Below are 71,270 nucleotides of genomic sequence, written 5' to 3'. Positions count from 1 at the left end.
TTTCCATATTTTGCTAACATCTGCTGTGCTTAAAGAATACCTTATATCTATAATTTATTCAAAAAGGTGTCTAGTTGATTTATTTTCATGTTGGGTACTGATTTCAATATCCCATGATTGATGCTGTGTTATTATGTAATAGAAATTATTAAAGTTCATTCACCAAAAAAGAGATTTTATTAAAGTTCATGGAAATCATAATTTAATTAATCACTTGCTGATATGAGACAAGAATATATAAGGGCTGCGATCAGTATTCTTATGCTAATAATGGGAGGCTACATATAAAAAATGATTTTTCTTTTAGTAGCAAAGGGATGTAACCATAAAAAGGAAAAAAAACTTAATTAGAATGAGATATGAATAGAGGATAGGAATGCTTTGAACGGCAAGTCTTTCTGATGGAGGTTCTAGAGATTATTGTTTATGTTAATATTCATTATACATGCAGTGTCCATTTGTTTTTCTCTCAGATATCATGGTTCTTTAATAGGAGAAAACCAGCTGAAATGGAGAGTCATTTATGCTAGTCTCTCTTATCCTTACAGATCAGCCTTTTAGTTGAACTTGTAGTTCTAGGCTTCTAGCTTAATAGCTCCCTACTGGGGCATCTAATAGTGAACATAAAAAGCATAGGGTGTTGCGCTGTTTATAAACTTATCTGGGTTTCTCAGCTTTTGTACAGCCCCACTTTAGTTTTAAGCTAAAATAGTTTATAGTCGAGCACTTCCAATGGAGTTTTTCTATCCTTGTCTCTTGGCTGTTTATATTGTCTTTCTGTATTCATTTTCTTCAGCATGATGAAAGCTTTTGTAATGGTATTTTATTGTCTTAATCTATACCTATTGAAGATTGTCATTTGTGTGAATTAGAATGGATTATCTTGAGTTCTAATTTCTTTTAATATTATTATTTTTGGGTTTGAATACTGAATTGGCTGGCATCACTATTATTGCCTATCAGGTGATTTCATATACAAGGTTTCTTCCATGTCACCCGCTAAGCATTTCATAATACACTCAAGGAAGGCACTGCTTAATGGCATTAACCCTGCTGAAAATCGGAGTATTCCCCATTTGAAGTATGTGATAGTAAAATTTGATTTTTGTAGTCATGTTATATTATACTGCCTCCGGTCCTTAATATAAGAGCTGGTTTGACATTCAATTTGATCCTAAATATAAGACCCTAATCTACTTTGTCTTCATATTTATCCATTTTTTTCCCATAGTAGTTCTTATAATAGTTGTACATGTTAAAGGTTTCTTCAAATAGTAGTTTTAGCTAATACACATTATTAGTAAGGGTATTTTAGGGAATACAACACCTATTTATTATAAATAACTAACAGAACTAATTTTCTTAATTTACTCAAATTAGTCAACCAGCTCTTATATTAAGGATCAAAGGTAGTATTGTATATAAAATTGCAGATGATTTTTCATTTTTTATGCAGATATGAATATTTTTATGGTTTATTACGTGACTTTCCAGACTTAACATTTACCATAAATGGTGGCATTACTAGTGTTGATGAGGTGAGCTGTGGTCATTGTGACCAATTTTTATTTCACGACCTGCATTTTCATGAAGGAAACACCCCCCACCCAAAAAAAAAAAAAAAGACAAACAAACAGAAGAAAAAAAGGAGGCTCCTTTACTTTTAGGTTCATGTCTGAAATCTCAGACTGCTTATTCTGTATTTATGTGAATAACAATCAAAATCATTAAATCCTGTTTGTGTTATTTTAACAATGCAAATATTTCAGGTACTATTTGTATCGTTATATGTATGAATTTTGCTGTAGTTGAATACTGAGTTGTCTTCGGGCAAAAAAGGGAAAAAAAAAAAAAAAAAACAACAGAGTTAGCTATATAGATATAGCATGTGCGTGTATATGAAGCCTTCTGTGCCATTGGGTAGGAGTGGGGTTGGTTTTCTTTTCTCACTTTGGTTATCGTATTTCTCTTATTTTTGATTGGGTGTTTGGGTGTGACTGATTGAGAAGAATTCTTCCAAAATTCTACTCTGAGATGGCCGCTTTTCTAATATTGTCCTAATTGTTGTATCGATGTTTTTGCTTTCATTTCAAGTAACTATGATGATGGAAAATTTATCTAACCTCTGAAATTGACCGTTACTTTTGGTACTGATAATCTCTGATGAGTTTTGAAAAATCAATTTAGTTGATACTATTCTTGGTTCTGGTTTATACTTTAGATGCTCGTTTCCTGCCAAAGTAATTGGATTACTGTTTAATTATATGTGGTTAATGTATAATCAGTTTTATACTGTTGGCAGGAGTTGGCCGCGCGGCTTGCTCCATGTCTTGATTGTTAATTTTATGGGGATCCAAGCCCAAAGTCTGACAAAAGTATAGATGAAGTGTAAGCCGCTAGGTGTGATGATGGTGTGGGGTTTGTATAGTTAGCAAGATATCTTAGATTTAAATCCTTAATCTATCATGTATCTGCCAAAATTTATTTTATTATTTACCAAAAAAAAAAAAAACGGCATGAGGGAGACCTGAAGCCTGGTTCATGATAATAGGTCATTTGGGACTTACTAAAAGCTCCCTCTGAATTTAACTTAGAACTATCAACATATGAAAGCCAATTTCTCTTGTGTTTGTCATGATATAAACATTCTTCTCTCTGACATTGCTCTGTGGTTTTCATGCTTAAATTTTAAGTGAAGAAGTGCCATGAATATGTTGGTATTTCTGATGCTAATGTTGTTTAATCTAAAGTCTCTTTTACTCCTTTTTGGCTTTTGAGATAAGTTGGTGGTGATGTAGAAGTAATGAATGTAAATGCATTATCTTGCATTGAAACTGCTCTCCCATAGTTGACGCATTTATTTGGTTCTGTGATTATTTCTTGTTCTTGTAGGTCAATGAAGCTCGAAGAACTGGAGCTCATGGTGTTATGGTTGGACGTGCAGCATACAATAAGTACATAAAGTGTTTGATACAACATTTTTAACTTGTTTGAAGTTTAGCGTCTATATTTTTTTTTATTTAAAAAATATCAGGAATCTATCTTTTAAGCAACTAAAACTGAAATTTCTCTCACCATGTTTGCTCATGCATGCCGCATGTATATCGTCATTAAAAGAAATATAAGGTTAAAAGTGAGAAAATATTGCGTGTCTACCTTAATATCTCAAATAATGTAAGGAAAATAATGTCCCATTGTTTAACCTTTCAAGCAGTAGATATGTGTTTTCTTGATATTTTTTTTTTTCTCTGGGGGTAATACATATACTAATTATTCTTGGTGATAATCATTCCTGATTGTTCATATTTTCACCGTTTTATTATATTCTTAATGTTGGTTGCATATATATTGATACAATTATTGGTCATCTCAACAGCCCTTGGCAAATTTTGGGACACGTTGATACTGCAATTTATGGTGAACCAAGCAGTGGTCTTACACGTCGTCAGGTTCAGTTATAAAATTTTGGTTTTGGATGGATTCATCTGCTCAATTCTTGAACTGATCTCTGAGCTAATTAGAGTTCACCTTTTTCCATCATAAAGGTTCTTGAGAAATACCAAGTGTATGGGGACACAGTGTTGGGAATGTATGGACGTAAGCCAAATGTGCGAGATATAATGAAGGTAAGGAAATAATGTACCTTTGCTATTCATGTCATTTCCCGGGTAGCATGATATTAACAACCATACCTAACATCTACTATACTTTTAAACCAAAAAGGGAATATACTATTAGTTACACTTTTGACTTTAAATAGTTATGTATAGGTTCCTTTTGTTCTTCTCTTCTTGCGGTTCAATACTGGGACTCCTTAAACTGTTCTCATTCTCTATTAGGGGTTAAAGATTAAACATCATTATGGTTTTTTTTCCCCCAATTCCTTTCATCTGCTTATTACATGTTATGTGTTACAGAGATCATTAATGATATTTACTGTTTACCTCCAATATACTAGTTTCTTCTATCAGATGATATCGTCTTACTTCGATGCAGCCCTTGCTTAATTTTTTCTACTCAGAGCCTGGGAATGGACTTTGGAAGCGCAAAGCAGATGCTGCATTCCAAAATTGCACAGTATGGTTGCTATGACAAAGTCTAGTTGGCAAAATTGTGTTTTTAGCGTCTTAATTTTATTTTATTCGAATATGTTTTTTTGACTTTAAAAATTAAAGTGCTTACATAGCACCAACGTGGCTTCATACTTAACATTGATTACTCCGTCCTGCTTTCATTCTGTTAATCTGAACATTCCTCTTTCTCTAGAAAAGACAGGGACAGGGAGAGATTATCCCTTGAACTAATTGATTTGTGCACAGAATGGGGCATTGCAATAGAAATATCCGTACTATGATGTGTGTATTCTCTTGAAAATTAGGGATGTCCAGGTATTGAAATATTTATCTGAACTAATCAAGTGCTTGGGTCTTTAATAACATGGGAATTGGGTTCAAACACTCTTTTTGGGCTCTTAGAACGTGTTCTTATTTTTCTTAGCATCCAAGTGCACATATACCAATGGCTCAAAGCCATGATGGCTTTGTTGGTAGTCTATGATGTGTCACGTCAAGCTCGACATGTGCAATTGCCCATGTCATCATCCCTGTAAGCATTCTTGATCTAGAAATTTTTTGAACACTTTGGAGGGCTTGTTGGGCTCTAGGACCTTTCTATTGAATGTCTCCTAGTATGCTATCACTTATGATTAGGTCACGATTTTGTTTTTGAGATCCTGTAATTATACAGTTTGTAGCCCTATTTTGGCGAAAAAAAAATCTTACATCGCAATATACAGTTCAATGTGAATGTGCTTTGAGCTCCAGTTATTCCATCAGATGTGTAAAATAATGAACTTTTCTTGGACCCATGCAGACAATCAAATCATTTTTAGAAGAAACCCTTGTGGCAATCCCTGACTCAGTCTTGGATTCACCTATTGGGGAGCTACGACGTGGTCGCACAGATCTTTTTGCCAACATAGATAGTATGCTGCCGCCTCCATACACAAAAACAAGAGAACAAGATGCTATATATGCTTGAGTTTTACATGTATTCTTCAAATCGAGGTCTTAGGTACAGTTATATTGTTATTATTCCCTTATATTTTTAATTGGGCTCATGTATTCTTCAAGTCCATTTTTGGGAGAGAAAGTGGTGGGTCTAGTGTAATTCTATACGTTAAAATATTAATGCTTTGGTTAGCTGCTTGTTGTAAGCGATTGACTTTTGATATTAATGTGTTCATTGTAGAGACTTTAAGCAAAAGATGGAATTTGCTATTATGTGTGGTGGTTGATTTTGCTGCTATTTTGTGGATATTAACCAATAAAAATTCGCTGCAATATGATGCGCCCCCCATTACAGCTGTTAATAAGAGCTGGCTTGGTCTTAAAAGGCTAGCTCTTGAAGGATCGGGCTCTAAAAATGCTCGCCTCTTAAAGTATGTATACATCAAAATTATGATATTATTAAAGTTTGGTCTTTGGACATATGGGCTTAGAGTGTAAGAGGATTGTCCTTTTTTGTTATTTTTTAAAATTTAAATTCTTTTCCATTATTTTGAAATAAAAAAATAAAACAATAAAATTTCTAAAAAAATTTATTCAAATTATAAATATTAGTAAACATTATATAAAAAAGTATCAAATATTAATAAATTATTGTCCAAACTCTAAAAAACCAAAATCAAATAAAACAACAAAAGCAAAAAAGATAAAACCCAAGCAGTTGAAAATAGCAACATCAATATGATTATTATCTTCATCTTCATCATAATCATCAAGATCAATAATATTTGATTGTTCTTTATTACTGGTGGGCTCTTCTTAAGTGATGAAAATATTAAGATATTTGTTTTCATAACTCTTATCTAAAGTAAAACAATGCAATAGTTACGAGTACAAATAAGAGTCTGAATATTTGTTAGGACAAGAGAATTTTTGTACTTTGTTAAGATATATGAACCGACAACAAAAGAAGATTCACTAACTACTGTAGTGATTGAAATACTAAGAATATCAACTATTATCCTTGAAAGAGTTGAAAATTAATTTTAATTATTATTCTACTAATTTAAGACATTTAATTTTTTTTAATTATTTGGCTTAAGCATTAGTTCTTCTAAATAATTTTCTAGTTTAAACCTGTCCATAAACGACTAATCCACAATTATATAAATATCTTGATAATAATAAGCAAATAAGTGAGTTTAAAAAGATTAGCTCTCAGTCCTAACGGGCTGACTTTTTTATTTTTAAAAGGCTAATCTTTTTAAAGTTTAACTTCTTTTTGACTTCTTAAAAATACAAGGGCCAGTTCTTGGCTCCTATTGGCTTGACTTGTTTTGACAGCTATACCATCCATCCAAAAAACAAAAGAGAGAGAAAAAATATGCACTTTGGGGGGGGGGGACGAAAAATTTATTTTTAAGTTGTTACTTATTATATATGCTTTAGTCATGTACGTAATTTGTTTTAAGATCCATATTTTATGACTCAAAATATTCAATATGAATTTTTTTCCTTTTATTTAAGTTGATTTATGGGTTACGTATGTAAATAATTTTATTATTTTTTGTGTGAAAGAAGTAGGAAAATAATTATATATGCATGTATGTTAACATTTGCATTCTAAAATTTTTAAAATTTTCGTATCTTTTGGATCACATTCTGTCATATATGTGTACTCACCAAGGCGTACGGTTGTATAATTAATATAGTTATTTATTTATTCTTAACAATTATTTTATGGGAAAATGACACAAAAATGACACCTCAACTTGGAAATACCAAAGTGATCACTTGAATTTGTAAAATACCAATTTAGACACAAGTGATCATTTGGGATTTTTAAATTTATTGAAATGATCATATTGCCTTTCATTTTATTTATTATTTTTTAAAAAACCAAAAGCTCTACTGGCCACCGGTTGTAGGAGCTCCAGCAGCTGGCCGACAATCAGTCGTCGGAGCTCTGGCGGCCGGCAACAATTTTTTTGAAATTTTTACAATTGAAGTAAAAAATTAACAATTTTTGTAACGCTATTAACAAGTTCAATATAGCAGTTAACAACAGATTTTTCAGAAAACTCAAAAAGTAGCATTTTTTACAACTTAAGTAATACCGTTAACAAGTTTCGTAATTTTATTAACAACTTCGATATTATATTTAACAATAGTTTTCTTAAAAATTAAAAAAAAAGACTTTTTTTTACAACTTTAGCAACTTTTTTTAAAATTTCTTTTTGCAACTTCAATAAAATAGTTAACAAGTTTTGTAATACTATTAACAAGTTCAGTATAGTAGTTAACAACATGTTTTTTAGGAAATTCAAAAAGTAACATTTTTACAACTTCAGTAATGCCGTTAAGAAGTTTCGTAACTCTATTAACAAATTTGGTATAGTATTTAATAACAAGTTTTCCAAGAAATTCAAAACGTAACATTTTTACAGTTTCAATAACACGGTTAATAAGTTATGTAATGATATTAACAACCCTCATAAAGGTTGATATTTTAATATTAGCTCCCCTTTTTTCACTTATTAGGCAGTCATTATAGTCATGAGAGTTGTTAATATCATTACATAATTTGTTAACTGTATTACTAAAACTGTAAAAATGTCACTTTTTGAATTTTTTAAAAAACCTGTTGTTAATGCTATATCGAACCTGTTAATAGAGTTACGAAACTTGCTAATAGCATTACTAAAATTGTAAAAATACTACTTTTTGAATTCTCTGAAAAACCTGTTGTTGATTATACTGAATTTGTTAATAACATTACAAAACTTGTGAAGTTGTAAAATTTTTTTTTAAAAAGTAGTTGCTAAAATTGTAAAAATATTTTTTTTAATTTTTAAGAAAACATGTTGTTAAATGTAATACTGTAATTATATAAATTTTCAAAGAAATTACTACCAGCTGCCGTAGCTCCGGTGAAGGCGGCCGCCGCTGGCAATAGAGCTACAATGACCGGCAAACGAGTGAAGGCTTTTGATTTTTTAAAAAAGAATAAATAAAATAAAAGGTAATATGATCATTTCAGTAAATTTAAAAATCTCAAATTGGTCACCTGTGTCTAAATTGATATTTTGCAAATTTAAATGACTATTTTGATATTTCCATACCTGGAGTGTTTTTTTGCGTCATTTTCTTATTTTATGTCTAATAAAAAAAAAAAGGAAAAAGAACGCTGCCTGGTTTTTCAGGTTATCAAATCCTATGCATCTTCTTCTCAATATCTCCGTTATTTTCATTCCTAAACTCCGATGGTGATGGAGTCGGAGGCCAAGATCGGCATGACCGATTGGGGTTCGCAAACGAACTGGACTATTGCTTCTGGTTCTCTCAAAGATTGTATCACCTTCGAATCCTCACTGTCTCTGGCCAATGAAGTTGGCGATGAAGTAGGAGCGACCACTGTGGATTCGACACCTAAATCCTCTCTTATCCTCTATCCTGCTTCAGCTGATTCTGGCCCTTGCGAGATCAAGAGTAAGCCCCAAGTTTGATTCACCTTTTGTTTCCATTCAAGCTGTAAATTTTACAGTACTGACAAATTTATCCCATCTTCAATTTCTTGAGGTCGGATGAATATCTTGGCAAAATTCATGAATGTGTGGTGCTGAATTTCTTTTCTTTTTTAACATATATTAGCATGTTGGTGAAATTTGGGCATGCTTTGCGAATTCGAGTTTGTGAAGTTTCCATTTGAATTCTACGTGTGATGTTTTTGTACTAGGGGTCATTAATCTGGTTCATATCATCTTTGTTGAATTGAAAATTCTGTTGGATGGCGTTTTTCTTTATGGTTGTTCTTTGGAAGCTAGAACTAGATACCTTTTCTTTTAGTGACCTTGCAAGTTCCACAACTCCGCAATGCTTATTCTTATGGAGCAAGTGCCTTCTCAAGTTTCTATTTTTTAAATACGTGGAATTGATAATCAAATTAATTATTAGTTAGCACTTGATTATGGATTGGGTTTTTGACATGGAAAAATTCTTGTGTAGCTCTAGCCTCTTCTAAACTTGGGGTCTTGTGAGTTGAAGTTTTCTCTCATTTTCTCTCCTTCCTCATTCTTCCTCCTTGAATAGATCCTTCAATCATTTCACAAATGTTGTTTATCAGTGTTGTGATTAAGCATATCATGTGTGTTTTCCATTATCTAGTTGAATCCACTGAGCCGAGCCTTTTGCTTCCATGTCTAGTGTTGAATACTAATTGCTTGTTTCTTTAAGGGAAAAAAATGTTTCTTTGGCTACTTAAGGGAAGATTTCTTGTTCTGCAGTTAGCTTTGCACAAAAGCATGAGGTCTTACAAGTTTATGTTCGAAGTACAGCCAGAGTGTATGAAATTTACTGTGAACCTGATGTGCAGAGTAGTAATGAGTATCTCTGTACTGTTCGCTGTGGCATTGCTGCTAGAGATGGAGAGGTTCTTCATGCATTAAATGTTGAAGAAGTTGTTTCTTCACATATTAAGGGCTTTAACAAAGAGTTGGCTGAAGAAAATAATAGAAGTGAAGATGACTGGGTTGATGTAAAAATTCCTGATTCTCCTGTGTTGGATAGGGGAAACCATGGTTTGCAAACAAAATCCTGTAGTAACTCAGCAAAAAGCAGTCAGGTGTGCTGATCCAGTCTTTCCAATTGATTACTCATTCTGTTATGCCATTTGATTTCATTACTCTTTTTATTTCTTGGTATTCTTGCTCTCTTTCTTGGAGTGCAACCCACTGTTGTTAGTTATATTAACTGTCTTCTTCTACATTTGGGGGGCTAAAAGAACCAAGAGTGGAAGATAAATAATGCAATCAATTCAGCAACGGATTGTGTCGATGTTCTCTTTTGCTGTTTGTATAAATGTAAAACATGGAGAATGGAGAAGACTGAGGAGCAGATGGAAATCAAAGGAAGAAGTCTCGAAAGTTGTTTTTTGTTTGTTGTATTTTCTTCAACCATCTGACTTCTTGCTGACCTAGTGATTTTTTACTGATTCAAAAGGAATGGGATTTTCCATCATGTTCTCTCCTTTTCTGTTTTTTTTTTTTAATTGGCCTCTGATGAATTGCTGTCTTTTTCCTTAACTGTTGGTCACTCTAAAACGACAACACAAAATATGTACATGCATCACAAATCTCGCTGTGAAAGAAGAGCTTTCGAGGATGACAATATTTGCCTGAGGAGGATATTTTGAATGCCATGCGTGCTTTCTCTTCTAATAATTAATTCTTTTATTTATGGAATGATGACAAATTTGGCATTAAATAATAGTAGCCATACTCAAGACTTTTTGGCATATTGTTCTTTTTTAACTTTTGCTTTTTCACCATGTTCCTTTTCTTTTATTTCTTTCTACGACGAAGTAATTTTCCCTTAGTTGTGGTTTTCCTCTATTTTTCTCAAGTAATTTTTCGTCTTTTATAATAAAGAACATGCTGATTGATGGAAAATTTCAGGATCTCTATGAGGCTACCGCAGAGACCTCTGATGTAAATCCCTGCATCTCTGTCACACTTCGTCTGCTTTCACTCCAGAATAAAGGCTGTATTTGTATTGATGAGATTTATGTGTTTGCTGATCCTGTTGCTCTAGCTGATTCTGAAAGACAAGAGAGCAATGCAGAAAGCTCGTCTGGCAGTTCTCTTATGTCTATGTTTCTTCCGACTCTGATGCAATTATCAAAGACAACTGCTCTGAGCCACATAAATGAGAAGTATCCACCTGTTAGAAAGGAAAAGCTATATTTTCCAGAAGTTGATGTGGGAAGAAGTCATCCATGTGACTCTGTAATTCACACCCAGCCAGAAGGAAGAGCTAGCAAAACTGATCATCAAGAAGGGGAGCTTCGAAAGGTGAATGAAGAAAGTGTGGGTCCATCTCAATCAGACATGCTCTTGCAAGATGCTTCTGTTGATAGCAATCCTACAACAACCTCCCCCGCTGCTATAACAGAGATCAACCAGAGTGAAACACCCTCACAAGCTACTAAAATAGAGAGCAACGACAGTGATGTGCCCTCAAAAACTACGGCTGTGGAGAAAAATCGTAGTGACTGTCTGGGTGTTAATGTGGAAAGGGCCCTGGAGCAGCTTGTGTCTCGAATGGACAAAATGGAAGCAATCTGTTTGGGCTTTCAAGAGAAAATGCTAATGCCCATAAGCAGCATTGAGGCTAGGCTCCAGCAAGTAGAGCAGCAGCTTGAAACACTGACCATCAAATTACAGAATTCTGGATTCCCATCGTGCTCTAGAACTTATGCTCCAGATAGTTCCTGCACTCAGTCAGATGCTAACTCATGTGACAATTGTCATGGTAGTAGTGTCACTGGAGGATTGAAACCAGACAAGAACGGTTCTCATATTGAAGGACTATCTGTCTCCTCTAACGATAGTTCTGATTCAGCTAATGCTACTCAATTGCACCCTGGTCTCATAGTCACAGCTCCTGAGTTTCTTGATGCTGAGGATGAAGAAGAAAATAAAACACTGGGATTAGAAACAGCTTCAAATGATAAAGAGAGGCAGCATATGTCAATTGATGATGCTGTAGCTTCTGCATTAGCTGGATTTTTATCTTCTGTAACTTCAGAAACTCCGAGGTATACCAAAAGTCTTGTAGTCAGAGCCCCTGAGTTTATAAATGAATATGATCATGAAAACAATGATGCTTCACCTAGAACTTCATATGAGATAGAAAATAATGATGATTCAAACCATTTCAAAGACACGGAGAATATTAGCAGCTTGCAAGAGTCAACTTCAAACAGTGTTCATTCGGAAACAGAAAAGGTGAACAGAGGTCCTAATGATGAAGAGTCAGAAGGGGCTGTCAAGGAATCTGAAGAATATTGCCAACATAGCGCTGGAGAAGATGACCAGAAAGAGGCGCGTGTAGAACCTGGCGTCCTAGCTGAGCATGATCCAGGAACAAGTTTTGAGCATACTGTGGAGGATAGCGAAAGCAGAAATATCAGTGTTCAGATACATGATAGTTTATCATCCACGAGTGACATTCCTAAGCTGTGTCAGACAGATAGTGTCTCTAGTAGTTCCACTGAGGGAGAAGTTTGTGTGAACACTGACTGTACAGACACAGTAGCGACAGAAGTCCCAAAAAAAGCCTCTCACGAAGATATTATGGAGAATGTTCTTGGATTTTCATGCGGTTCCTCTGTGGTGGATTTCAAAACATCAATCTTAGATGTAAAATTCATCTCTCGGGAAAATCATGTTACCAAGCCTTTCCTTGCAGCTCTTGTTGACACTCCAGAGACGAGCTCTCAGGATGATCCTGTGGGTGGAAACAGTGATGATCTTCCTATTAACGAACAATTTAAGAATAATGGTAATCTTTCAGTTGCAGAGCAGAATGATTTGATCTCAATAGATGTTGCAGAACCGGTGGATCCAGCTATCAATGCCCGTTTTTCAGTGGATAAGGACTATTGTGCTTTGATAAATGTGCCCGTGGAGGTTCAGGGTGATGACCTGCAAGAGGACCGTAAACGCAAACGCAACGAGGATGAAATTGCTTCTTCAAGTCTCATATGAAGTGGCCTCATGATGCATACTTCTGTTCTTTGCTGTTTGATTTGAATCTAATTTAGTAGTTTACAATCTGGATGCTTCTCCTTCTGAATATATTCTCCTTTGTTGTTAGCTTGTCTTTTATTCTATCATTTATTTATTTGCTTAGTTTTTTCCGCAAGTCAATAATACGAGGGAATTTTCTTAGCTGCTGTTCTTAATCATCTTTGTAAATAGCCGATGACATCTTCAATCTGAAGTCATGGTTTTAGTTCAGTATTCATTTCTTTTATGCATTTATCTATATAAGCGATCGTATGTTTATTATAGTATTTTCCTTTTTATTATAGTTTTTTCCCAGTATGTTAAGTGTTTATGATTATTAGGGAGTGTTGGGTAACTCTCAAAAGTGCTTCTAAAAAGCATTTTTTAAAACGAAATAAACTCTTTCATGTATTTACTTCGTAAGTCGTAAAAGCGCTTTTGAAACCATAGTTTGATTTCTATCTAAGTACTTTTGAAATCGAAGATAAACCGAAGAGGATTGGTTTGCTAGTAAATGTGAGCATGTGACATAGTCATTGTGCTATTCAGGTTTCTAAATCCAAGACTCTTCATCTAGCTCTCCCTCTTCCTCCCTCCCAAGACTCTGTCTAGCTCTCCCTGTCCCTCCTTCCCTGACCTATGAACGTGATACAGGATAATCAAGAAGTACCGAGTGGTTATTTGTGATGTCAACTAACATCAAATTCCCCTGAGAATTTCTTGTAGAAATTTTAATAATTAAAACGTGTGAAAGTACCAATACACTTTTTTTTTTTAATAAGAATGAGACTTGAAGTTTATTGTCACACTAAACTAGTAGAATCTTACTCATAATGGTCAATGAAAAATGAGAAAATGGCAAATGCAAACCCCTAAGTATGTGAAATTGTGATTTGGGACTCTCAATTTGAAAAATGACAAATAAAGACATAGTCCCATATTTTAAATATGAAATCTTCATGACATGTCTGAAATATCTATCGACCAAATGACAAGTTGAATATGGGAAATGACAAGTTCACTTTAACGAATGACAACTTTAGTAGACCAGATCACAACTTGACTGAGAGTATGCCAAATAACAAGTTGACTATGGAAATAACAAATTCACTTTAGCGAATGATAACTTCAATAGACCAAATCACAACTTGGCTGAGGGGCATTTCAGACATTTAACCAAGATTTCATATTTGTAATATGAGACCAGATCTTTATTTGTCATTTTTCAAATTGAGGGTCTCAAATCACAATTTCATATATTGGGGGATCTTTATTTGTTATTTTTTCATGAAAAATCACAGCTGAATGGAAGAAAATATAGAGAAAGATAAAGACCAACTTGAAGAGAAGAAAAAAGAAGTCACAAAGGAAGAGGATAAAAGAAGTTAGAGGAAAAGATTTTTAGAGAGAAGCTAAAGGTAAATGATTCCATACAATTTTTTTCACTGCCTCCTCACCACTTTCTTCTACTTTCCATCTGTATTAAAAAAAAAAAAAACTTTATGAACTTTTCTTTTAGAGAGAATTATAATAAAGTCCTAAAGAAAAAAGATAATTACAAAATAAGTCCCTTGTTATTTTTTATTTTGAAACTTGTTGTACTTTTTAGCAATTATTTTCTTTTTTAGAACCTCACTGTAATCTTCCTTTTTTACTATTACTCTGATATTTGACATTTGATGCCATTGCTAATAAAAAATGATGTAGAACAGAAAAGCAAAAGATGGATGCTTTTGTTTGTTTTTAAGCATATCTTCGAAAATCTTGCATGGCGCATTTCTGTAGCCTCTTATATATAAATATATATAATATTCATTTTTTAAATATCATTTTGTCTTTTCCTCATAAAAATAATAATATTCATTGAGCATTATCTCTATATTATACTAGTACTTATTTTCTCCTCCAGATTCGTATATTTACAAAAAAGAAAAAAATTGAAACTTTGGATAGCCATCTATACATGAAGAGGATAATATCCGTATAAAATAAAATAATCTAAAATCTGCAACAGATTTTATATGATACTAATCCTCATAGCTTTCCAGTTTTTATACCTGCATAGAGGGAAATAACTAAGATCCAAAATCCAAGATTCAAAATCTAAGATCCAAAATAAATTCAAACAAATCAACGAAAAATTCAAATAATACAAAAATTCTTTCGAAAAAAATTATTCAACAAAACTGTTTTAAAAACGTAAAAAATACAAAGGTAAAGTCATGCAACCCCCAGAATACCCTTAAAAAAAGGGGAAAATTAGATAATAGATCCATATACCGATCTCAGCCCCATGTCCCCTTCTATTTTTTGTTTTATGGGCCCGATTTAGCCCAATGTCCGCTTCTGTTTCTGTTTTATGGGCCCGACTTAGCCCAATGTTAATTTCGCTTTTTATTTATAAATACTACTCTAGTACTAGTTATAAGACCTGATACGTAGGCTATAAGCTATATCGTCCGCCACATTCACATTCCACTATTCCAGGGTTTCTCATAGTAACAGGCGAAGACAGGGCAATCTCCGGCAGCCGCTATGGTTCTCAAGTAAGTACCAATTTTCCCTTGCTTTTCTTATCTCATCTCTCTGATATGTGCGCGCGCTATGCATAATCAGGAGCTTTTGCTGAACCATGATCTCTAGGAATACTGTTATCTGAAATTCTTCTCGCGTTTTTGGTCCATTATTTTGAAACTTTTTGGAGGAAAATATATTCCAGATGAACTCATCGAGCCAAGCAGTTAACGAGAAGTTTCTGAAACTTAGTGCAATGCAATGCCCTGTCGAAAAGGGACTTTCTTCTAAGTTAGAAAGAGGCCTAAGGCCATACTCTCGATCGAGCATTATGGAAAATGTATAGTCCTGTGAAAATGCTCGTATTTACTTGGGATATAAAACATCTTTCCTTAGAAACACTGGAAATGAAAAATTGAATTATCGACCACTTCGTTCCCTGTAACAAATTAGTCTGCTAAAGGATTAGTTCTCAACATTTAGAAAATTTTGATCTATCCAGCTAGATCCATTGCAAATTCCTGTCTTTTCTGTTTTCCCAAGCTCCAAGCTGGACCATACGCAATAGGCATTGAAGAGATGACAAGAATAACTTCACTTGCCAATCATGCCTCTCTGGTGTTGTGATGAAAAAGTTCGTGCTTTGAACTGATTGTTGTGGTTATTATCTGTTTATCTATGATGACTTGATTTTGATTGAGTGGTACTGCTATTATTGCACAACTCGGTATTACTCCCCGAATAAATTGTAAACCAAGCGCCATTTTATTCTTTTTCCCCATCATAATAAAAACATGCAATCATTTTTCTAATTATTTTAACTGGTATTTGATGTTGGCATATCAGGACGGAGCTCTGTCAATTTAGTGGGGGCAAGATCTACCCTGGGAAAGGCATCAGATTCGTTCGCTCTGATTCTCAGGTGACTTCAATAGGATCAGTCTTTCATTTTCAGGGCTCATATGATGACCTATTGTTCACTAAATGGGTTCTTTTTATATTTTTATCAGGTCTTTTTGTTTGCCAGCTCAAAATGCGAAAGGTACTTCCACAACAGTTTGAAGCCTTCAAAACTCACCTGGACTGCCATGTACAGGAAGCAACACAAGAAGGTGTTGCTATGATCAAAATTACCGATAGTTTTAGTCAACCTTTAACTTGTATCAATTCCACATATTAAATTTCCTTGATTGTAAAGAATTCAAAATATCTAAATAAAACATATAAATCTAAGATCATAAAAAATTATTGGTTTCTACATGGGTGACTTCTTGCTTGTCTTGAATGTTTACTGCATTGAGGTGTCAGAATTAAGCACATAAACGGAATGTGTGTATTTGCTTATTGTATTCTGAAACTGTTTGAAATGTCTGATCTCTCATTGATCAAATGCATGATTCTTGTTTGTGTATGTGGTGTGTGCAGGACCTTGCCCAAGAGGCTGTGAAGAGGCGTCGCACCACCAAGAAGCCTTACTCTAGGTCGTTTGTCGTTGTTAATTTGGAAGTTACCCAGAAGAGAATTGTGCTTTGATAAATGTGCCTGTGGAGGTAGAGGGTGATGAATTGCAAGAGGACCGTTAACGCAAACGCTAACGCAACGGGTCGTTTGTCATTTATTTATTTACTTAGTTTTCTTGGGGTTCTGCTAGTGAATAATACCACGGAATTTTCTTAGCTGCTGCTCTTAATCATCTTTGTAAATAACCGATGACATCTTCAATCTGAGGTCATGGTCTTAGTTCGGTATTCATTTCTTTTTATGCATTTATCTATATAAGCGATTATATCTTTCTTATAGTATTTTCCCGTTTATTTAGTATGTTAAGTGTTTATGATTATTAAATATATCGGGGATAAACCCGAAAGGATTGGTTTACTGGTGAAATGTGAGCACGTGACGTGTGGTTACTGTGCTATTTAGGTTTCTAGATCCAAGACTGTCTTGCTCTCCCTCACCCTCCCTCTCTACCTACAAACATGATACAGGATAATCAGGAAGTACGGAGTGGTTTATTTATGATGTCAACTGACATCAAATTCACCCGAGAATTTCTTGCAGAAACGTTGAATAATTAAAACGTGTGAAACCATCAGTACACATTTTTTATACGAATGGGACTTGAAAATTTATTGTCACACTAAGCTAGTAGAATCTTACTCATAATGGTCAATGAAAAATCATCAATGAAAAATCACGGCTGAATGAAAGAAAATGCAGAGATAAAGACCAACTCGAAGAGAAGGAAAAAAAAAAAAGTTATAAAGGAAGAGGATAAAAGAAGTCAGAGGAAAACATTTTCAGAGATAAGCCGAATATTAATGATTCCATACAATTTTTTCATCGCCTCCTCACCACTTTCTTCTACTTTTCTATGTCAATGGCAAATTCCTCCAGTGCTAATGCCGCCTAAAGCTGATAATGAGTTTGAACCTGCAAGTCTAACTTGTCAAAAAATGATGGATTGAATTGGCAAAATGTGAGTTTGTTTTAATGCGGACCTTTTGGCTTGCGGCTTGTCAAACCACAACTTGCCATGAGCTAGGTTGCTTTTTTTTAATAGTTTTTTTTTACAGTTTTTATTTTTATTTTAATAAGAAAAAATTATTATTTTCACTCAATTTAATGTAGCTTTATATTTTGTTAGAAACTTCAATTTTAAATTTGATTTCTCATTTTCTTTATTGTTTTATCATTTTTGTATTAATAAAATAACTACTAAAAAAATTATATATTTATATTTGTAAGTTTTCAGATTAATTTATTTATAGAATTACATGAAAATATAAAAAATTAGAATTTAGTCTATAAAAGTTTATAATTTAATTTGAAAGATTAATATTACATATGTAAAAATGAAGAAAAAATGGAGGTTGACGGGTTCCTAACAAGATCGCATTGGTTGGATGTTAGCCAGTTAGGAGGCAGTCTTTTTAGGGCTAACTCACATGAGTTCCAACTCCTATCAACCCAACTCGCATTGCCATCTCTAATTGCCACTCATCACAAGTTTGAGTTTAGTATTAATATGTTTGTGTAGATGTATATGTAATCTGAAGAAGTACATATTTTGGCCTACTAACAATTACTTCATAGTCTGGATTCAAATGAAGTCCATTCACTCCATAATTAAGGATTGGTTTTGAAGCGAAAGCATTCTGAAACATTCAAGTGCATTAAATTTTGCTTACCATTTGTTGCCATTATAGAAAAGTTCCAACAGATGATGTAACATGACAACAGTCATCCAATAAAACCAGTAAAAGATCCTCATGGATTGGATAGGATGTTAGGTAATGCATCTCACGAAAAAAGGGCCATCAATATACATGACCCATGTCATGAGAAAAAGAATGGCAATTCTTAATATAGTTTACTCATCTTGCCCCAGTAATTTTCCTGACTTCTCAGTTTGATAATAAATTTCTACCTAAAATTAATATGGCCTCTTTTCTCTCTTGGGTAAAGATAACTTTTTGACCCTCGAGTTTGTCCCAGTTATCAGGATTGATTCCTAGAGTTTAACTTCTATCAATTAAGTTATTAAAAGTTTCATAAATACACACAACTAGTCCTTATGGTTTGAAAACATATAATCTTGGACATAAATAGTGTAACCTTATCTCAATGACAATCTCTTCATAAATTGCAGAAGAAATTATTGGTCCCATGTAATCGATCAAATAAAACTTTAAAATTGTGTATAAAACTTAAAGGACCAAATTAAACTGACATCAATTTCATTATTCCTTCTCTCTCTTTGTCCTAATCCATTTCTGAATGTTTCATATACGTTCACTTTTGCCAATACAAAAAATCTTGGATTGGAAATATTACCACAAAACAATCCTTTAAACATTTATCTAAAACCAACTAGCAGCATTAGAATTTCTACATTGTAGGTCCTCCTTTGATATTTTCATTAAGATTTAATAGACCTCTCCAACTACTTGCGGAAGACTATCAAAGAGATAGGCTTCATATGAGAGGTAATTATCACCAATACTACTTGGGATTGTTCAGAGCTGCAATGGAATTCGGTCCCATAACAGAAGCTCAAAGCTTTGACACATCGCCTGGAAAAAAACATGAAACAAGAGCACATCCAATTGAGATTTGAATTTTACACAGGAACATTTATCGGCATATACAACTTCTTTTAGTGTCCAAATTGTATCAGCAACATTTTGAAGACTACAAACTAAACTATAAAGACTTCAATGTCTATACAACTTTTTTAGTGTCCAAATTGTATCAACAACATTTTGAAGACTACAAACTAAACTATAAAGACTTCAATGTCTATATATTAGAAGATATATAGGTATAATATGACAAAGCTGATACATTCTTTAAAAAGAAGAAACGGAATGCAAAGAAAAAGCAATATATGAAACCATCTAATTCTTCTTCCTAAGATGTAGAAATCAAAAAAGCCAGTAAGCTTGTGAAATTAGAGGAACAAAAATAGAAATTGAGTCAAAAAAGAAAAAAGACAAAGATAGGAATCACCAATATAAAAGAACTAAAGAAGATTGCAGGCTTCTTTCACCAAAAAAAGAAGAAGAAGAAGAAGAAGAAGAAGAAGATTGCAAGCTTGTGAAATTAGAGTAACAGAATATTTTATTATGAATTTTCCCCGCATTCAATGACCAAAAATTGAGAAAGCCAAGAAAAATTTTGAAACTTACAGCATCCAATTCCCATCACAGTTTCAACAATGAAAAGAAAATGAATAATAGTAAAGCACAAGTTTCTTCCATCCCATACTACAAACCTGAGGTTTATCTTAGTAAAAATCTACTGAAGCAAGTCAAAACAACATTTGGTAAATGACCACATATTACCATCTGCATAAGAATTACGTAAAGTAAAACAGAAAATGTCCTAGAACAATAATTGCTCACCAACCTTTTGCCTTTTCACTATAAGAAAATCCTGGAGTACCATGTCGTCATGTCTAGTGACTTATAGAGTAATCGAAGTTGTACCATTAGATTTTATTGCCCTGGAATATATTACTCCCTCCAATCCTTATTATGAGCTTCAAATAACTAATTCATGGATAAAAACTATTAGTTAAAATTAGTTAAAAGTAATAAGTAGATTAGAAATATACTTTTGTTTCCAAATATGCCATTATAATAAATGAGAAAAAAGATGAAAGAAAATATGTTGGAAAATGTGATAGGAAAGAATATGGCAAGAGAGAGAGAATAAATAATTAAGGACAAAATGAGAAAAATGCATTAAATGTTAAGACAAAGTCAAATTGAAGCTTATAAATAGGACTGGAAGGAGTATTTTCAAGTACGAACACCAGAACTTCAATATGGCAGACAACTTCTGAAGTCTGAACTTTTGTCAGACAACTTTCCTGTCTTTCCAATCATTTTAGTGTGATCATCACATGGGTATTAGTTAAAAGAATCACCCCCAACCCAAGATTCTCAAAGGTCCAGGCAAGAGATCAAGCAAAGACATTATAAAAAGGTAACAAATGGGAGCCAGAAGAGTCCAAATGTCATAAAGTCTAATTTTTATTGGAATCAGCTCGCCAGAGTGACAAAGATGAACTCAAGAAGGAAACTCAGATTGACACAAACCCAGTCATCCCAAATAACTCAAAAACGGGATAAAAAGATAAATCAAAAAGGGATTACCAATGCAATGCCTTGGATCTACTCGGTGGAAGAATAACAGAGGTTCCTTGTCTTCATAGGCTATTGTGATGCCTCCTGTTCTCTCTATGGTGCTGTTTCTTTCATTCATTTATCATTATCTCCCTCTTGATTTGTTTCAATTGAATGCTTCTTCTTACACCTGAGGCAACAACTCACAGTGGGATCTGAGATAAGATAAATTTTGAACTTAAAAATTCAAGTTTAGATATAAAAGGAAGCAGGGGAAAAACAACAAAAGCAGAGCCCAAGAGGGAATCAAACTATTCAAGGCTTGTGAATAGTTCAGTTTCCTCCGGTTCTTATATTTAATCATAGTATAAAGTCGGAGGTTTACTTGTTATGTGCTCTGCTGTTTCCTTTAAATTTTGTTCGATCAACTGGCAGTCGGAGGTACTATCATGTAGAGGTAGCATTGTTCCTTGAAAAAATGAGTCCTTACATGCCCAAGTGTATTAGTCGATTGGATTACTTTTCATCCAACTCTTTCTTTTTCTTCACTTGGAAGAAATGAAACCCAGCTGTACAACAATAAAATCAGAGGTCAAAAGAGTGCTATAAATCAAAGTTTTTGAAGTATCGTGGAAACAAATTGCTCAGCAGCCACGCAGCTGTAAATCTCCTAACTTTATGACTCATCTGATTGGAACCTTGATCTATGAAGGGCTTTCCCATTCAAAAGAATCAAAACACCATAAATCTCAAAGAAGCTGCAGGGGGAATACAATCACTAGATACAGCAAAAGAAATCAACAATTTTTAGGTTGCATGGAAAATTTTCCATCATACATAAACTTTGCATCTGCCATCGTCTTGGATAAAAAGCATTAGCTAGAAGCAAGCTGAAAACCATGTTACCATTTAATATTAGCCTTTAAAACCACGATCTCCCGTGAAAACAAGAAATTATATTACTGAGACACAATACTGTATGTAAATTATCTGAAGTCATTACAATTTTAAATTTTTAGCTGAAGAATGAGAATTGATAACCACCCTTTAATTTGCATGTGCCTGTTGATAATGGATGCCAGATGAAAGAAAGATAAAATAATAAAAACGCTGAACAAAGTTTCATCGACCTCAGCACAGTAGTTGATAAAAAACACGCATTGTGGTTGCAAACAGTAATATGCATATTGTCAAGGATTAAAGTAGTTATTTCACTCGAAAAAGAAAAAAGTAGTTAATAGATACGCAAGTATAACAATGGAAGGATCAACACATGAAACTTTTTCTTCTGCAATATAGATACAACATTTCAAGCTTTGGTACATGAAAGTGCATGTAGATTCTAAATGCAAAAGAATAAAGCAACATGTATCGTGATTGTCATATTTAACCGGCTGAAGAGATATATGGTATCAACATGTATACGAAAATGACATGGTTTATAACTACATAGGAGTTCATCTCTTCATTTTTTTTCTTCATTTGTGTCTTACTTGATATTTGATAGTCACCATTACTTATAAACACGTAATATTGCCAAAATGAGAAGATAATGACGTTTGAGGAATGGGCCTTCCAACATATAGGATTTAAAGGAATAATTTTCATGTGAAAAATCAGAGGATAAGATTAAGAACACCAAAAATAATTATTTGAATGTCTTCCATGCAAGTTTGAAAAGGAACTTGGACCTTTACATGCTTATAAAAGGCATAGTTAAAGACCTCTTACAATTGGCATATCGGCATTCGTCACTGGATGGTAAGACATTTTTAATGATTTAGGTGTCTGTTTCTCAACAAGAGCTTGCTTAATGTGGGCAGCCTCCCCAGGCATTCCAGCCTTCAAAAGACAGGATCTCAAAGAATTTACAGTGATATCATCAGGAGCACAACCAACTGCCAACATCTTATGAAAGATATCAATTGCTTCAAGCATTCTTCCTTTCATACAGTGCCCGATAATGAGAATTGTAAATGTCACCTTATCAGGTTTGCACCTTTTCTGCTCCATTTCTGCTACAATTACGTTAGCTTCATCAACATTCCCAGATTTGCAATATCCATCAATGACTGGATTGTACATAAATGGTTTAGGAACAATGTCTCTCAGCTTCAATAATCTTAAAAATTCACGAGCTTCATGCAATCTGTTGCTCTTGCTCAAGGCATTGATAAGAACAGAGAATGTATATAAATTTGGGGTGATATTTTTGGCATTCATTTCATGCCATAGGTTTAAGCCATGATTCACCTGTCCAATTCGACAGTATCCATCAATTAGGGAAGTATAAGTAACAACATCAGGAACACAGCCATGGAAGAGCATCTTTTCATGCATGGCCAGTGCAGAGGTCATGTCACCATCCTTGCCAAAGCCATCAATAAGAGCATTGAAGGTGATTTGATTAGGTTTAACTCCACATCTAATCATTTCATCATAAAGATTAGCGGCCTCTTCCATCTTAGTCAACTTGCAATAACCAGATATTAGTGTCGTGTAAGTAACAACATCCGGGGCAAACTGACCTTTTGAATAAACTTGTTCTAGTAGATTCTTTGCTCTATTGACCTCATTAATTCTACAAAAACCATGTATAAGAGTGTTAAATGTAACTATATCAGGGGAACAACCACAACTTCTCATGTCATTGAGCAACTTTATGGCTTCATCAGTTTCTCCTGCTCTGCAAAGACCTCGCATTAGAATATTGAAGGTGCAAGTTTCTGGGCGAAAATGTGATCCCATATGCTCCCTAAATAAGGCAATGGCATCGTCTACTTTTTTCTGTTTTACTAAGACGTTGAACAAATCATTATAAACAACAGCACTTATTTCAAACTTACTGGACTTAAAATCATCAAGCAATTCCTTCGAAACATTAAACCTGTCTGCTAGTGCGTAAGAGGAAACCAAAGATCCCAACAGCCAACTATCAGGCAAGTGCCCATCCAACTTCATACAGTCATACACCATTTTTATTGAATCGTAGAGACCATCTCGACAGAGAGTATTCAGAAGCATATTATAGGTCAAGCGGGAATGAGTGATATTCAATCTTTCCCTACTAAATAAAAAGAATCCCAAACCCAACTTTGGACTGTTTAGCCTCTTAATAACCTCAAACACGAGTGAAGGAGACAAGAACTTACTAAAATAGCCCAAAAATCTATCCAATGAGTTTGAGCGGACAAAAATAGTACACACAATCTTAACAAACCAAGCTTCAGCTCTTCTAATCGGCTCTTTATCCTCCCAAGGCTTCGGGTCAGATCTTACATGAACAAGACCGTGGTAATAGGCAACGGCTATGTTGGAAACTGAAACACTTGAAGATCGGGATGTGACGAATAAGAGGGTCATCCGCTTCCCCACGCCATCAATGGAGTTACTTCTACGCCCACTTATACGTTCAGTCCCTGTAGTTCTTCTCGTATCACAAGATTTCGTCCAAGGTCTTCGATTCAAACCCCCGAATTTCATCGAGATGGAGGCAATATTGGTATAGCAAACATGGGACACCTAAATACTCTTCTCTATTCAGAACTTAGACACTGTGACAGCAAATGGAGGTCTGCTGGGAACGACCGCGCGAATGCAAGACATCCATGGTGACGCATTTGCTGCCAAATTGAAATCAGTAGCAATCCATTAACCATAAATTGGATAAAGATCCCAAATTCATATCGTTGGAAAAAGGGAATCAGCAACCATTCGAGCAGGACAAATAATGGCAACGAAAACCTTACCATCAATGACAATGGCGGACCAATGAAGTAGACAAAACCCCAAACACTCACCACTCTATTAAGAGATGCAAAAGAGGAAGATGAGAGAAAGAGAGCTTGGAAGATGACCAACAATGGTGGTCTGCTTCTTTCGCCCTCCCTTGCGGCGTGAGGGTGAGAAGTGGGAAAAAAACGGAGTATACAACCATTCGGGGGATGGGAACCCGCTGGGAATTTCTTTTTGATCTGATTAATGAAAACCAAATTATAATTTTAAAAATATTTTTATAATATATAAAATAAATAAAAATTTATTTCCTTTTACGAAAAAAATGTTAACGCTCTCTAGATCTCATTTAAATTATTTTGATTTTAGTTCTCAGTTTTTTAAAAATTGAAAATTTAGTTTTTAAAAAATTATACATTAGTACACTTTTTTTTGTCAACTATAAATCAGTACACTGAAAAGCTTAAAAATTAAAAGGTCTCTCTTCAAATGCAAAAAGTCCTTTATAAAGTTGGTGACGATGGTTATACCGGTACATTCTCTCAGGGAATCTGTTCTTATTACTTATCACCCAACAAAGCTTTCTCATTATAAGGAGGGTAACTTTTGTATCCCAGATAAACCACTTCCTTTAGGTGAGGGGAAGGTTGATACAAGAAATAAAAAGGTATTTAGATTAAACCAAACCATGGTTTAGAGAATGATTTTTAGAGAATAGATTTTTGAGAGAACAGATATTGTGAATAATAGATTTTGTGAAAAAAGTTATTCTAATAAAATAAAAGTATTGGGATAATTGTTATCAAAAGTACTTTTTATATGTATAAATTACTAAAAAAGGCATAAATTAATATGATAATTATATAAAAGATAGATGTTATAATATATTTTAATTCGAAGGAATAAAATTGTTAATAATATATTTTTACTAACATAATTAATAATATATAAGATAATGTAATTAATATAGGTATATATATATTTATAAATTATAAGATTAAAATATATTTATAGAAAAATAATTGAAGGGTGTTAAAGTCATATTACTGTTGGGATTTACTCTAACAGGCACAATTATATTCTCCAATTTAAGCCAGAAGCATAATGAATTTATTTTTTTTGAAACTATGGCTTTGAGTCTAAAACCATGGTTTTGGCCTAAAACCATGATTTGCTAATTTTCCTCCTGTTTAGCAAATTTTGGTTTGGGTTTCAAAACCATGATTTTGATCATTTCCCAAACAGGCCTCTAGTCCCAATGTTTTTACCTTTGCGTGTAAGCACTTGCTCCTAAGTTATGATTCAAAAATAGGTGAGAAAAAAAAGCCGAAAAATAACATAAAAAGAAATTAGAAATTGTAATATTCTAATTCAAACACCAAGAGTTCAAAATCTCAAGGGCGTGTTTGGTTGGAAGAGAGGGGAGGGGAGGGAAAATGAGTCCCTCCCCTCATTTGGTTAAAAATTTTGGAGAGGAGAGAAGCCAAAATGTTCCCTCCCCTCCCCTCCCCTTCTCTCATTTTAGCTCCCCTCAAATTGAGAGTTTTTGGAGGGGAGCTAAATTTTTGGACCATTATGTCCTTATAATTTTTTTAATATTTCACAATCACCCATAAAATATGTTATTATAATATTTATTTTACATAAAAAATATATTATTCTAAGTAAAAAATAAAAAATAAAAAATATTATAATTAAAAAATATATTATAATAAAAATTATATAAACTATTATAAAAATAAAAAAATTATTTAAATAAAAAATTATAATATTATAAAATTAATTGTTTTTTTTAAATATCTTATTTATTAAATATATTTTAAAGCTAAAAAGAGGCATAGCTTAAAGAGAATAAAATTTCAATTTTGTTAGAGCATATAAAATTTGTTAATTTGATTATTTAAAATATATTATTATATTAATTAGAATTAAAAAAAATACTGTACCAATTTTTTAATGCACATATTAACATAATAAGACTGAATTTTTATTAAATTATATTATTTAAATTAAGATGTAAATTAATTTATATAATATATCAATAAAAATATAAACTAATATGTAAGGGTAAAATAATAAATTGATTATTACTATCCCTCTCTTCCCCTTCTTGAATCAAACAAGGGATCATTAAATATCCCTCCCTCCCCTCCTTTTTAATCAAACCAAATAAGGTGAAGATAAAATCTCCCATCCCCTCCCCTCCCTCCCCTACCCTCCCCTCAAACCAAACAGGCCCCTAAAGGAGAAAGTTATGTCTGCTTTTATATTTTGTAAATATAATCAAATAACTAAAATGTCCTTATATCAGATTTTAAAAAAAAAACTATCAAATTTATCATTACTAGTACATTATTTGTTTTTAACACGTGTTATTGCCAGTTTGTAGTTTATCAATAAATAACGTGTCATTGCTGATATATTTTTTGTTATTTGCTATTCAATATTTGTTATTGCTAATTTACAACTTATTAATAAACTTTTTGATATAAGGGTATTTTTGTTATTCAACTATATTTACAAAATACCTTATCATGTATCACTTCTTTTCATGGGATTTTGAAATCTCAGATACCAAAATTAGGATATTACAATTTTCAATTTCTTTTCATATCATTTTCCAAAAAAAAAAAAAACTCTTCATAAGAATAAGACAATGTCATTTTTGTCCTTTCAAATAGTACCTCAAACAATTTAACTCTAACTAACCTAGGTAGTCTAGTTTAATTAAACGGATCGTCACACTTTTTCATTCTAATTCCTTAAGCTTTAACCCTAAAAAATTTTCCTTGATTAATCTTTTATAAACAACGTAATTAAAACATCTGAAATTTTACGGTTCTCATATTATTTTAACTAGCATATTATAAATTATATTGGGTTAATATTATTTTTAGTTCTTGAAATTTGACCTCATTTTGATTTTGATCACTAAAATTTTAAACCAATAGTTTTTGTCTCTGAAATTTGACTTCATTCTTGTTTGATTTAAGATTTTTTGGTGTGACAACCGTTCTTTCAACACCATTTTAGATTAAATCTAACAATTTATTCGAAAGATTAACCATGATAGAAAAGAAGAAACCTTAAAATTTGAAAATCGTTATCATAGTTAAAAGAAATAAACTTATAATACGAGCAACATCAATCGTTAACTTTGGCTTTAGACTTTCAAAGTCCAGAAATATCATTCAACCATTAGCCCAAACTAAAATTATATTTTCTAACATACAAACTAATAAATTATTTTTAATATAAGTTATAGGGCCCATTAGTCAAAAGTCAATACTTTCAAAAGAGTGTCACATGCAGAGTCTGAGGTGTCTCCAGCCTTCTAGTGACATGATCATACCAGATAGTAGTAATTAAAAGTATTAATTTACAACATTAGAGTAGATAAGTCCTATGTGGCAATATATGACAAGCCAGCACATAAAACAAAAGCAGGGAGGCTATACAAGTTATAACAGCACACTATGCCTCCAAAGCCTTCCATGATGGGCCACCACCTGAACTATTACCTGAAGATAGTAAAAACCACGAGGTGAGACAAACGCCTCAGTAACTAACTTTTCAACTCATCATACATACTAACACGTACTCATGAGGTGTCAAGTGGGGCATTTATTAATTCTCGAAAACATAGATATATAATTTCAATAATCCAAACCTCACTATAGGAGCTAACACACAAACCACATAAGTCTATCCCTCACTATAAGGGATTAATCAGACATATAGGTTTATTCCTCACTCTGGGGAACGAATAAGAAGCCACAAAAACCTATCCCTCACTATGGGAGACGAAGGAAGAAACCAACCAATGTGTACCAATGGCAGCCTTACCACGTGGTAAGATAACGCTCAATCCAAAGTCCAAATAACAACTAATCATTCACGTTATAACAAAAAATGTCTTAATCTTTTCCCAGTATAATCCATAAGATATAAATCATATATCTTTTCCAAACTTCTCAATCACAATTCCAAAAATCCCACAAGACAATTTTCATAGCTCAAAAGATATAACACATCTACTCAAGCTCCAAATAACAAATATTATTCTAAAATAGCAAAATACTCACAAACAACATATTAGCACATATAACAAGTGGAAAGTGGTTACCTCTTGCCCAAGTAATAAAAAGGATTACCACAAGGTCAATCTTTTGCTCAACTAATAATTAATCTACACAATTAATAACAACATATTATATAAGCTAATTAATTAAGTAAGCAAGCTTATATATATTAATTAGATTTCTAATTTAATTTAATTTTTATCCTAAATTTCTGCAACTCTCATAACCCAAAATTAAGTATTTTAGAAATAACTTAAAATTTTCTAACAAGCCAAATTATTTATTTATAACCTCCAAATTATTTACCTTAATAAAAAGGATTTTCCAAAATTTCTAAATATAAAATTATTATGTTCTAAATTCTAAAAATCTCACTTTAAGTTTAACCCTCAAAATCAAACCATCAAAAATTCAATAGCATTTCAAATATTTATAAATAAATAATCTAATCAAAATTTTAATGGTATGACTATCATATATATATATATATATTTCCATAAATAATAAAATTTTTGGTTATAATAATTATTTAAAAACCTTCAATCACCCAATAAATAAAACTAAACTAATTAAAATCTCAATAATATGTTACAGTACCCAAATAAATTATTTGGCTTAATTGTAATCAGTAAAAATATGATATAAATCATATATAACAGATTTTTCAACTAGAAAAATTCATTTAAGCACTAAAAACCAACAAATAGACAAATCTAACCGATTAAAATTAACAACTCATTTACCTCTAAATTTCCATGATCGTCTTTTATCAAAACTCCATATTTATATCATATATAAGTCTCAAAATTTTCTCTAAATACTATAGTAATAGTGTCATTAGGAAGTCTAAAATATATAAGAAATATTCATAAAGAAATTTTGATGAAAAGAACTATATTTGTGTACCTAGGTGATTCCTAAAACTTGTATTACTCTTTAAAATGCTAGAACTTCTTTGCTCCTCTCTCATTCTCTCATTCTCTAATTCTCTCTCTTTCTCTCTGCAAATGCCTCATCTTCCGCGTTCACTCTCCCTTTTATCTTTAACATTCACCTGCTCCTCTATTTTTTTCCCTTCATGCATTAACTCCTCCTCCCCCAAAGTCTTCATCTCCTCTCCTAAAGCCTTTATTCCTAATCTAAATACCTCAATTTTTCCGTGCCTCAATTTTTTCATGCATTAACTTTCCACGAGTCAATTTTCCACGCCTTAACTCTCTACTAAAGTCGGTGGAAAACTGCTACTTCTTCTCTCTTTTTTTTAAATATTATTATTTTATTATAAAATATTATTTTATTTATTTATTTACTAAATCGTAAAATAAAATTTAGTATATTACAACTGGTCTTTGAAACAAAGATCAAAACCAAAATAAGGTTAAATTTTATATATCAAAACTAAAATGAGATCAAATTTTATGAACCAATTTTCAAATTTCAAAGACCGAAACCAAAATAATCTCAAATTTAAGAATTACATGTGTTATGAATATAATAATATCTTTGTGGATGTCTATATATATCTCTCAATATTTTCTATAATTTCTAATATCTCTTATTATCTTTGTATCTCATAATCATCTCATATTATTATATAATTTGTAGATTCTGTCAAAAATGTAAAGCTGTGTCTATAAATAGAAGCCATATATCATGTAGTTAGCACCCTTGAATGGTATGAGAAATACTCCTGTCTTCAATTCTCTTTTATTCTCTATTCTTTCTTTAGTTTTATAAAACATTATCAGCACGAAACTTTAACCAAGATATGTATGATATGCTTTTAGATCCTCTGCATAACTTTAGGATTTGTTTGGTTGGAGGGGAGGGCAGGAGAGGGGAGAAAAACGAGCCCCTCCCCTCATTTGGTTAAAAATTTTGGAGGGGAAGGAAGCCAAAATGTCCCGTTTCCTCCCTCCCCTCCCCCCATTTTAGCTCTCTCCAAATTAAGGGTTCTTAGAGAGGAGCTAAATTTTTAGGTCATCATATCTTTATGATTTTTTTAATATTCCACTACTACCCATAAAATATATTATTATAATATTTATTTCAAATAAAAATATATTATCCTAAGCAAAAAATATAAATTATAAATTATTATAATTAAAAAATATATTATAACAAAAATTAATTAAAAAAAAAAAATTATTTAAATAAAAAATTATAATATTATAAAATTAATTGTTTTTTTATAAATATATTATTTATTAAATATATTTTAAAGCCGAAAAAAGGATAGCCTAAGGAGAATAAAATTTCATTTTTCTTAGAGCATATAAAATTTTTTAATTTGATTATTTCAAATACATTATTATATTAATTAGAATAAAAAATTACTGTACCGATTTTTTAATGCACATATTGACATGATAAGACTGAATTTTCATCAAATTATATAATTTAAATTAAGATGTAAATTAATTTATATAATATATTAATAAAAAATATAAACTAATATGTAAGGATAAAATGATAAATTGATTATTACTATCTCTCCCCTTCCCTTCTTGAACCAAACAAGGGATTATTAAATATCATTCCCTCCTTTTCTTTTTAATCAAACTAAATAAGGTGAGGATAAAACCTCTCCTCCCCCTCCTCCTCCCCACCCCATCCTCCCCTCCCTCCCCTCAAACCAAACAGGCCCTTAAAGTATCATCTCTATGATTTTTCTAGAGTATTTTTTACTCTATTCAAATGAAAATATATCGAACATTGTATATACAGTATTACAGAGTATCCATATCCCTATTCAATTTATTTGGGATAATCTAAGCCATTATACGGAAATAAATGATCCCTTACCGTCGTTTTAAGATTATTATTACTTTACATTTTTATGCTATAATTTAATTTTGAAATGAATATTATATCTTTCGAATTAAATGTAATTTGAGAAATTTGTTTTCCTCTATTCCTCAGTAACCTAATGACACTATTTTTGATGAAATCTGAAGTTTCAATCGTTATTTTTATACATCCCTTGTGACCTGACGTCACTAATTTTGATATAATCTAGAGATTCAATCAATATTTATGATTACATATAGCTAATACCCAAATTGAGAATTTGAAGGAGTAATGGTTATAATATGACTAGAAGTCATATTCAAGCAAATGGCAAAATTTATTGTAGAGCCAAAAGGTCATAAGATATGAGCATAAACTTTTAAAAGGTTCAAATACTTACACTAGATAACAAAATTTGTTATGGAGCCAAAATGCTACATGATATGAGGGTAAACCCTAAGAAAGCTCAATGCTAGTAATAAACGTAAATCCAATTGATACTTATGGACTCTCTAAAAAATTATCGCCGGATTCATTATTGATATTGAAGATAGATTTATCTATATAAATTTGATTCTCTATCTCTTTGGAATTAAATGGTCATTAGCCATGACACTCATGTTATTGTCAGAGGCCATACAACTTTGATTTTTTATGTTATGGTCAGAAGCATACAGCTTTAAATTTCTATCTTATTAAATTGCTAGATGCCATATAGCTCCAATTTTCTATCTTATCCTGCTAAAAGCCATATATTTGATTTTTTTTTTTATATCTTAAGATTAAATGGCTAGAAGCTATATATATATATATATATATATATCTTTGATTTTTTTATGTTAAGATTAAATGGCCAAAAACTATATATATGGATTTTTATCTTATTAAATGGCTAGAAGCCAAATAATTTTGATTTTGAAAAGGATTACTATGTGATCTGTTTATAAAGAGAAATAAAATAAAATTTTAGTAATTAGACTTTTTGAAAACTATAAATAATATAGTCTAGAAAGTTAATGGTTCAAATACCTTGTATTACCATAAACTCTTGACTATAATGAATGATGATGTGATATATTTGTTTAAGAGATTGTTGTTCATCAAATAAAGATATATGTATATGTATTATATTCCTTGCATTTATTAGACTTGTATTTATTTAAAGTCTTAGCTTTTTTTTATGATTATAATTATCTCAATTTGATATCAATTGACTTAATATGTTGGAAAACACAATAATTAAGTAGTTGGTAGTTATATTAAGGGTTAATATAAACTTTGGTCCCTTAAGTTTGCTTTCAATTTGATTTTAGTCCCTTAAATTTTAAACTATAGGTTTTGGTCTCTCAAGTTTTTTTTCATTTAAAACATTAGTCCTTATAACTTGATAAAAGCTTGGACCATTTTGCCTCTAGAAGGACCAAAACCTATATGGTTTGAAATTTGAGGGACCAAAACCAAAATGAGAACAAACTTGAGAGACCAAAAATTATATTAACCCTTATAGTAATTTCATATAACTCTAATTTGTTGAGAAGAAATAGGACCCTACAATTGAGATTCATATTCTTAATATATAAGGTATGAGAATTTACTTTTTCTTATTATTTTATATTCATATTTTACATTTTATTAATTTAAAATTTAAATTTTTATTCTTATATATTTGTAACATTCAATTTGATATATGTTAATATTATAATTTTATGTTATTAAATGGGTCTACATTTTTTCCCAAAATTTTGAAAAATAAATTGCACTTAGAGACCTTATTTTTTAAAAAAAAATTACATTTTTTACCCATTTTTCTTTTCTGTATCTCTTATCTTATTCTTTGGGGGGAAATTATAATTAATATCCTATCGCTCAAATTTATTTATTTTATTCAATTGAAAAGATATGAAAAGATATCTTTTCTTTATAATTAGATTTTGAGAGAAAATATCAAAAAATAAATTAATTATCTTTTACTTATTATAATGGATTTCTCTTCACAATCCCCGCAAAACTTTTTTAGTTCATAAAAAATTTATTTATTTTTATTTATATGGGTAATAATATAATAGTGAAAATCACATATTGATTGAAACTTTAGAAAGCAGAAGTGTTAGATTTAACTAATCCTAAACATTTGCTTAAATCTTAACTTAAGTAAGAGGTTGTGAATTTGATCCTTAAAGGGGTGTGAATTTCTCCTGTTGAGTGAAAAATAAAGATATAAGACTCAAGAAGAGCTATATCATGGTCTATTATCCCTATTAATGGTTGAGAATAATATTACAATGTGTGAGTTTTTCCTAGTGGGCGAAAAATAGAAATATAAAGCTTCAAAAGAGCTATATTATGTTTTATTATCTCCATTGATGACTGAGAATAATACTATAATGCGTGAACTTTTCCTATCAAGTGACAGATGAAAATACAAAACTCTAAAAGAGTTATATCATGATTTATCATCTCCATTGATAAGTAGAAGTTTATCAATGTTTAAGAATAATTTACAATAAACCTGAAGTTTATCTGTTTATTGTTTGGCACGACCAGTTAGATCATTCCAGATTATAATAATGCAAAATGTTATGAAGAACATGCATTGAAATTTATGTGCTGTTTGTCCTCCAAAAAATTAAATAAGAGAACATCACTAGCTGTGCTTAAAATCAGATCCGTACACATACATAACAGATCAAGTTTATATATTGGCCTATTGAAACACCATGTGGACCAAATCAATACATTATGAAAGAAAGATCCATCTATAAAATAGTCACATGGGTGATTATGATCAACTTGTAACATGAAGTTTACAAATATGTACGAATAATTATATTGGGTGCATAAGTGTATAAGTCATAGATTATGCAACCAATATGATCCCTGTTGAAATAACTAGTGATTGTTCCTCAATTTATTAATAATTATATGTTTGGTAAAAACCTTCATAAGTAACTAGTTCTAAGCTTATGAAAACAAAATTTTATTTTAACGTTGAGATAATTGATTTTATATATTTTTGCACATAAATGTATCAAGGCAACAATGTATTGTAAATTTTCCCATTATAATGGGCTTTTGGTTAGAAGCGAAATATTTTCTATCTTAGAATGTGCAATATCTATTATTCCACCATACTAATACACATAAATAGATATTAAAAGTAAGTTGGGATTAATATTGGATAATAACCTTCTTATTCTTATTTGTCTCTAAATGAAACAAAATAATGTTTCTAAAGGAAACTTATAGATTTAGAAGACTTACACTACATGTTTCCAACATGAGAGGGAGAAAATGCATAGCTAGAAAATAGAACATATAAAATACATTTTTATTATCAAATGTAGATTCTCAAATATAGTAATATGAACTAAAAGTTCATGAAGTATTGCATTTATAAAATATTGCTAATATTTGTCAAATGTAATTATTGACCTAATGAGAATTTTTAATTCTCATATTCCAGCTAAAAGTGCTCATATTTTTAATAAAACATGATAAAAGTATGAGAAAATGATCGGTTCCAAAAGAAAATAAAAAAGAGCAAATGATCAAGATAATCTTACTAACGAGGCATGAATTACAAAAGAGATTGAAACATAACTATTTGACTCTTGAAGAAGTTTAAATGTTTGAAAGCAATAAAGAGATCTCAATATGTTATGTCATAAAAGAAAAAGGGGACTAATAAAGAACTAAAATTGTCAACAATAATTTTAGTGATGATATCATGTGATTAAATGAGAATATTATATATAAATTTGTCATGAGATGCAGACAAAAAAATAGTTAGCCAACAAAAAAGAAAAGACACAACACTATAACAGGAGATTTATATATCTCTAGCCCAATCACTTGAAGTGTAATATTAATATTATATAAATGGGCATTTATACGAGAAAAGAGAAATATAATTTTGTGGTGAATTAAAATTTTTATATATCTTATCAATATGACAGTTTGATAATATACGAGAATATTTCATATGCGTCTAGGAAATATAGTAACTTACTATATGGTGAGATTTTATGTGAATATCAAAAAAATTCAAATCTTTGTGTGAGTTCAAAATGACCTAATTTACGTATAAATTTCAATCACAATATATAAAAATTCCTAAAAGATTCAAGCTTTTAGAAGCATACAATTATGTTCTTAAGAACACCAATGGACACATATATGGTATAACCGCTTAGTAAATATCGATTAAGGTGATGATATAAAAAATATTTCAAATTGCCTATGCATGAAAAGATTTGGAAATGGACTTGTTTTCATTGCTATTTATGTTGATGATATAAATAGTATTAAAATTTATGAAAAGTTTATAAAAGCAGTGAATTTCTTAAAGAAAGAATTTGAAATGAAAGTTTTAGGAAGAATAAATATGGATAAGTCACATTCATTATGTGGATAATTAAGCCACATCTATTATATGCTTTGATAACTGTAAGATCTTTAAATGTGGATTAAAGATCCATTTTAGATTTTTAGAAGGTGATGAATAAATACTTGGTTCAGAAGTATCATATTTTAGTGTCACTGGAGTGCATATATATATATATATATATATATATATATATCTAGTCACACAAAACCCAATATATCATTCGCTAATTAGTATGACATAGTTCTTCACCAACACAAAGATGATGGAGTGAAGTTAAGAACATTCTTCGTTACTTTAAGGGTATCGTGGATGTAATATTATTTTATCTAAAAGTATCCAAGAATAATCTTACTAGCTATATAAATAAAATATTATTGTTTGATCCTCATGTTGAGAGATCACAATATGATCCACGTGTGAGTAAACCATAAAAGGACTATTTGTCTCATGATTTTCAGAAGATTATGAAATTAATATTTAATGTTTTTTTTATCTTACTATAATATTTGAAAAGCTTATTCGTTATAATAGACTTTGTAGGCTTGAAGATGTCAACTAATATTGTCAAAAGAGAGAGTTGATACATGCTGTATTCTTTTTTTCTTGTCTATAATTTTGTCCCACTAGGTTTTTCTAACAAGGTTTTTAATGAGGCAGCATTGCATAGTATATTAATAAATAATGTACTCTTTTTCTTTTATTAGGTTTTTGTCCCATAGGTTCTTTCCTAGTTGAAGTTTTTTAATGAGGAACGTTTATATATAATGAACGTCCAAGGAAGAGTGTTATAACTATAATAATATTTTTGTGGATGTTCATATATTTCCCATTATCTCCAATATCTTTTGTAATCTCCAATATCTCTCATTATCTTTATATTCCACAATTATCTTATATTATTATGTAATCTGTAGATTCTGTAAAAAAATATAAAGCGGTGCCTATAAATAGAAACCATATATCATGTATTTAGTATCCTTAAATGGAATAAGAAATACTCCCATCTTTAATTTTCTCTTATTCTCTACTCTTTCTTTAGTTTTATAACAAGATGTTATTAATCCTAAATTATTTTATGTTTTATTCTTTCAAGCAAACACTTGCTAAGTTCATAAATAAAGTGTGAACCTTTTTATTTCCTACAAAATATAAGATTTTCAGATTCAATTTAAACGGTTTAAATAGAGGATGACCATCATTTTATATGCTTTGACTTGAAATAAATAATGACGCAAATTGATATAAATTTCGCTTTACTTAATCTTGTAACTAATATTTACCAAAAAAAAACTTGCAAATAATAAACCTCATTTTTCATATTATCCGTTAGCGTACAACCAACTCAAATGGTTTTTTAATTAGAAATTTTTTATTATCCTCCATAGTCTATATTCACTCATCATATAGAGTTTGTACTCTCAATCTCATATTAAACCCTAAGCCTTAAATTTCATATTAAAAATAAAAAAATTAAAGGTATTTGGTTTTATTGGACTACAAAACCCTGACTAGAAAATTTCCTAATTGGATATAGGGTTGCAGAATTTAAAATAAAAAGCAAAAGAAATCTTTACATTTAAAAAAAAAAAAGACGAAACTTAATTTACGCACTATATAAATTCGAAAATAAAGTATGCGTTTATCCTCTCTAAACTAAATAAACACAAAAATCAAATTTATATTCTTACAACTACTCAATTTTATCATCATTTATAACTTTATATAAACATTCTTCTAATTAAAAAGAAGTCTAGCATATAAAAATATGTATTATATATTAGTTTCCTTTTTATCAATAAAGTATATTTTAAATTTAATATATACATACATATATATACGGGGTAAGATGTAGATAATGTTAAGAAAAACAACTAAGAAACATAATGCATATGCAGGCATATGTCATCATTAGTAACATTTAAAAAAGGCCAAGATATTAGAAAACCCCATTTTATTTTTAAGTCTCTTTTTTTTTTTTAAATTTGGCCAGCAAATTACTAAAAGGCGTTGTTTAATATAAAACTTATTTTATAATAAAAATTATACTGCAAAGTAGATTTTATATTAAAGACAGAAGTAGTAAAATTCACATCTCACAACCTCTTCATGAGAATTTACTAAAACGCCCTAAATACAAAAAATTATCTCTATCATTAAAATAAAGATTGGCAGTAAGTTTGAATAACAGAATTCAAATACCAGGTACTAGAACCTTCTCCTCACATAAATTTTTAATGATAGAGATAGTTTTATATGAGCCTTTTATTTCATCATTTTTCAATTCTGACTTTATCCAGAAGGATACATATAGTTGAGGTATTTTCCCCTTTGTTACCATCTACTGATTTGCTCATGCTTGTCCAGAATTCTTGCTGCGTTATTCCAGTTATATGGGTGCTTAATACTGGAGTACTAACTTGCTTGTTTTACTTTCTAAGTTGTGTCAATTGTCAAAACTCAAAATACTGCCTCTGAGAGTATGGTATTATGTCATAGCTCTTTATTTACTGTGAGATATTTTTTTGTTGGGCTAAAGGCCTCACATTATGCTTTTTATAAGTGGTAGGTCGCAAATCCAATCTTACTTGTAATTTTAGGTTATTACTGCTAAACTTTTTAATTAAAAAAAGATAATTTTTTTGGAAACTAATTTGCGGACATTAATAAATAATTTTTTGAGTTAGTTATTTGTAACAAATATATATTGATATATGCATTTGAAATTGTCCTTGATAGAATTCTCTTGATATTTACCACCGATAAAAATATTTTGAAAAAAATTATTATAAATTTAAAAATAAAGTAAAATGAGATATCCACAACACATAATTGTGTTCTTTCGTTATTTTTTTTTGTTCCCACCAGCTCATAGTATTTCTTCCAATCATCTCAAACTTCTAATAAATATGGAAAGCAAAATTAAAAAGAACGTTAAACAGAATTAACCAATATTTAAGTATGTTTTAACAAATCCATCCCAAAACTCCCAATACAACCCGGATTTAGCGTTCTACTTCTGAACAGCTACTGGGTTTATCCTCTGCAATTAGTAGGTGAGTTTTACCTTTTTCTCCCCACATTAAGAAATACATATTGAAATATGATCTGTCTCGAATCATATAGTCATCCGTACTAATTTGGTAAATTAAAAATATTACTTAAATTAATTAATACTACTTTCAGTTTTTAATATAAAAACTAATTTGACTTTTAATTTCGTTCTAAATATAAAACCCAACTCTAGTTTGTTTCTAATATTTATCTATTTTGTCCTGATCTGTCTCGAATCATATAGTCATCCGTACTAATTTGGTAATTAAAAATATTACTTAAATTAATTAATACTACTTTCAGTATTAATATAAATAACTAATTTGACTTTTAATTTCGTTCTAAATATAAAACCCAACTCTAGTTGTTTCTAATATTTATCTATTTTGTCCTCAAGTAATTTCCATAGCATTTGCATATGTCAAAATAGTTAGTATCCATGAGTAATTCAAATACAATGATTAATAAGAGTATTTTAGGGAAGATAACATTTATGTATATAAATAACTAACATAACTAATTTTCTTAATCTCTCCAAATTAATCAACTGGGTCTTATATTAAAGACCGGAGCTGGTATGATATTTTGTTTCCTTTTTTAAAATACTCTAAGCATCTTTTTTAATTTTTTTCTTCCATCTTTACTATTGATTATTATTGAGAGACTATCAATAAGACTAATTTAAAAAAATCAATAAACATATGAAATATATTTTATATATAAGACCAATATCGATTTTCTAATAAGATTATATACTACTTTTAATTCTAATAAGATTTTATAATTAGGATAAGAGATATAATTAGTACTGGACACGAACGGTAGATTCTAGTCACGGGTGGGTGAACGTGCTTTGTCCAGAAGTTTCCTTTTCTGTCCAACCGTGAAAAGTGTCATGGGCAGAGGTAGTAATTTGATGAGTTAGGCGGACTTTGGATAGCCATCAAATTATAATTTTAAAAGTATTTTTATAATATATAAAATAAATATATGAAATAAAATAAAAGTAAATTATGATTTTAAAAATTTTATAATATAAAAAATAAATAATATGAAAGTAAAAATAAAAATACTTTTAAGTTATCCCAACATCCTTCTAATACGATATTACTTAATAATTTTGAAGAAAATTACCTGAATTTTCACTTTAAATGCAAATGCTCGGGATGACTTCAAAATGGGAGGGTGTGTGTAATAAGTGGACACTATACCGGAAAGTTACTTTAAGGGGGTGTTTGGGAAACCCAAAAAACATGGTTTCAGAAGCACTTTTCCGCAAAATAAGGTAATTCCTCCACATATTTTACTTCGTAATCCGTAAAGTACTTCTGAAACCATGGTTTGGTTTCTATCAAACACCCAAACCATGATGTGAATCTTCTACCCAATCGGTCCGCATTCAGTGCTTATCAGGATGCTCATCACCTGATGAGCAATCTGAACCGTCCAGATCTAATATGAACGGGTCCAAATTTGATATTTTTAAATAATTATTTTTGATATTTTTAAATAATTATTTAAAATAAAAAATTATATTTTTAAAGAATAATAATTAAGATATTATCTTTATTTTTTATTCTATATCTATTAAATTAATTATTTAAAAATAAAAAATAAAATTAAAATCAAATCTGGACCTTCCAGATCTAATCTGGAACAGTCCAGATCTGATAAGCATTGGGTGCTCATCAAAACTGATGAGCACCCAATGCAAATCCCTACCCAATTGCCCACTATTTTGTTTTCTCAGCCACGCAACAGGTTTGTTTTCTCAGCATGATGACACAAATGCGATATGCTAAGAATGCACTGATACAGTTAAAAGTTTTCCTGCGTGATCATAAATTTGTGTGACCAATCACGCCCAAAATCGTGGCTCACGGTCACCATTCACCGTTGTACTCATTCGATAAAGAATCTTCTTCTGGGAAGAAATAGTATCTGTCAAAATTGTCGTCTTTTTCCCACTATGTCAACACCAACGTACACTTCAGAGTTTTGCTTCAATCTTTTCTTTCTTTGGTAATAACGTGGCAGAAGCATAACCAACAATGCCATCACTGAAGCACTGAACCATCCCACGAATCAATTGATAATTCCACACTTGATCGTATAAAGGTCTTTCTTCCTCACCTCTCAGTGACCGACCCATTTTCACAGCCACAGAGGGAGGGGGAAGGAAGACAGAGAGAGTACAAAATGGCGTGATAAGAATATTAACGGCGACGGCGAAGCAGCTGGACACGGCATATTGAAGGTGGACCCCAAGCCTTACAGTGGATTTACTTCCAAAGCGATTGATCTCTTGGAGAAACTGGTGGTTAGGTTCATGTAATGATACACTAAGCCACATCACTGGCTCTCTGGTAATTTCGCTGCCGTTCCGGACGAGACGCCTCCCACTAAGCATCTCCCAGTAGAAGGCTATCTCCCGGTGAGTACAAATTCCAGTCGGGTCTTGTATACACAGTGTTACTGTTATTGAGTTATTCGCGTATTGTTTCATGTGGTCCGTTGTATAATATGACGTGCCTTTGCTTGCTGCATTGGATAACCGAGGCAGGGAAAGAACGTGAGCGATGGAAAAACAAAGATTAATTAATTGAGTCTTATGTAATATTTTATTTCGTTGTTCAGCTGACTGAGAGAAATTTTGATTATTAAAAATTGACTGAGTTGCTGTTTCCAACGTTTCGAATTATTAATTGCTACTACTCGTTATTCCCCCCTAGCGAGCAAGAACTTCTACAGTTTCATTGTATACTACTCGTTTACGTATGGATGTTAGCCTGAGAAGGTTCAATTATTGATTGTCGAGCTGAACGTTGGTGAATTCTCATGATAACGAGAATACTAATTGAAGATTCAAGTAGTTTGCTTGCCTCGAAATGAAAATGATTGTAGCATAAACGTAGCTGAGGATTGGCAATAAGACGGTCTTACTGCTTAATACTATTTCTTTGCTTGATAGGTTTGAAAGAGCAAGCTGGAATTACTTCGAAGACATTATTGATATTTTCTTTTTGGTTAACACATGAATGATATTTGTTCATACATGGCATGGAAAATATCGAATAATTTACAAAGATGAAATTATCGAAAGACTTGCAAGTGTAAACTAAAAGCATTGCATGGTTCATTCATGTGGAATCCGGTAGCTAACATGAGAATCCAACCAGCTGTTAAGAGGCTGTCTTACTGACTTGTTCTCCGCATGGCTTCACCTCAATGTTTCTTTCAATGGCATGCGTCTCGTGGTTATAAGAATGCTGAAAGCCTCTAATTTGCCCAGATTTATGAGGGTTGGCTTGTTCCAACTCATTAGCAACTTGTATTATTCCGACCTCTGCCCCAGTTCTTGTTCTTGGTCGTTTTCAGTTTTCTCCAATTGCCTCGACAATGGATAATCATGTTATCTTTATTGCTTTATCTTTATTGCTTAATTTCTGGATTGCATTTGAGTGACTAAAATGTTTCCAGCAATACGCTCTGCCTCTGATGACATGCCAGTGAATTTCAGGATTGTTTAAAATGGAGAGTTTGTCAGGGTGGGACCTAATCCTAAGTTTGCTCCTGTGGCTGGATATCACTGGTAATGTTTTGTTTTTGAGCATTGAACCATATATTGTCAGTTGGGATAGTTTGTCTCAATGAAAATATTTATTCTGAATCTGGAGTTTTATGTTTATACCTCGTTTCTTCCCTTTCGTTTGCAGGTTTGATGGAGATGGGTATGTGATTCTCTTCTCATACTCAAACTTAGGTTTTTTATCAGTTCGTTGAAGAATTATGTTTTCATGATACCAGTATTGTCACATTTGATCTACAGCAGGAAAGACCAATAGCTTTATTTGCCGAATCTCTATACTGCAATAGCTAAGGGATACTTCTGACACGTAAACCTCAATCATCATTTCATGTTTATGGGAGTTAATGCTTTATTTTACAGCTAACTGAATTACCAGTGTTCAGCAACATCTATAAGATATGTATAAAATAATTTAGAATTTCTAGAACTTTTTTTGTATTATTGATCATGGTGTAATCGCTTATGATTTCGCTAATTCAGTTTGAATTGCATTATTTAATTCTCCGGGAAGTAAAACTCGTATTCTTCACTGCACCTTAGGTTTTGCCCCTTTCTATTACCCACTTGCTTTATTCCACCTAAGGTATTCATTGAGTTCTGATATTAACTCCTTTTTGCTTTGCTGGAGGTAAATTTAGCCCTGATTAATGAATAGAATTGTAGGAGACGATATTCTTAATAAGTACTAATAAGGATTCAGTTTTTCTGTGAGAATTTGACTATTTGGGACATTTCCAGTCGTCAAAATTCAAAGAAATGATTCGTTCTTACATGCTATAACATGTAAAAAGATTTCACTTAGTCACTGGCTTGTGCTTTCCTGGGCTGTGTGAAAGCCACAGTAGTCATTTTTTTTGGGGGGAAATCATCTCTTCCTTTCTTTCTTTGTTTTTTGTTTAATAACTTGTTCACTTTTTTGAAACTGCGTGGGATTTTCCTTCGGGTGTGTTACTTAAAGCAGTGTCAAGTTCCAGTGACTGAATCTGCTGAACGGACTTCTGTTAGCTAGACTTAATTTCTTGAATTAATTAGCTGTTCTAGCTGCACATCCACTTTTGAAAGTGAGCAGGTCATTGTATGGTTAATGTTGTATTCATATCTTCTTAACCCTTGAGTAGTCGACAGTGTTGTTTAGAATTTGTTTTGGTGTTTGGTCCTCCCATTCTGATTCATATATCACCGAATTGCAGAATGATCCATGGCTTGCGTATCAAAGATGGAAAAGCGACATATGTTTCCCGATTTGTGAAAACATCTCGTCTTAAGCAAGAAGAATATTTTGGAGGTTCTAAGTTTATGAAGGTATGGCAATAAATTATGTTCATGAAGATTTTAAATTTTAAACGTTGTTGTGTATCCTGTTTCCTGAAGTGTGTGAAAAGTGAGTGGCTGTTTTGAAGTGCACAAACACTTATTGCAGGACAAGGAAAGGAGAGAGAAAGAATAGGGGGAGAGTTTAGAGACATAAAAGGGGAGAAAGGAAATTCAGTAAAATTCTCAATATTATTCAAGTATGATAAATATGTTGATTCAAGGTAACTAGCAATACTTCAAAGGCAAGCCCAACTTAGGAATGAACTAATATCCTAAATCATTATAAACTAAAAAGATCTTGGTATATTAAAACGCTCTAACATCTCAAATTACTATCAAATATGGTGCCTCAATTACTGATGATCGTTGATGCAAGATATTTACTTGTACCATTCACTTGTAGGATTTACAGGACTAGTTATTTGGGTTCATGGTAAAATGTGTGTGTTATTTGAAGAGTGACATTAAGCGACCAACTGTTATCACTTTTATGGTGTATTTTAACTGATTTATCGGTGCACTCATTCATGTGCTGCTTTTAATCACTGAAGTCTTTGACCTTTGTGATCTTCATACCATTCAAGTCTTTAATTGCTTCTAAATTCAAATTACGCCTGTGTATGTAGAGTTAAGTTAACAAACACTGATCTAGTGTTTCAGGAGAGGCTTAGAGAGTTAACATGAATCTATTTAAAAATGTAGAGTAGAGTTTCGTGATCACCTCCATGTCACATGATTTTACCATACTTATTATCTGTCTTTCACTTCCTTATATGCCCTCATTTGCATCTTTTGCCTGTTCTGGTAATTGTTCTTTCTTCTCTTTCTTTTATTTATTTATTGTTTTGGAGGTAAAACACTGTTGTTCTTTTGGTGTATTGAAGAGTGTAAACCTTAGCTGTGTCAGAACTTGAACCCCCTTCCAAAATGAAAGTTAAAATGGAATTTAGTGAAAGATTACGTACTATTGATATAGATGTTTGTTTTAGATTCCCAGCTGTAACATCTTTTCACGTCATTTTTCAGATTGGAGATCTTAAAGGTTTTTTTGGACTTATAATGGTTAACATGCAAATGCTAAGAGCTAAATTGAAAGTACTAGATATGTCTTATGGACATGGAACAGGTAACTCTGGCTGTCTAACATCTTTTAAAATTCAATGTCCGGTGGAACGGTCATAAATCTGCTTAAGTGTTTCTGTTATAATTTCAGTGTTTCTTAACATATTCCTTATTTGAGGATTGTATAAGTGTTAAATTATGTATGGGTCCCTCTTCAGTGTGGATGCTATAGAAAGTATAGTATATGCATATTATACACCTGTTGAGCGTTCCTTCATTAGATTGTTCTCATATTGTTCCAGCTAACACAGCTCTTGTATATCACCATGGAAAGCTTCTAGCACTCTCTGAAGGAGATAAACCTTGTGAGTACAACTTCTATCTGTTAATTTTCTGAGAAGCATATAGATGCTGATTTTATCTGAAATTTCATTGAATAAAAGCAGGGATTGAAAAGATTGATTGGTTGTCTCTTTATGCCAACTTAATTTAGGTTTTATAGGGTTCTTTCTCTCTTGAGGGATTAAACTAATTAATGTTTATTTGATTTCTTCCAAAGTGGGACTGAAGTTATTTATTCATTTATTTTGGCAGATGCCGTTAAAGTTTTTGAAGATGGGGATTTGCAAACTCTTGGCCTACTGGACTATGACAAGAGATTGAACCATTCCTTCACTGCTCATCCAAAAGTTGACCCGTTTACTGGTAAATTCATCATTGAATTATATATTTTCGGTCTGATTTGGTGAAATAATTTTCACCAAACAATAATTTTCCTGCATGCAGGTGAGATGTTCACATTTGGCTATTCACATACGCCACCATATATAACTTACAGAGTAATCTCAAAGGACGGATATATGCATGATCCTGTACCTATAACAATATCAGAGCCCATCATGATGCATGATTTCGCCATCACAGAGAATTATGCAATATTCATGGATCTTCCTTTGTATTTTAGACCAAAGGTACTGCAGCTTTTTCACTTTTATAATTTATCATGGATGGTGATGCAGAAATCGAGTCTTCCATATTTCTCTCATCTACTAGGTATCAAAATAAAAAAGCGTTTGCCCATGTACTTTGGTGAAATAGCTTTAAATAAAACATCTATGATAGTATGACGCTAAGAAGGATCTCCAGCACGAATTTTACTTTTACAGATAACATAATCAGATCATTATTGTTTATCTTAATTCAAAGTACGAACTATTAAGTGGTGTGTGAAGAATAAAGATCTTAAATGTTGATGATCTTCTTCTGCATCTTTTGTTTTGTTTCTGTTAAGTACCAATTGAGGTAGTTTATAAAACTTGGTTTGTTGAATGAAATATACTTTTTCAGGAAATGGTGAAGGAGAAAAAAATGATATTCTCGTTTGATTCAACCAAAAAAGCTCGTTTTGGGGTACTGCCTCGATATGCCAAGAATGAGATGCAAATTAGATGGTTTGAGCTTCCAAACTGCTTCATATTTCACAATGGTGTGTTTATTTGTCCCTGTTTCTCCTTGACAAAAATTCTTGATTGACGTCCTGTGATTATGATTCAGTAAAATTTCAATAAATGTTGAGTGCATTGCAACAGCATTTAAGTTCTGGCTCAAGCATGATGGATTCTCCCGTCAAGCCTGTAGGCTGTGTCAATTGATGGATAGCTATGTGGAAGTTTAACATTTCTTGCAATAATATGCTTAGCACTGTATATGAGAAGAGGAGAAATGTCATATGGATTGGGGCCGTCAATAATTATTGGCTTTTAGACATCTTTGTGTATACGAAACAGGCTTGTACTGAGGACATATACCATCACATGTGAAACATCATTAGCTATGAAACTTTGAAAAAGGAAAAAAAAAAAAAATCAAACTATCAATCTGCATTTAACGTCATTAATTATCATTGATTGTTCAAATCTGCTTTATAATCTTTTACATAATGTTCTGTTCTAGCTAATGCTTGGGAGGAGGAGGAGGATGTCGTTTTGATTACCTGCCGTCTTGAGAATCCAGATCTGGACATGGTCGGGGGTGCTGTCAAGGAAAAGCTTGATAATTTTGTAAATGAGCTGTAAATAATCTCAATCCTATGTCTCATTAGTGGAACTCTAACTACTGGACATGTTTTGTTTATCTTACACGTTTATCACTAACTGTCTTAGGTATGAAATGAGATTCAACATGAAAACTGGTCTAGCTTCACAGAGGAAACTATCAGCATCTGCTGTAGATTTTCCTAGAGTAAACGAGAGCTATACTGGCAGGTAAGTTTATCTCATCTGTTTTGGCGGAATTCAGGGTATACGTAGGTTTATACAAGCGAAGGAACTTCTCTGGGTAATGAACATTTAGAACTAGATTCTGAACTTGTCCATTAAGTTTGTGGTTGTAACTTTCAATATCCATCCTCTTCTTTTCTTCTGTGTTCAAGGGGATAAAGATGGAGCGATGCTCCCATATGTGATTTTCAAATAATGTTCTAAGATAAAATTAGGACAGTGAATATAATTAATTCTTGTTTTCCATCACTTGTATTTACTATTTCCATTCTCAAATTCAGGAGGCAGCGATACGTTTATGGAACCATATTAGACAGCATTGCCAAAATCACAGGTATTATCAAATTTGATCTGCACGCTGAACCAGATTCTGGGAAAACAAAGCTTGAAGTTGGAGGAAACATTCTGGGTATCTATGACTTGGGGCCAGGGAGATTTGGTTCTGAGGCTATTTATGTCCCTCGCGTGCCTGGCACTGATTCGGAGGAAGATGATGGATACTTGATATTTTTCGTGCACGACGAGAATACGGGGTATGTCTTTCCTCTTCACCGTAAGAGAGTGATTTTACGGCCCCTTTGGTATAATGGGAATGAGGGAAATAGGATGACAAAGCTCTTTCCTATATATTTGGGAAGCTCTCTTTTCAAGAAATTCAACATGCTATATATAAAGCATAGCAAAAATACTTTCACCCATCCTTTTCCTTCCTCTAGTTCCTTTTCTGTGTACCAAATGCAGTCTTAATGGCATTACTCTTATCTGGGGCGGGACAGTTCCCTCTACTTTAAAAATTTATGTTGGATATAATGAAGTTTTGTGTTCCATTTTTAGAAGACTAAAGTCTAAGAATGAATTTTAATTACAATACTGCAGAAAATCAGCAGCGCACGTCATCGATGCAAAGACAATGTCAGCTGATCCTGTTGCAGTTGTTGAATTGCCACACAGAGTTCCATATGGTTTCCATGCCTTCTTTGTGACAGAGGTTAGTGTGAATCAACTTGTTTATCCTTCATATCGCTCTAGTTCATTCTATCTTCCAATTGACCTTATCTCCTATGGTTTCAATGAGAAAAGTTGGTAAAGCTTCAAACAATATGCTTGAGATGGAATTTGAGAAATTCGACTTTGACAACAGATAAAGTCTTCAAATAAAATGTTATGTTGGCCAATGTGCTTTAAGCTTGGTGGTATTTAAGTGTGTTCAACGTCAAATCAAGATGACCTAAAATGGAACAAAAACTGCAAAAGCGAATACAAATTCTTGACGTACATGCCCAAACTGATTAAGGGGCAGTTACTAAAAAAAAAGTGATTTCGGTTAAGTTAAACATGAGAAAGTTCCCAGGAGTATGGGAGTTGTTGGGAGAACCTTAGGCTAATCATAGATTTTTTTTTTTGGGGGGGGGGGGGGGGCCTATTTTCAGCATATTTTGATAAGCTAGTTGCTATTGAAGCTATTCCAAATAACTTATCAGAATAAGCTGAAAATTGATTTTTTTTTTTGGTGGTTAACACATCCCTCATGTCCAGTTTAAAATTCCCCATGATTCCAACAACTTTGTCATAGGTAAAATAAGCTAAGCCAAACACCCTCTTAATTTAACTAAATTTTTGAAAAGTGGTCCTAATTCATTTCAGTTCTGGTTCGGTTCCCAGGCTTTCAAGGTAAAACCGAACCAACAGCGTGCTCTTACTTTTTCCATTTTACTTTCCTTAATGCAGAGTTTTAGCATGATGCAATATTGGATATATCACTTTGATACAAGTTGCTAAATTTTCTGGTTAGATTTATAGGATCTGGCAAATCTGCAAGATAACCCAAGTACTACCTCTAATACTAAACATGGGAGCCAAATAAGGAGTTCACTTTAACTCTAAATATAATACTATAGTTCACTTTGCCTTCTAAATTTATAATTTCTACCCAAAATATCCCTATTGATTGGGCATATTTAGGGATTTCCAATCAAGGGGTGGTTCTAATATATATGATTAAAAGAGTAGTTTAAGAAAATCAAGACACATTTATTATAAATAATAAACTTAATTAATTTTCTTAATGTCCTCGAATTAATTATCTGGCTCTTATAGTAGTGATATGTTACCTATGATACCCCACTGGGGGAAGAAAATAATAAGAAAATCCTGGCGTGCCACAACTTTTGGGTTTTCGAACTTTAAAAGTCATATCACAGAACACAATGCATATTTAAGAAACAATTTTACCCAATTTTCGAAAGAGCGATGTTTTAGACTTAGTTTCGTACTCGAACCCTTAAAAAATTGACAACTGGTTTCAATGACCCAATGAAGGATTATGCAATAGATAACAAATCAGAAGGTTTAGTTCATTATGTAATGATATGATATCTGATGGCAAAATATGATCCTCAATATAGTTCTGAGCGCACAAACTTATTTCAACTTCAGTACGTATAGCTAGAAAATACTCTATTCGTTGATGATATAAAAAATTTGTATTTAGACATGAGTTGCAGTAATATGTATTTTTATTTTTTCCCCTTCTTCTCTTATTTGCATTCTAACAAGTCATGGTTCTCTCACAGGAACAACTGCAAGCACAGGCCAAACTCTGAGAGTCTTAACTCGTAACAGAAGATAATGCATCCCCTGCTGCCTCTGTACTCTTTTACACATCATTCTCATTCACTTGTTTGTTTTATACATGCATACATGCATATATATATATATATATATATATATATATATTCAGAGGACACAAAGTGCCGACTCTTTGATTACAAAGCTTGTGTATAATTACATTTACCGACCCAACTTGATTAAAATGAGATTAAAATATTTAAAAACTTATAATTATCCTCCAACATGAAAATTACTGTTAAAATTAATATTCTAAGAAAAATATTTATAAAGTTGGTTAAATTTTAATTTTTTTAGAACAACAATAAATCTTCACAATTTGATTGCGACTTTCACTTTATTAATTGGAAATTTTAAATCTTTCTGGTAGGATTTTTGGATATGATTTTTCTTGTTTTTAAATTGATTTTTTGGGCAGTTAAATATTTAAATGGATGTGCAGCCGATGTCTTCTGGTCTCTGGAATCTCAACCAATCAACATTTCCTATAAAGAGAAAGCAGGGTTCAAATTTTGAGGGTCCAATATAAAGTGAAAATGAATTAATTAATCATAGGTGTAAGCGTGAGGGGTACATCACGCTATTCTTGTATTACAAACAAATAAAAATACGGAATGTTATCATCAACGTTAATGTGGGGAAGCCTTAACTACTCATTTGACTGTGGTTTTATTGATGACACGACAAATACTACCTCCGGTCCTAATTATAAAAACCAGTTAACTAATTTGAGAAGATTAAGAAAGTAAGTTGAGTTAGTTGTTGTCTTAAATAGGTGTTGTCTTTTCTAAAATATCCTTGCTAATCAAGTGTATTGACTAGAACTGTCATTGTTAGAAGGGCTACTTCGGAAAAAAAATATAAATATAAGAGACAAAATAGATTGACTTATATTTAGGACCAAAGACCGGAGGTAGTGTTTTCCTATTCATTATTCAAAATTGCCGCAAGAAAGGCAACCTTAAGACAACATTCTGTAAGCTAAAAAACATTTGTTTTTGAAAAAAGAACACAAACACAAAAAGTCATGGTAAGGCAAGTGGGGTGACAAAGTTCTAAAAATATGGAAGTATTAAAAAGAACTTTAGAATTCATGAAGTCAGTAACCACTAAATCCAGATTCATGTACTCACATTCACAAGTCCATCTCGTGGACAAGTTCAGAAACTATAAAAAACCATTATTTCACTTCATATCTCATCTATTTAACAAATAAACCAAACCAAAGGGAGACCAATCGCAGAATGATCTCAACCCCTTTAACCAAAGTAACCGAGCCAAGAATGAGTTGCCTGTGAGGGTGGTTTCCTACTTTCTAGAAGGAAGAGACAAGCCTTTGGCCTCTTCACCTGCATAAATTGAAACTCCTATTAGGCTAATGATGAAACATGCAACCATAACAATACAGTATATATACAAAACAGAAAAGAAGGCAACCAAAAAAAAAATGATTGTTGAGAATATATAATAAATTTTATATCCTTGTTCTTTTTTCACAAATTATGGGGAAACAGAAATAGTTAATTTTAAGTCTAATTGGACGTCAAAGGCCAAAAACATAGCCATGCCAGGCTAGGGACCTGACCAAGGTCATGCCCAGTCCCACTCATAAAACCTCTGAAAAATATAGTAAACGAGCTTTACCTCACTAAGTGGGGTCGACCATGTGAATTGCACGATGCCATTGACTAATCTAATATAATAGACATTGTAAAGGAAGAAAGAAAGGAAATCCCTATCCATCTAAGATACCAAACAAGGTCACGTTTTCTAGAACTTAACCCATCCAATACCTGAGAAAATCCACCAACTCAGAAGATTTTCATTTGATGGCCATATTTGAGGCTCCGTGAATCTGCATGCTTCCCCTCTCTCGACCAAATAAGTCTCCACTGTGCATGTTCCCCACCATGGACACCGACATGTCATGATGATTCTTCGATGAGCCGAAAATCTCATTGTTGATTAGAGAATGGTCAGAGGAGGGTGTGTTGGCAGATATTGACAAAGGGTTTGAACCATTGTTCTTGTCTTTTTCGGGAGCAACATTGGAATTGATATTTTCAAGCTTCTTCGTATTCAGAAAGCGACCCCCACACCCTCTTGCCCTTCTCATAGCATGTTGGTGACGAGATTCGTGAAGATATGGCTGGTAAAAGGGGGAAGAAAGATGAAGTATTGTAATAATATGATCTCTTACATGCGAGACAAATGGAGGGTAAACAAAGAAGTCTGAATCCTCTGCAATAGTTTAGTAATATCATAGGAAAGATAATGATACAAAGAGATGATTGTATGATGCCCATTTCATTAATTTCCCCAAATACCGACACAATAGAGTTGTGAATGTATATACTGAAATGCTACATTAAACTGGTGCGCTCATTTTGTCCAGAGTCACATTGATTGCTTAGACATGGACTATTTACAGTATTTCATTCATTAAAATTAAGAATTGCAATAAACAATGTAAGGATCTTTTTCCCCCTTGCAGAAATTAAAGAGATTTTATATTATTCTCACATTAGTTGTTTGTCTTTTAAAACCTATATACTCTTGGCTTCCACACAATGGTTAAGATATTAAATAAACATGAAAATACTGAAATGTTGAAATTGAAGGTTTGAGTTTGGACAACTAAATCAACATATCAACCATACCTTTCTAACTTTAATAACTTTCCTTTCAAGCTCAGCCTTAGCACGTGACTGCCTTCGCCTTAAGATACCATGATACTGCTTTGCATTGACATAAACAGGCTCCTCTTCCATCTCTAGTGGCAAGGGCATTCTAGCCTGGTGCATTCCATACAACTGAGGATTTATCTAGCACCATGACAGTAGCAGTTAGGGAAAAGCAAATCAACAAGAACTTAATACATTTATTTAGTTCAATTAGAATCTTGAGAAATGTAAGAAGCATCACACGTGGACAAAGTGTCAGGGAGATTGAATTTGAGGGAAAGGCATATTGAGAAACAAGTTCATCGTGAAAGGAACTGCATGACACTGGGTAATTATAGTTCATTCATAGCATACATAGATAGGTTGGTCGGATTTGGATCTTATGAAGTTACATGCCTGTGAAGTGTTTCTGGAGTAACAGAGAGATAGAAAGGAAAATGGAGTGAGTGGAAAGAAAGAAAAGAGTTCTGCACAAACCTCCGATCTTCGTTTCACTTTTTCTTTCACTTCAAAGAAACTTATAAGTTTTAACATACCCTTTATTTATGGAGAAGCAAACATTATGTACAAATATAACCACACAGAAAATCACTGTATTTCTGATACCAAACAGCAGTTAGCATACAGACCATATTGTGAGGCCCATGAGATGCCAAGATTCCAGCATACTGTGCTTCTGAGTAAGGGTAAGAGGTTAAAATCTGCATGTACTAAGAAAACCCAAATCAAACGTTGCACAAAATAATAGATCCGGTAAATTGCCAAAATATTTTTCTGAAAGAAAAGAAGGGTATTGAGCCCTGGCATTGACTAGCTATAAACCTCCCAACTACTAGTTCCTCCTTTTTGTACTCTTGTGAAGGGATTTAGATATATCTTACAATCGAATGACTGACAAGTTCGGCTTGGGAATTTGAACTAAGGTGTTTGCCCATGGCATTTGGTGAAGAGGACATAACATATTTGTTGTTTTGGTCATCTTTGTTGACATTCCCACCTGAAATCAACAAGAATTTCTTTAGATATCATATGAAGCTCGTGTGCATGCAGAATTCATGGTAGGGCCAAGTTAAATTAGTTCCCACTTATGTTCTATTACCAACAGACGAGAAGGGAATTCTGAGAAAAGAAATGAAGAAGAAAATCGTGGACCTATACCATCAATTTTTGGTTTTCCTAGGCCTCACTCAAGGGATTACTTGTCCTTTTCATCATTATAGGAGAGGTATAGCATGCAAGATATGAAAACATCCCATGTTGTTATAAAAATTGATAGGTTATCGCCAATCACAGTTGAGTTAAGTGGGAAAAAAAATTATCAAATCACACAAATCGTACTGTATGAAAGGATTGATGTTGTCACCAGAAAATAGAAGGATAGATGTTAAGATTATGACGTAACATACAGCTGCGACTAAGATGTCAAAACACAGACACCAAACGTACCAACTGCAGAAAGTGAAGGTGAAACCATAGGCTGTGTCTGCTTATGAAAATCAACTTTATTTGCTCCTTCATTAACTGGTGAATTCATGACTGAACCACTAATCTGGTATACTGAAGATGACTTAGAGGCATTTTCCTCCACACCACGCCACCATGGCTGAGAGAAAATGCCTGATTGAAACTGAATCTGCCCTCCACCTTCATACCTCTTATCTTCCACATCAGATTTTCCCGGCATCCTTCCCAAGTTTTCCCTGAAATCAAACAGGAATAAGAAAAACAGAAATCGAAGTACAGATGCAAACAAGCACATGATCAAATAGAAAGCAGTTTGTAACTCCATTGTATTGTTTGAAAAAACACAATGAAGTTAAGACTAATTCAAAGGCCTGCAAGATGTTATGTAAAGGGCAAAAGCAAACGAATTTAATCCTATAATTAAGTTCTATATAGACATGAATTGATCAAGCAGAGTTCTTCAGCTGTGTGTTTACCACAGTGAAAGGCTACATCACTACCCTTTCCCTTCACTGAAATGCTCTCAAGTTTTTTTCCCCCCATCTTTTCTTGCCAACCAGACACCCAGAAGAAAATTTCTACTTCCCACAAGTTCCCAAATCAGGAGCAACAGAATTCCATTCAGGCATACAGGATTTATGAGCAGTTACTGCGGAATCTAAATCAAAGCAAGAGAATTTTCATGATTTATAAGCAGAAACCTCTGAAGAACTTACTCCAGGTTGCGAAGCAGCAGAACAAGACGCAGAAGACTTAGGATTTACAGCCTCAGTTACATTGAAATGAGACCCATTCTCTCTCTGCCTCTCTGTCTGCAACCTTAAGAGAGACATACAGGAGACGAGGATGATGGAATTGGAGAAATATAGGTAAAAGAATTGACTAAACGAACGTGAAAGAAAGGTGAGAAAATGTGAGACTGGGTCCACCGTGGAGACGAAAATCATCCACTTTTTTCTTCTTTTTTCCATTTTTCAGATGATTAGACAAAGTGATAAGTTAATATCTGCAGGGTAATTTACTGTGAAGCCGGATCATGACAAAATTGGGAATTTTGGTTTGGTCTGAGAAATGCAAAAGGGGGGAAAAAAATCTTTTTTATTATTTCTTACTCACGCGAAGGTCGTTATCGGTGTCTCCTCTTTTGAAGAAAACAAACGAAAACATATTAAACCTAATTATTTGAGGGTGATATTTGTGTGTGGTGGAAGAACGCGTACACGATTGGACAAAAATATCCTTCTCTAATTTCTTTTTCTCAACTCTTTTTTATTATTTGGTAAAAAAACTCTTTTTTATTCTTTTTTATAATTAATTTCAAAACTCTAATTCTTCTCCATCAATCTGTAAATTTATCTTTTAAAAATAAAATAATTGGTCACTTAATATTATATATTCAAATTTGTAGTGAGCTCAAACGATAACTAATATTTAAAAGAAAATTATTACTCTTTCCGTCCTAAATATAAGACTCATTTTGTAGTGTATTATATTTTGTAATGTAAATTATACTGTAAAATAGTTCTTATATTGAGAATAGAAAGGAGTATCAATTATTAATTAATTATAATTTGATAATAAACAGAACACAATTTAAAACAAAAATAAAGAAATAGGTTTCGCCAGCTTGATCCCGTCACGTATGTATGGGCAATTTGGACATAATAATATAGTCTATCTCATTAATGAGCTAACCTAACTTAGACCTTATTTTTTATAGTATGATTGATATGACAAGTTTTAATTTTTATATAATTTTTTTAAAAGCTAATAGTTCATCAAATTTAATCTCGCTTTGTTAAAATTAAGGGTTTGGTTCTTAAAATAAAATTTAAAACCATAATGCTTAAAATTTTAGGATTAAAGATGACATTAATCATTTTTTAAGATATAGTCTTATAGAGTTGTTAACTTTTATCAATGGAAGTTAAATTTAGTAGAAAGAATTAATCTCCATAATATAATAAATTGCTAAAGAAAAATGAAAAAAGAGTTGTTAATTTTTAATATTATTACTCCTCCGGTCCTTAATATAGGATCCAATTCTTGAGTTGGTTTTGGTCCTAAATATAAGACTCATTTCTCATATTTATCAATTTTCTCTAAATTACCCCTATGGATACTCCCTCAACCATAATCAAGTAAAAGAGGGAGATGAGATATTAAGAAAGATGATTATGGTGTTTTAGGAAAAATATGTCACTTTTTCTATAATTAACTAACTTACCTAACTTCCTTAATATAATTAAATTAGTTAAATGAATTTTATATTAAAGATCGGAGGAGTATTAGACATTGGAAGTTGGATCATTAAAAGGTTTTCCCTGCATGCTGACACCTGTCTCGTCGTATCCAACGTGTCTCAATCATGAACGACATGCGTGGTCCCCACAAGGAGGACCCAGCCAGATGCCACGTTGTCGGTCCGCGAAGAAGCCATCATTGTTTGTCAACGCTCCACCAACTTAACAGCCGTTTGCAGACGGCTTAGCTTACCCGCCTTTTTGGGTTTGTCGTTTTTCCCACGCAAGCAGTAAAACGACGTTTTTGGGGCGACGAATGAATTTATCTCCATGAAAATTGAAATTGTTGAACCTGAACCAGTATTATTTATTTTCTTTCTAAAATAAATAATTTTTTAACTAATATATTATTATTGATTTACAAATTCGTTGGAAATTTATTTTAACAAGAACTGAAGAAAAAATAAGATTATGCTAACGCTATTCAGTAATATGAATATTTTTACAGTGATTAATCTTTATAAGTTGTATTCAATTACAAAAAATAATAATAACATAATGGTTTTGTGTATTATGCTTTGCATATATCTAAAAAACAGTACTGAAATATTTTTTGGCAAAAAAAAACAGTACTCATATTTTTTTTGTACACATCTTTATTTAGTATTTTTGTTTATCACAAAAACTAATTATTTCAATGTTAATATTAACTACGCTTCCCATTTTACATAATATTCCTCCAGTCCTAAATATAAGACTATTATACTCATACTCACTGGTATAAAGATAAGTATTTATGACTGAAAGAATATAAATTTATTAATAGAAATGTTTACCATTCAACCTAAAGAAGGTTTTAGTAAAGAAAATTAAAATTGATATTGTAGTATGATTTAATTTTTTTCAAGACACTTACCTACCCATCTCTTTTCTTATAGAGAAGATCACACCTGCCCAATACCATATATAGAATTAGGATTTTGGACCTCCCTCTAAGTTGGGAGTTGCTGTTGCCACTAAAACAATATGACATTGGCATTCTCCTATTTAAGGATAATCAATGATAAAGGTGTTAATTTATTTTAGGAAAATGGTTTTAAAAAAAAAGTCTCTTATAAAAAATTCTATTAGCGAGAAAGACATAAATTAGAGTATCAATATTCTGTGTATAAAATTTGTAGAGTACTAACATTTTCTGTGTATAAAATTTTTATCAGTTTTTCCTTACCAATAAAATCTTTAACAGGATATTTTCTCCCCAATTATTTCATTTATTTGATATTACTACCTCATGTCCTTAATATAAGAACTCGTTTTATTTTTATTTTCATCCTAAATATAATATATCAATCCATTTTGTATTATATATATATTTTTCAAGATAGTCCTTGTAATAATGATAGATCTAACCAATAATTTGATTAGTAACGATATTTTAAAAAAGACAATACATATTTATGACAAATAACTAACTTAAATATTTTAGAAAAGATAATACTTATTTATTACAAATAACTAATTTAACTAATTTTTTTAATATATTCAAATTATAACTAATTTTTATATTAAAAACTGAAAGTAATATATCAAGAAAATTGCATAAATTACATAATATTTAACTCTCCTCTTGCTTAAAGCGAAAGAGGCATTATTAGTGTTTTACCAAGTGGAAGACACGTTGGGGAGGCACGTGTGGGGTGAGGGGGACCCGAAAGTGATGGTGAGTGGTGAGTAAGCTGCAACGTAACACGTGGCAAGGAACGAAGCTGGTGAGGTGGCAAAGAGCTGAACCACACACATGCACAACTGTACCATAAAGTTCTTTTGGTCCCTATACATTGTACCTTACTAAAAGTACCCTTTTTCCCACATTTAAATACATATGTACGCATGTTTGATTCTGTGATTCTACCTTCACACTTGTCTTCTAGACTAGTTTGTTGTTGTACCTGTCCTTGCTCTTGTTTCATAAGTTTGTTTTTCCTTTTTTTTGACCGGGACATAAGTGTGTTTTTAGTGAAAAGGGAGAATACCAATGATACGAAGTTACAGATGTGATTAAACTCAAAACCTCTTATTTACAAGAGAGCTTTGTAAGTTGAAAGATATGAACTTAATTCTTAAATTTTAATTTGGTATAACCTAGGTTTTATAATTTTGACTCAATTGTAATTTAGTTTCTAAACCTTGATTCGCTGTAATTCAATTCTTATGCTCTTAACCATTTAAAACTTAGTCCCTATGTTTTTAAAAAATAAAATGATATATTTCATGAACCTAAGGAGCAAAAGTTTTAAATGTCTAAAATTTTAGAAACTGAGTTGTACTAAATTTTCAAAAATCAAGTTACAATAAATCAAAACTATAAAAACTGAACTGTACTAAGTTACAATTTAGAGTACTAAATTATAATTGAATCAAAATTATGAGAAGCAAAAGATTAATTTTCTCTGGGAGTTAAAAGTTAGCTATATATTAAGTATATTTGGTTTGACATTAAACACTTACTTTTACTAAAATTATGATTTAATTATTTTAACATGTCAAATAAAAAAAATGAATATAATCAAAATGATCCATTGACTTAATGCATTTGATTTTAGATTAAGATGCAGTGTTAAACTTATTTGTAACCATTCTTTTAAAGTTAAGACAGGAGTTTCACTCTAATGTGGATCCAACTGGAATGGAATCACCAAATTATATGTCCATAGAATATAATACAAGGCTACATCTCAGAGGAATTTAATATTCAATAATTAGTAGTTTACGGCATGATGTGACATGATTGAGGCACTGAAGCATTATATAATTTAGTGTAGATGCATCAGTTTGCTTTTATATTTGATACCCAAAAAGGGAATGTATGCTTGCAGAGTGAGTCTACCACAAAGAGCACTTTCTTGGTTTTGAAGGCTCAGTTCAGAGAAAGTGATGGTTCTTATGAGAACTTAATATCTAAGCCATGGAGGACCCTACTCACTTACATTTCCTTCTGAACAAGAATTTAGGGAAGGGACAGTGACCCTTTTAAGTTGATGAGTTGCTTTTCCAAATGGAAGCAAGAAAAAAAGAACCTTGCTCTTCTTGTACTTTTTCCCAAGTCTTACGTCTAAAGGATGAAACACAAGTAAAATATTTATAAGTTTAAGTTTCACTTTTCAAGGATGGTTTTTCAAGTTCTGGTCTTTTATATTTGTTTATTCATTTTTTGTGGTTAGTGATTTCATTTTTTGCGTCAAGTTTTGGTCAATGTGTCCCACCTTGATAATACTTCGCCTGCTTTTACTCTATTCTGTCGCAACAGATTCTAATTATTGACTTTGGAAGTTCATTAATGCCCCTGAGATGATGATGATGATGAAGAAAAAAGTCCTGACCTTTTCTGTTTCAATGAGTATGGAACAAATGAGAGTTTTGAGCTCCTTTTCATCAGAAGATGCATATTACTGGTTTCAGTCTAGGTGTCCATACATGTGAAGAAAGGCAAGCAACGGTTTGGCAAAGGGACATCCAATAAAAGTTACTATTTGAGAAGTTTGCTGGTTAAAAGAATCTGGTGCAACTCCTCTTCAACTATCAACTATATGCAACATATATTTAATAATGTGTAGAAGTCTTCAAAATAAAAATCATTTATTCGTAGCTCAAGATCTGTTGTATACAAATAAAGGATTATACCCATAAAAATAAGTTAACCTTGCTCAAATCCATGTCCCTTTCATAAATAAAATAACTTTTCAATCTGTAAAACGTGCTTATAAGTATTTTTCATCACTATCCTAAATAGGCCCAAAATTTTTGAACAATTACTTTTGACTAATTTTTTCAACTTGAAATGGAACCTACCAAAGGAATGCAGGTTTCATGCTCATCTTAAAAAATGACCATCAATGTTTATTGACGAGATGAAATGTGAATTGTGTAAAACAATAAGAGTTTGGTGAGTAAACTGCCATTTTTAGTGAAAAGATTAATAGGATTAAGTAGGTGTAATTACACGGGAAATGTGCATAAAATTCATTTTCTCTAACCCTTACCCGCTCTCTTATCTTTGTTTCTCTTACTTCAAACACATTTTACATACCTCTAGACTTGAAAGATCCGTTTTCCTAACTCTAGAAGATCCACCGTGGTGGAAGACTTGGGAACAGTAAAAGGCAATGAAGCTTGTAATGTGTAAATTACATTGATCTGGCAAAAGAAATCGCATTATTCATGCTGTACAAACATTTTAGTACGACCTGCGACCCAAAAGGAATTATAGTATGACCACAACGTCCTATGTTACTACATAGAGTTAAGAGGTAATTATAGTATGACCACAACGTTCTATGTTACTACATAGAGTTAAGAGGCAATAGTTTCCTCAAAAAGCATTTGTGATCTTCTCAACTCTGCACTTGAGACATCCACCTACAGGGCCACTCTCCTGTCCCCCTAACAGAACCCAAAATTTTGTTTCTCGTCCAACTTTGACCTAGAGGACATACTTTTTGCCTCTAGGGCCACGATCAATCTGCTGAGGTCACGGAAACATTCCCTCAAGAAATTCATCAAAGTTATCGTCGTCGTCAATTTTATGATCACTTGCAGAAGTTGAAGCCCTTTTCCCTGTTAATATGTAAGAAATACTCAGCTGAAGGATTAGGTGCAAGGAGAAAGGATTTCCAAACATCTTAAAGTTTTTTTTAAAAAAAAAAGATTTCAACACATTCAGTTAATAATCAAGTTGACACTTAGGCAAAGCCCAGTCTACAGTTACGATCACGTGAAAAACCAGGACAAGAATATCCACAGTTCAAACTAAATCAAGGAACATATATCCGTACTAACTCACAAAAGCCAGGCAAATTAAGATATCTGTCAACTTAATCACCAGTTCCTGAGAAACTTGGTGCTTCTACTTATTACTTCCATGCTAAGAAACAGCTCAGCAGATGTACATCTGAAGCAACCAACAAAACTAATGATAACATGAACTCAAATCCCTCATCAAAAAAGACAGACACATTCAAGATGAAGCCACACACACACACACACACGGATGTTTAGAATGACCTCCCACCAAATGGGCCTCAGGTTCATATAACAACAGCATAAAGTGTCAATGACCAGAATATCATATTCAGAATGATCCTTTCACAGGCTTCAGTCAACAAAGACAATCATTTTTATTTTTTATGAAAATACCCTGTATTCATTAATCCCAGTCAGACCTTCCAGCCAAAAAACATGAAATGCATCTTTACAGAATGCATGAGTAACAAACCCTTCTATGCATATTTTATCTGCTGTAAGTTTGTGTTTTCATGAAAAATGAATTGCTAAGTAGTTCTGCAAACCACACAATATAGAGCAACTACTGAAATACAAGGTCGGAAGCAAATTGTCTTGGTGTAAAACTATGATGTTCTTCTAAAACGAGGCAACATCAAACCTTTTCTCCTCCTCTCTTTGCTTTCATTGAGCTCTTCCGAGTCATCATCACTCTTTGATCGATTCCTACAAATCAAAGGACTCAATCTCCTATCTTTTTGTCAACTATAAGTGGGAAAATAAGAACCGAGATGGCAACAAAATTCTTACCTCTTTCGGCTGCCTTCCTGTTCTCTTTTTTCTAATTTTTCTTTCTCTTTCCTCCTCTTGTAATGAAGCTTCTCAGCACATCTTTAGCACCAATAAAACGAAAATTAAGGAAATAAGTCGTTTTGCCCAAGAACATAGTGCATCACTAATATTCTGTTCAAGATCTCTGGGGTAACTTCCTGACTATAAGTGTTTCGCAGGCCAGCACAATCTTGAAGCTGATTTTGAAGATCAATTACAGGAATACCAGAACTTATATCTTAAGAAGTATCAAAATCTTTTAACAGAATAGGAAAGCATCAAAATCATCCTCTTACAATGCAAGTATGCCGACTAAATAGCGAGTGTGTATTAATGTGTTTTATTCCATATCTGATAGGTTAAAATTGTGTCATTAGTAGAATTTTATCCTTTGATCATATGAGTATTTAATGACTTATCTCGTAATCTTCTCCCGTAAAAAATCTCATGCAGGTCAGAATTCAAAGACTACTACATTTCATTCAAGAATTCTCACTTTCTTTCTCCACACTTTAAACTTTCAAGCATCAATTTTTGTTATGTGACACAAAATAATTTTCATAACAACGGCCAAACTAGAAGAGCTTCAGTTGCAACACTTATATTTAAAATTTCAAAATGTAAAACTGATTCTAAGAAAGTGATGCTCTTCAGACTATGAAATTCTACAGCAACTCTAACATGGACTTTGAGGATGTATATTCATGGATTGCTTGCAATGGACACCTTTTGTTGTGACATGTATTTCCTATAAATGTTTGCGGCAAAGTCCCCCCCCCCCCAAAAAAATCCCACTGGAAATTCTTCTTTCAGAGAAGTGGGCTATGCAAACTTTCACTGCAAAAGCTAGAAACCTCCTGTCCATGATCCATCGATTTAACAAAAAAATTTCATGAATATAGTTATAATACAAGTGACAAAGCTAGCAACAGCATATAATGACTCACCTCTCACAGGTTACCAACTTGACAAGGGCTTGTTTGTTTTCCCCAGCTTCAAAGTAACAAAAGTTCACCTGTGATGAATGCAAAGAAATGGAAACATCAAATAAGACGAGGCAAACCACAATGACTCCATTCTCAGGCAAAAGATTTTGGCAGGACAGGACATAACCCATTCGTGAAACAAGAAATTGAAAGACAAGATGATATCATATGAAAAGACTAGGAATAAAAAAGACTTAAGCATCTTCAAATTAAGGCTTTTTTTTTTCTTTTTAAGTAAGCCCATTCTAAAATATGAAGACCTTTTTAATAGATCAACTCGTTCCTTCACCAGAGTTTTTTCTTCGCCTTTTCATCTGTCAAGCTCTTTCTCCACCATTAAATCAATACTCCTTCTGTCTCGCTCTCTCATAGAGGAGTTTTATAGTATATGCCCATTTAAAATCAAACTAACACATCTGGACCCCAAGCACAGGCACACAGCAGGCTAGTGGAATAGATTAATGAATGATAAGAAAAACTTGCCTCATAGCTTGCTAAGCCATCTTTCTCATCACAATGTTTGTTCCCACATATGAACTGGCCTGCAAAGTTGTGTAGCCAATTAATTCTAAAATTTAACAAGAGCCTAGCCATTTTTAAAACTAAATAAAACCTGAGACAACTATTTCCATAACAGCATGAATGAAATAGACAAGTAAATCTGTAAACAAAGTACTTTGTACAAGCATGATCTCCTGAATAAGCAAGCATATAATGTCTTTAGTGAAGCAAGCTCGGAAACAAGTCAACTTGTTCCGCTGACAAAAACAATGACTGATATAGTAGATAAAACATAATTTTATCACACCAATATATTTGTTTGAGGTTTATAATAATAATAATAATAATAATAATAATAATAATATCAGCAATGAATTATAATAATCAGTTTTCTAATAAAAGGACCAGTAACAATGCATTTGGACACAAACGATTTTGATAGAAAAGTATTGATAAATTGAACATGAACTTAAATAGAGAAGTTTCTTTGCAAATAAAGAAATGCACAAAAGTCACACAAGCTAAAATGCACAAGATAGACCTAGAGGGTGAAAAATGATCGCTCAGTAGCCAGCAAGATGTCATTACCCTTGCCAGATATCACTTCCTTCTCTGTCCTCCACCTGAGGCCAATCTACAAGAATATGCCATTATTAATATATGACATTTAAAATGCCCTAGAACTGTGAAAGCTTTTATGACACAAAAGTGGAGAGCCTCTACCAAGAAACTGGGATTACACCAGAATCTCCGGTCTCAAAGGATTTCAAATGTTTTATATATTAATATTACCTAAAATGTATTAACGCATATGAAAAATGACTTCTCTCTGTCCAGAAAGATATGTCGTTTATAAAACTAAAAAACCAAATAATATTGTCAATATGTATCAATTACCCTAAACCTGAAGCACACAATGAGTTCAAGAATAGTCCAAAGTCGAAACCTCTATATGTTTTAAGACACCCTTTGAGATCAAAAGTAGGGAATCAGATTGCAAATGCAAAGACTAAACCCCTTGGATCAGGGACTTACCAAACAAAATGATATAAAAGAAGAAACAACAAAAGGACGGCAGCATTTTGAAACACAGCAGGAATAAGTTCCATAGGCATTAAGTAAATCACCTTGCCACTCTTGTAATGAGACATATCAGCAATGCAATATCTTTAGAATATTCAATTAAGGCAACAAGCAAACCAGAGGATTTGACATCACAAAAACTAGAACATTTTAGGAAAAAAGAAATAACAAGCAACACATAATTTTACAGCGGCAGAGCTATGAACATCAAAGACAGTCAAAGTGCAAAAATTATTCACTAAATATTTCCAAAACCTTATTCAGAAACTTATATAGCATGATATGCGCATAGTAAAACTCTAAATCAATCGGTCCAAATAATGATGGAACTGAGATCAAATAGAGAGGAAAATAGGGGGGCCCTTAGGATTGAGTAGGCTGAATTTGCATTGATCAATGGATGAAGATTTTAGTGGCCAAAAGAAAAATGAATTTAGATTTTAGCAAGAAAGATATAATAAGGGTCTCAAGCTAGCCATGCTTGGCGTTAGCTCAGAGATTAATTGTTTATTTTGACAATAACTGAAATTAAATTCAAAGGGAGAAGGAAAACTAGTGTCAAAGAGAAGCATATGGAGTTTAGATGAAGCAATATCGCAAGAACACGCTCATACTCCTCAAATGGCATGCTAACATCAACAGCGATGTCAGTCAGTCTTCACAGTTTCAATTAGCCCTTTTTAGTAAAACATTTTGCCTAAAGAATATTCCTGGTGGCAAGCAGAAGTATGAGTTGACAGGCAGGCATAAACTGCTATTGAGTTCTCTAAATTTGAGCAGCATTATCTTTGAATTGGGCATGATGCAAATTTCTTCCGCCAACTTGGTTAACCAAATGAGAGTCAAATCCTAAGATTACATCAAGATCAAGCATTACCGAATTTTTTTTTAAAATTTTGAGACAAATAAAAATCATCCAGTTCTCTCTCAATATCAATAATCAATAGGTTCAGTAAAACTTGGGTCAAGTTGTAAAGGATACTCTTTGAAAAGCTTGTCATAGTAACGTTTCACCAGCCTTTGTTCCCAGGAAGGATCCATATCATCTTCTTCAGAGCGTATGAATCTTGCATTGCATTTAAATTAAAAGCATCATAAATTCAGGCAATCCACATACTGGGAAAATGATGAGTAGATATTGAGATAAGCTTCAGGCCTTACGCCTTCAGCAATATCACAAACAAATAGCAACTAAAAACAAGAATGAACTTACCTATATCCTTCTCTTAGTGTGTCTTTATCTGTTTTAATAGGCAAACGTAAATTGGAAGGTTTTTCTTTCCCATAGAAGCTAACTGTGACACCAATAGAGGATTCTTAGAAGACTTATGAAAACATAATATAGCCATACCCAGGCTGTGGAAAACCAATTAAAGCTTCCACATAGAAAAACCGGACATATTATGATCAATCAGCAATCAGCAAAAGACATAAAAAACATAAGAAACATTTCACAAGAAAAGAAGTACCAAACCCCTGGAACCTATTGTTTTATAAGATGGTAGTAGGTCTCAGCGAAGGAAAAAATAAATCTACAGCTCTGGTTACGATAAAAGGGAGATGTGAGGATGATTGTAGCCTCCTTCCTTCTAAATGGAGGAGACTGTTCATCATCCACTTGCTTTAGGACATTAAGGACCCAACAAATCAAGTACTCCAAACTTGCTTAATTCCCATAGTGTCCATTCCCAGTCCAACTGACAGCTGATCAAATGTCAGGAGTTTAATAATAGATAATGACCGAGGAAAACGCAAATGGTGAACAAATACTTTTAGCTTTCATGACAATGCGTCCATTGTAATGGCCCCGAAAATCAAGTTGGACGATTACCCGTTCCTTTCTAAGATACCCAAAACTACTAAAAAATCAAACATTTTAGCACTTACAAATCACAGTTATCACGTCACTCATTTAAGAATTCTTGAACAAACCAAGTACGAGAAATTAAATAGAAAAAACAGATTAAAGCTTCGAGCTTGTAAAAAGGGTCAATTCCCAAATGCCTTACAAATGAAACTATAGGTTTAATATATTATCATACCGTAATCATTCAGGAACTTCTTATGCCGATCATAAGCATTAAGCCCTCGAATATGTGCCTGGTATTGCCTACAATAACATTCAAATGGAATTACTAATTAAGCAACAAAACGAGTGCAGTAACACAGAAAATTGGGGCAATCAAAGCCAACAAACGCACTGTTTTCTCTCTTCTCTCTCAAAAATTGCTGATTTGAGAGATCCAAATGATGTCATGCTTGTCTCTGCTACAGCAAAACCCTAGGCTGCCAATAGCCAGGCGGAACGCCCACGATTCAGCTCCAAAGAGAAGCAATAGAACGGGCGGGGAACTGTAAAACGACGTTCGTTGATCGTTCTATCCTTTGTCCACTTCAACAATGTTAACTTTTTTCTTTTTTTGGAGTAAAAGAACAATGTCAACTTTTTTACATGGTATTAAAACCAAGCCTAAAGTCTGTAATACTTTTTCTCCTTTAGGTAAGACATCATTTTGAGCTTTTTTTCCCCCAAAAAAAAAAAAGACTTAGAAGATAGTGAGGTTCGGAGATCTTTTTGTTGTAATTTTCTCATGATGTAGTAGGAAATTAGTACAACATCATCAATATGCAAAATAGAAAATGATTTGATCATGGCGCTGTTTATGTGTTGAGCTGGGAGATTATGTTTTCATCCTTCATTACGTGCTTGTTATGTTTTTTTTTTTTCCCCCTAAAGGGCTTGTCATAATTAGTTAATTACATAGTGGTATGAAAACTTTCTTACAAATAAGAGATTGTGAATTGGATCCCAGATAAAACGGCTTTCTTGTCCGGATACTATAAACAGTACAAGATATAACCAAAATGCGACACAATGGGAGATATTTCTTGAAATACATCATTGGAACTCGTTCAAGGTGAGAACGACTTTAAATTTCTTAAGAAGCTATTTATGCCAAGAACAACTTTGGAGATGTGACATATTTTTTAATTACAAAAATTGGAAGTCATTCACCACGTGAACGACTTTAGTTTTGTCCTCATTCAAAAAGTGCTCCAGCGTGCCGTCCCGTGATATTTCCATCACTTGTATTGTAGATTGGTCAAATCAATCTGTAAGATTTGCCGTGCGTTATCCGTTCGGTTCTCTCAGCTCGTGAAGGCATAATATAAAGCTGAAACTTGAAGTAATAGAAGAAGAAAAAGGGTCTATGGGAGTAATAAGTGCATAGTTCATATAATTGTTGCGTGGTCTATATAATTGTTGAATGCTCTAATATTTTTTCCTATGACTGCTTTCTTTCCTCAGTCCATTCCTTCCTCTTCCTCAGTCCATTCTTCCTCTTCCATAACTATTGGTCATTTCTTCTTCTTTCTTAGTTGTTTCCTTCCTCTTCCAGTTAGGTATTGGAGGTGTGTATTATATTGTGATGTACTGCATTTTATTCCAGCTTGAAGGTTGATTATTAATCTGATTAAGGTGCATGCTCTTACTTAATTTCTTTTTTAATTTTTACAGCAAAATTAGTATATTTAGTCATGAATTTTTTGACACGTTGAGTTTGTTATTAAAGATGAAGACATGTTGGTAATTTTCTTATAATAAATAATAGAGTAGTACTAGGTAAGCATATTATATTACGTAATTGTATTCACAGGAGATATAACAACCTAAAAAGAAACTAACTCTAATGTGTTCAATGGATCCGCAATAATCTTTATGAAAATGCAGAGAGGGCATACTTTTAACCAGGAAATATATTTATATATATCCATTAACATCATGGATGAAAGTATGAAAATTTAAATGTTGCAGACGTAATTTTTTTTGGCTAACTACGTAGTTAATATTTGGTTTTCTTAATAAAAGATTAAAAGTGGACGGGTATAAATGATTTGGAAGAAAAAAGTAACTAAAATATAAATCTTTTAAGACTCAATTCTTTTAGAGCAAATTCCCAAATTAAAAATTCATTAAATAAAAAAATCATAATATTAAAATTACATTTTATTTATGTTTTGACTATGTTGAAATCCAAAGAGACAATAATATTAAATATGTAATAGTTATTAAAAAGAAATAAATATTCCCTCAGACTTTATGTATTTTAAAAAATAATACTAATTTATATTAGTTAAATTTCTTTAGCTAAAAATATTAAATATTGATTTTTTAACAAAAGAACACATGTTTCATTTTCTTCTTGAAAGGCTTTAAATGTATTCAATTATGTTGTTTTTTTTTTACCTGATATTTATGTGGACTTGACAACTTTGTTCAGTATTTTTTTTTTGTTATTATATCATTAATTTTAAGATATTTAATATATTATACATGTAATTTCTTGCATTGTTAAGTGTTTTATTAATAAAAATAAATTGATATGTAGTAGTATATGTAGCTTATGTCTATATATATAGTATAATATTTAGAAAATAGGTATAGATTAAGATTTTAGAATATATATGGTATAATATTTAGAATATAGGTGTGTGAAGATATTTTCAAAAGATCAATTTTAAAAATTATATATTTGTATTATTTTTTATAATTATTTTATTATCTTATAAATAATAGAACATAGGTTGAAAAATGAAATATATTTATTGTAGGGAGTATCTGGCTAAATAATTAAATTTAATTAGGAATCTTTTTTCTATGATACTAACATTGTGGTGAGACCATTTTGCGTATTTCTATGATACGATTTTTTTTTTTGAAAAAAAAAAGGGATTGTGGAGTTAATTTATTTTCACAATTTAATTTTGATTGATTAATAATTATAATGTCATATTCAGGGAGTAAAATGGATCATAGGAAGGAGTTCGTGTGTGTGTTTGCAAATGGACAAATTTTAAATGACCCAATCGGTGTTATATTTGAATCTAGTAGAGTGAAAGTAATCAAAATCGACCCAAATATTACCTTGGATAGATTGAAGGAAAGTTGTTGGATGAAAGCTACGACTTCCTTCCAATCAAATTGTAACAAATCTGGTATATAGATATTCTACACGCATAAATTCACCACAATATCAAGCATGCAATTTGGAAGATAATTCAGATATAAAACAAATGTGGCAAGTGACTGAAAGATTTTTAAGTCAATTGACATGTGTAGAGTTGTATGCCAACATATGTGATGTAGAAGATCATGGTCATGTTGAGCCACAACCAATGGATAATTATAATAGAAATACTCTACCATCAAGTTACAATGAGTTGAACATTGTCGAGCAAGGATCCATGTTTAGCAATCACATGATATGGATTGGACCACACCCGATGAAGATTATGTAGACGAATTGGTTATAATCGCTCTACTTGTCTACAAAGATTAGCATATAGACAATGACAATAATTATGTATTTCACTTTTTTTTAAAAAAAATATTATGATTCATAAATAAGATGAAATTGCAATTAGTTTCTTTATTTTTATATTGTTTGGATATTTTTTCTTCAACTTATGTAGACATATTTGAAAATGGCCCAATCTTCAAAAGAGATCATCAACCTAGGTCCAGAGGATAACTCTCTTCTATACTTGCAACCTCGACATATTTCACAAGTGTGGAATGATAATGTAAGTAACATCTATTGACTATATATTATAAATTATAGGCTTTGATACTGGCTTTTTTACCTTTTCATTGTAGGTTTCTAGAATCCTACACACTAGACGAGTCATGCACACTAATCAAATGATTGAGCCGCCCAGCCACATAATCGAATCTCTTAGATTAGCCGAATTCTATGGCATTGCTCGAATGGGACAATTCGATTATGATCGAAGTTTAGTCTCAATACTTATTGAGAGGTGGTGTCCTGAGACTCACACCTTTCACACTACACATGGAGAGTGCACTATAGAGTTAGAGAATGTAGCTATGCAATTAGACCTTCCATGTATGGGACTTCTTGTCATTGGGAGAACTAACTTTAATTGGCTAGATGTTTGTAAATTGCTTCTAGATATTAAACCACCGGGAAATAGAATGAAGGGGCAGTGACTACTTATCAGCTGGTTGGAAGAGTACTTTAATCACCTACCTGATGATGCAAATGATATACAAATTCAACAATTTACTCGTGCATACATCCTTAGGTTGATTGGCGAAGATCTCATGCCAGATAAATCGGGTACCAGAGTATATTTAATGTACCTTCCACTACTTTATAATCTTGAAGAAGTTAGAAATTTTAGTTGGGAATCAATAGTTTGGGCTCACTTGTATAGAGAATTATGTAATGCTACTAATCCAATTGAGGATGGAATTGGAGGATGTTTATCATTACTACATTTATGGGCATGGGATCGCTTCCTAATACTAGCACCGCAACGACCTGTATCTCCAAATCCACATTCTAATATGTACCCTGTCTTACCTTTCTTGGGTTTTAGGTATGCTAAATTCATCCAACAAATATTTGATATACACTTATTATTAAAATTATACAAAATTTTAACATTATTTTTTGTGATCATAATAGGTGGAAAAATGTTAGACAAAGTCCTCATCCAATTGCCATCACTTTACTCCCATATAGGAGTTTTCTTGATAGAATGACTGATGACGAGATAATTTGGTGGCCATATGAATCCCCTGAAGTGCACCAATTAATTCTAGAGTATTGCTTGGCAACACCCGAAATTTGACTTGTTTCGGTTCCTCTAATATGTTTTCATATTATAGAATGGCATCACCCTAACCATGTATTAAGGCAATTCGATCATTAACAACCAATTTCTGTCCCACCTGTTCATTTGGAAAATTATCATACAATACAACTACGTGGTAGGACAACAATTGGACTCAACAATACTCAAACTTCATTCAAGCATAGGATAGATGGCCACATATTATTGTTCACACTCCTGTTATGCTTGATGAATTTGATCGAACATCTGAATATATGCAATGGTATTGGAGACATACAAGACGATGGATCTGGCTATGTGGTAAGTTTTTCTCCTTTTTTCCACCAATACCATCTTTTTCTTTTATACAACAAGTGTTATACAAAAATGTCTTATTTAATTGTTTATTGTGTTATCAA

The 71,270-nt window shown here is 32.3% G+C and overlaps 7 protein-coding genes across 12 annotated transcripts in view; 4 read left to right on the top strand and 3 right to left on the bottom strand.

Moving 5' to 3' along the window:
- LOC114733667 (tRNA-dihydrouridine(20/20a) synthase-like) overlaps positions 1–5,280 on the top strand; it is a 7,196-nt gene extending 1,916 nt beyond the window's left edge. For 2 of the 3 annotated variants that reach the window (XM_028921166.1, XM_028921164.1), the window contains 7 exons: positions 964–1,081; positions 1,457–1,538; positions 2,893–2,954; positions 3,377–3,449; positions 3,546–3,626; positions 3,997–4,077; positions 4,873–5,280. In XM_028921166.1, the coding sequence (XP_028776999.1) occupies positions 964–1,081; positions 1,457–1,538; positions 2,893–2,954; positions 3,377–3,449; positions 3,546–3,626; positions 3,997–4,077; positions 4,873–5,040 (665 nt within the window). In that variant the 3' untranslated portion in view covers positions 5,041–5,280. The remainder of the gene's footprint in view (positions 1–963; positions 1,082–1,456; positions 1,539–2,892; positions 2,955–3,376; positions 3,450–3,545; positions 3,627–3,996; positions 4,078–4,872) is intronic. The other variant, XM_028921165.1, reaches the window with a different exon arrangement.
- Positions 5,281–8,258: 2,978 nt separating this feature from the next.
- LOC114733665 (uncharacterized) lies at positions 8,259–12,736 on the top strand. The gene is made up of 3 exons (XM_028921163.1): positions 8,259–8,495; positions 9,290–9,627; positions 10,460–12,736. The coding sequence occupies exons 1-3, from the start codon at positions 8,270–8,272 to the stop codon at positions 12,551–12,553; spliced, it is 2,658 nt and encodes an 885-aa protein (XP_028776996.1). The 5' UTR covers positions 8,259–8,269; the 3' UTR covers positions 12,554–12,736.
- A 2,316-nt stretch (positions 12,737–15,052) lies between these two features.
- On the top strand, positions 15,053–16,885 carry LOC114733672 (60S ribosomal protein L24-like). Its single transcript, XM_028921171.1, has 4 exons — positions 15,053–15,120; positions 15,935–16,010; positions 16,099–16,200; positions 16,514–16,885. The coding sequence occupies exons 1-4, from the start codon at positions 15,110–15,112 to the stop codon at positions 16,619–16,621; spliced, it is 297 nt and encodes a 98-aa protein (XP_028777004.1). The 5' UTR covers positions 15,053–15,109; the 3' UTR covers positions 16,622–16,885.
- Positions 16,886–20,757: 3,872 nt separating this feature from the next.
- LOC114733664 (pentatricopeptide repeat-containing protein At2g06000-like) lies at positions 20,758–24,623 on the bottom strand. Of its 3 annotated transcripts, none has more exons than XM_028921160.1 (4): positions 24,522–24,623; positions 22,446–24,344; positions 21,107–21,290; positions 20,758–20,936 (listed from the first exon to the last, which is right to left on the bottom strand). In XM_028921160.1, the coding sequence occupies exons 2-3, from the start codon at positions 24,202–24,204 to the stop codon at positions 21,238–21,240; spliced, it is 1,812 nt and encodes a 603-aa protein (XP_028776993.1). In that variant the 5' UTR covers positions 24,205–24,344; positions 24,522–24,623; the 3' UTR covers positions 20,758–20,936; positions 21,107–21,237. The 3 variants fall into 3 exon arrangements, with proteins under 3 accessions (XP_028776993.1, XP_028776994.1, XP_028776995.1); XM_028921161.1 differs by having other exon boundaries at positions 20,758–20,911; XM_028921162.1 differs by having other exon boundaries at positions 22,453–24,344.
- Positions 24,624–42,286: 17,663 nt separating this feature from the next.
- On the top strand, positions 42,287–49,756 carry LOC114733671 (carotenoid 9,10(9',10')-cleavage dioxygenase 1). Its single transcript, XM_028921170.1, has 13 exons — positions 42,287–42,358; positions 42,483–42,497; positions 43,546–43,657; positions 44,696–44,795; positions 45,034–45,096; positions 45,326–45,436; positions 45,518–45,702; positions 46,079–46,217; positions 46,685–46,802; positions 46,894–46,995; positions 47,292–47,543; positions 47,887–47,998; positions 49,584–49,756. The coding sequence occupies exons 3-13, from the start codon at positions 43,547–43,549 to the stop codon at positions 49,611–49,613; spliced, it is 1,323 nt and encodes a 440-aa protein (XP_028777003.1). The 5' UTR covers positions 42,287–42,358; positions 42,483–42,497; position 43,546; the 3' UTR covers positions 49,614–49,756.
- Positions 49,757–50,696: 940 nt separating this feature from the next.
- LOC114733661 (nuclear transcription factor Y subunit A-7-like) lies at positions 50,697–54,675 on the bottom strand. Of its 2 annotated transcripts, none has more exons than XM_028921154.1 (7): positions 54,503–54,675; positions 53,769–54,022; positions 53,204–53,319; positions 52,952–53,032; positions 52,299–52,463; positions 51,432–51,787; positions 50,697–50,987 (listed from the first exon to the last, which is right to left on the bottom strand). In XM_028921154.1, the coding sequence occupies exons 2-6, from the start codon at positions 54,004–54,006 to the stop codon at positions 51,461–51,463; spliced, it is 927 nt and encodes a 308-aa protein (XP_028776987.1). In that variant the 5' UTR covers positions 54,007–54,022; positions 54,503–54,675; the 3' UTR covers positions 50,697–50,987; positions 51,432–51,460. The 2 variants fall into 2 exon arrangements, with proteins under 2 accessions (XP_028776987.1, XP_028776988.1); XM_028921155.1 differs by having other exon boundaries at positions 52,952–53,023; positions 54,503–54,671.
- Positions 54,676–60,455: 5,780 nt separating this feature from the next.
- On the bottom strand, positions 60,456–66,546 carry LOC114733670 (protein FRA10AC1-like). Its single transcript, XM_028921169.1, has 11 exons — positions 66,411–66,546; positions 66,252–66,319; positions 65,423–65,504; positions 65,192–65,275; positions 64,254–64,293; positions 63,715–63,760; positions 63,109–63,167; positions 62,587–62,654; positions 61,619–61,699; positions 61,470–61,534; positions 60,456–60,643 (listed from the first exon to the last, which is right to left on the bottom strand). The coding sequence occupies exons 1-11, from the start codon at positions 66,464–66,466 to the stop codon at positions 60,558–60,560; spliced, it is 735 nt and encodes a 244-aa protein (XP_028777002.1). The 5' UTR covers positions 66,467–66,546; the 3' UTR covers positions 60,456–60,557.
- Positions 66,547–71,270: the final 4,724 nt, after the last annotated feature.

Source organism: Neltuma alba, unplaced genomic scaffold (genome assembly GCF_004799145.2).
Source record: "Neltuma alba isolate B1F8T4 unplaced genomic scaffold, ASM479914v2 tig00013025_pilon, whole genome shotgun sequence".
In the NCBI taxonomy this organism is placed as follows: domain Eukaryota; kingdom Viridiplantae; phylum Streptophyta; class Magnoliopsida; order Fabales; family Fabaceae; genus Neltuma; species Neltuma alba.
Note: the sequence above shows the minus strand (reverse complement) of the source record. Positions and strands in the feature narration are given on the sequence as shown.

Bases quoted from the DNA above. Each gene is read 5' to 3' on its own strand.
- LOC114733671 (XM_028921170.1), top strand. From the start codon at position 43,547: ATGATCCATGGCTTGCGTATCAAAGATGGAAAAGCGACATATGTTTCC. The intron at 44,796-45,033 runs GTAACTCTGGCT...ATATTGTTCCAG, and splicing joins GTCTTATGGACATGGAACAG to CTAACACAGCTCTTGTATAT. The intron at 45,097-45,325 runs GTGAGTACAACT...TTATTTTGGCAG, and splicing joins CTCTGAAGGAGATAAACCTT to ATGCCGTTAAAGTTTTTGAA.
- LOC114733665 (XM_028921163.1), top strand. From the start codon at position 8,270: ATGGTGATGGAGTCGGAGGCCAAGATCGGCATGACCGATTGGGGTTCG. The intron at 8,496-9,289 runs GTAAGCCCCAAG...CTTGTTCTGCAG, and splicing joins TGGCCCTTGCGAGATCAAGA to TTAGCTTTGCACAAAAGCAT. The intron at 9,628-10,459 runs GTGTGCTGATCC...GGAAAATTTCAG, and splicing joins ACTCAGCAAAAAGCAGTCAG to GATCTCTATGAGGCTACCGC.
- LOC114733672 (XM_028921171.1), top strand. The intron at 16,011-16,098 runs GTGACTTCAATA...TATTTTTATCAG, and splicing joins TCGTTCGCTCTGATTCTCAG to GTCTTTTTGTTTGCCAGCTC. The intron at 16,201-16,513 runs GTGTTGCTATGA...TGGTGTGTGCAG, and splicing joins ACAGGAAGCAACACAAGAAG to GACCTTGCCCAAGAGGCTGT.
- LOC114733661 (XM_028921154.1), bottom strand. From the start codon at position 54,006: ATGCCGGGAAAATCTGATGTGGAAGATAAGAGGTATGAAGGTGGAGGG. The intron at 53,320-53,768 runs GTACGTTTGGTG...TGTTGATTTCAG, and splicing joins ACCTTCACTTTCTGCAGTTG to GTGGGAATGTCAACAAAGAT. The intron at 52,464-52,951 runs GTCTGTATGCTA...TCATGGTGCTAG, and splicing joins CTCATGGGCCTCACAATATG to ATAAATCCTCAGTTGTATGG.
- LOC114733664 (XM_028921160.1), bottom strand. From the start codon at position 24,204: ATGAAATTCGGGGGTTTGAATCGAAGACCTTGGACGAAATCTTGTGAT. The intron at 21,291-22,445 runs GTCTTTAACTAT...ATTGTTGTACAG, and splicing joins CGATATGCCAATTGTAAGAG to CTGGGTTTCATTTCTTCCAA.
- LOC114733670 (XM_028921169.1), bottom strand. From the start codon at position 66,466: ATGACATCATTTGGATCTCTCAAATCAGCAATTTTTGAGAGAGAAGAG. The intron at 64,294-65,191 runs GTATCCTTTACA...AATATTCTAAAG, and splicing joins TATGACAAGCTTTTCAAAGA to ATATTGCATTGCTGATATGT. The intron at 62,655-63,108 runs GCAAGTTTTTCT...CATTCATCACAG, and splicing joins ATGGCTTAGCAAGCTATGAG to GTGAACTTTTGTTACTTTGA.